This window comes from Lonchura striata, chromosome Z (assembly GCF_050655825.1).
Source record: "Lonchura striata isolate lonStrDom1 chromosome Z, ASM5065582v1, whole genome shotgun sequence".
Lineage (NCBI taxonomy): Eukaryota > Metazoa > Chordata > Aves > Passeriformes > Estrildidae > Lonchura > Lonchura striata.
Genome location: NC_140740.1, coordinates 72820650 through 72881597, shown reverse-complemented (window position 1 = coordinate 72881597; position 60948 = coordinate 72820650). Strand labels below are relative to the sequence as shown.

Below are 60948 nucleotides of genomic sequence, written 5' to 3'. Positions count from 1 at the left end.
CAATTTTATTAATTATTTTAAATTATCTTGCTTTTTCTATGTGTAGTTGACTAGTTGCCACTTTTTTATCAGGAGCAGACAGTAAATAGATGAGGAGTCTGAACATGCTCTCTCACTGTCTAGCAAGTAAGGCCCCATGGAACAGGAGCAGAGCTCACTTTCCAGAGATGCAAATCTAGGCAGTCCCACTAACATAGCAAACCCTAATAGAGTTATTAAAGATTTCTATCAGCATGGCAACAAATGGAATAAAGTCTGAAAACCACAACCAACATGATGTCAGGCAGCCATCTCCATAACTTGTGGACTGTGGCCTTGAGGGCACCTTTCAGCACAGGATGATGAACATTGTGATGAATGTCTGACTTGCTCATCTCTGGGTTGAACCCATCTACTAATCTGTTAGCCTAACCCTGTTTATCTAATCTTTGTCAGAAAAAAGCTGCTAAGAGAAATAAAAATTTATAATTAACATCAAGACCTCTTTCAAGAGGATCAAGAATTGAAAGAGATGAAGAATTCCTTGGATTTGGTTCCATGTCCTCTGTAGGAGGAGAATATTACAAAAATTCAATACTTGAGCACACACTTGAGGAGACAACTCCATCTAGATGCAACAGAAATTCTGTATGGAGCCCCCACAACACAGTTAACAACAGTTAACAACAGTTAACAACTGTTAACAACAGTTGCAGTATGCAACTGTTCAATATGTTGTTCTCACAGGACAACAAGAATATTATTCCTTTGGGATGATTTCTGTCTTACTGAGGTTCAAATTTGTGTTAGTGTCTCAAGTTGGCTGGCAAAGGACGATATAATTTACTGGAGATCTTCGCTTTGCTTTTGTGATGGTCTGTGCTGGTGTTTTTAGCTGGAGGCAGGATTTATCTCTGAATTTGTCTTCTAGATCCAGCCATATATAGAAGTGCTCTCATCTGGCACATTTATTTGTACAGTATGTTTCTTTATGGCTTTTTAATAAAGAACAAGTTTCCTGGAATTTTCTTTGTTGCCTTTGGAGTAGGAACAATGGTCTGATCCTGAGTTTTCTCTCAGTCTTTTTGCCCATGGAAGACTTCTTTAGTAGAGTTGATGCCTGTTTTTCAATAGAATATGTCAACTGGGACTAGAGTCAGATTATTTTCATCTCCTTACATATTTAAGATGACTTTTAGAGCTTTTTTTAAAGTGCTTACTGTTTTAACTTATGATACAGAGGTCATGAATAAGCTAATCTGAAAAAAAGTACTGGTTTAAATAAACTATGAATTAACAGCAAACAACACACACACATATTTTTTCTGGCTTTTTACAGTAATGAGCTTTAGTACTAGCTAGTAAAGCAATGATCCTTGATTGCATTAAGTGTGTCAATGTTCATGGAAAGATGATCAATGTTCTTGCAGCTGAAGTGGTGCCTCATTAAAAATCATTCAATGAATAGTATGGAAAACCAGGGGAAACATCAGAAGTATAATTTTCATTAACTGGGAACAGAAACTCATTAACATGAGTCCCCTTTTGTACTTCCCTTGAAAATGTTATACATCTAAGCAAACTTAACCATTATTGAAACATTTCCTCTAGGTATATTCCACTCTTCTTGATGTTTTTTGTGACTCTACCAGCATCCGCCATTATTTTATCATACTTTCTTTCCTCACTTTCTCTGAGGAGTCTGTGCATTGGACTTCCTTTTCTTTTGTTTCAAGTGAGATGGACAGCCTTTTTATGAAGACTGTCAGTTCTTCTCTCTGGGTCTATTAGTGCATATCTATTTCCACGTTAGCCACCTTGTCCTTCCTGTGTGTGATCTGGGAGTCAGTTTTGCCACTGTTACTAATAAGACGTTGGATATGGGCACTGTTTTGTTTCTCTCTGATGGTGCTGTTTGTGTTCCAGCCCACAAGGAAGCTCCAATCCAAGGAATGGCTGTGAGTCTCTGGGGCAGTTGGTAGGAGAGCACTGGATGCCTTGCAGGGCATGGACACTGTGCAGCCTGTCTCTCTTCTTCCTTAGGAGGTTCACCAAACATCAGCTGTTATAAGAAAGGTGGAGGTCTATTTTTACTTTTAGGCAGATTAAGGCCATTCAAAGTGGAAGCTTTTGACACCATGTGAGCAGAGCTTACAGGGTCTGTGCTACATAGCTGCTCCATTTACAGATATCTGTAGGTTCTTAAGAGCAAAGCAGTTGGATATGCTTTTGTGGCTTGCTCATTTTAGTGCCTAAATTCCACCTAACAACCCTCTCAGGGCTCTCTCAGGAACCTCATTGTGACTTCCAAGTTTGGCCCAAGTCTGGGGTGAGCATTTACGGAGAGACATAACACACTGTAACATGGTGACTTTTTTAACCACCCACCAGTCCCCTCTAAATAAGTGGATTGCTCTACAGGTGTCCATGAACTCCACAATTAATTTTCTAGAAGACACTCATGGAAGATTATGTTTCAGGGAAGGCTTTGCTATATTTATCAAAACACCAGCCTTATTGCTAGGGAAAATAAGATACTCAAAGCCATTTTTACTAAAGAATGTATACATCAAAATTTGTATATATGGAAAGCTGCAGAAAGGTAAAATATGAAATATGCTGTAACAACAGGAGATCCTTATTATCCCAGCATTACCATCCAAAGTGTTAGTTCACTTCTGCTGATAAGGAAGACTCAGCATCTGCTCCAGTTGTTAGAGGTTAACACCAGATCAACCGTTTTTCATTGCCATGTCCCTTCCTTATCTACCTGGAATAATCCAACCTTGTTCCAGCCCTTATCAGATTTTCTTTTATTGGCTGTGCACAGGAACATCACACAGGACCACACAGACTTAGATGATTTCCTCCTCCTTCCTCACTGAAGTCTTTTGATTAATATTTCAGTTGTGTGTCTCAATGGGGACATCCCTGGCTGTGCTCCTTTGTTATAGTACCCTTAAACTGTGGTAATGTAATGCTGTAAATTATGCATAACAAAAGACTGATAATATTCAGCTTGCTCCAAGCTTACTGTAAAATTGATATGTGTCTTGTGTCTTCAACAACTCTCTTAAAAGAGAGTTTTGAGGATGTGCTTGTCAAAACTGCACATTTCTATCTTTCCCCTCTTGCACACACACTCAATATGCATAAACACACTTCATTAGGCTAACAGAGGCCCTGGGGGACACTGTCACAGCTAGCTATGTTTTCTTGTGCCTGGCCTTCAGTCTTAAATCTCATAATACCTTGCACAAGCCCTGCCATCCTTACAGAGCCTCAGACTGAAATTTTTGTTTTCTCCTGTAGATACTTTGCTAAAGGTACTGGGGTTACATGGAAATCAGAATCAGACCCAAACTTTCAAGGTTTGCTCTGAATTTCCTGGGTTTTGTGGTTAGAATCCAGACCCTTAACATTATCTTAACATAGGTTTTGCATTTGTATTTATAAACACAGTGTACTGCTGCCTATTTGAGTTTAGAATAGATTGTGGTATAAACATATTTCCTCTTTACACATTATAATCAGTGCACAATGGCCTGCTTTATGTAAAACATATCACAGTCTTTGCTTCTCTGCATGTGCTTGCATGCACATATAGCTTAAATTAACTAACTTAATATTCTCATTATGTGTTCAAAGAGGAGATCTGTGAATGAGGTAGGGAAAGACAGTCTTGCAGTTCCTATTTTGGAGTTTGATATTAAACACTGTATTTAGAGAAACATTTAATGATGATTCATTTTAACAGACTTTTGTTTGATGACTTATTTATAATTTCATCAACCAAACACTTCCCTTGGCAGAGTATGTTTTGGCTCACTGTCATTCCTGACAGCGATGTAGAACAATCCATAGTAAACGTGTCCTTTGGAAAATTAGCCAAACATCATTCCAATGCAATGACTCTGTAGGCGATAAGATGAAAATGATTAGTCACAGTTCATTGAATATTGCCCCAAACCTGTTCAAAACTACTGCTTGACATAATCCCTGGGAAGATGTTTTGGCTTCTTTCACAGTTTTACTGAAAAAATTTGAAATCAAAATCAACTTTTGTTTAAAGGGTTAATTAATAAAAATTGGGGCCTGAATTTTGCAAGTGTTGTCTGAGGCATCTGACCTAATTCTGTGAGGTATTTTGCTTAACTGAGAGCATGTGAATTTTCTTTATGGTGTTTATTCACACATTTGTGTTTTTGTAGTAAGATTTTTTTGGTTGATGTCCTTCCACAGTAACTTTAGTTTCAGAGCAAATGCATGAACAACAGCAGTAATACTACCAATAAAAACACCCAAGTTCCATATGGCATTTTCATGTGTTGATTTCACAACATTTACCCAGGGAAGTATGTATCATTATATCCATTTTATGGAGAAAAAACAGAGACCCTGAAAATTTTCAAGACCCTAAGAAGTGTATTGTTCCAAGAGCTCCCTTCCAACTGGAGAAAGAAAATTTAAATCCCTTTCACTTCAACCATTTCAAGACACTTTTATCCCAGTCTTAATTTGCTTGATGTTCCTGTAAGATGTAATAAGTCTTGCAGGATTTGCTGAGCACAAAAACGGCGTTGAAACAGTAAAGTCTGCAGTTGGGGTATTATCTACTGCACAGAAATTACAGCAGGATTGTGCAGTGTTTGTGTGCACTGTGGTACTCTGGCAGAGTACTTGAAGAACAAAATGCAATATCCTGTTTCCCTCTTCCAAAAAAGATCACAAATTCAGAGTTTTAGGACAAGGTATTTATTTATGATCTCTGCTGGGTGCCTGTTTCCCAGCCTCATTTATCCATGGACTATTTGTGAGCTGAAAAAAGAACTGCATGGTCTTTCCACTTTGTTAAGGACCAAGCAGAGAACTGCAGTGCTTAAAGCTGGTCATGGAGGCAACTTTCTCCCAGCACGGCCCCCAAACCCACACCACTACCTGTGGCAGCTCAGCTTGATCCCAGGGCTTTGTGGTGTCCTGTGCTGTGTTTTTCTTCTGGCTGCTTTCCCACCTAGACATTCCAAATGGTCCCAGGAACACAGCAGGGAATGAAGGGGAAAAGATGGAGCCACAAGGACATCATTCCTCTTCTACACCTTTATCCAGCAGGATTACGCTGCACTGTTCTGCCTGTATGCATAACACTGTGAGGATATATAATTAATTTATTTTCACACAGGAAAGGTATGATTTGCAAGGCAGTTTTTGGAATTAAATTTTTCATTATTGTACTGACTTACATATGTTTTGAAAAGCATTTATTTTATTAAAAACAGCAATATACATTTTTTTACAAAAATATTTATATTTTAAAGAGCTGCAGAAAGTTTCACAGAGTTCAGAACTTACAGGATGGATTAATGATATGAAAGTCCATCTGCTCAGATTCTTAATCATCAGACAAGAGAAATTAGCTCACCTACAATACTCTTATTCCTTCACAGGTTTTCTTAAAGATACATCAGGCTACTTTGGAGAGAGATATGTGCTATTAAGTTTGCTTTTTGTGTTCCAAACTGATGGGAATTGTCTGAAATCACTGTTTAAATCAGCTGAAGAGCTGGGGTGAAACCTCTGTCTTCTCATTCCTGATATGAAAAATTATCCTCAAGTCAGCTATCAGACTCAAACTGGTTTTAATGAAGATAAATGGAAGCCTTAAACCCTATTAATATATTTCAACATGTTAGCTGTAAGTCTTGATAGCAAACTTCCACTAGGGAAATTGCTGCATTTGAAAAATTTGTCTTTGTCCTCACTCAATGCCTGGAAATAAGGAGGTATACATAGGTCTACTAAAACACAATGCTAAATGCTTCAGCTAAGGCGTTTTATTAGGGAAAGGTATGCTTTTGTTTCTCTTAGTGATTGACAAATTTAATAAACACCTCATATTTAATGACTTTCTTTTTTTTAATCTAGTAGCAAAACAAAATAAGAATAATTTATCTTTTTAGTTGTTTTTTATTTCACATACAGTAAATAAACACTGAGCTGAGTGCCATGCTGGTCCTTACCAATGCAGACAAGATTAGGCTTTTACTTCCCTTGCACTCCTAAACTTAATCAGGCATTTTAGCCTTGTATGTAGATCTGCCAAATTTTATTCCTGCTGAAAAATTTAATTAGCTACTGCTCCCTTCCAGGCCCTGGATCCCCATCATTTGCATGCTGCAGGTGGGGGTCTGCTCCACCACAGTGTCCTGGGGGGCTGGAAGTGGAATCTCTTGGTCTGTCTGCTGGAGCATGGGATGAGTATGAATTTTCTAGGGATGTGAGAGGGGGCTTGCCTCCTCCTGCTCTGATTACACAAGTATCTCACTGTAACAAACAGCTGTGGTTGTGCAGCCTCTTTAGTTAGATTGGGGCAGAAAAAGTAGGCTAAGTGGGCAGCTTTGAAAATTGCAACCCTCACCACTCTATTTCCATTGGGGAAATTATGCATATGTAACACATGCATTGTGTATACCTGTGTCTGTTTCCTGTCCCTTGCCTGAGCAGTAATTAATTTAAATCAGGCATGAAAGCTGAGTGAAATATAGATTCTTTGAACAGTGCCAAAGATGCCCTGAACAGAGGCCTGCTGTATTTGTGTAACCATTTTGAACAAAATATCATAAAACATGACATTAGTGTCAGATTGGTTCCTCCAGTGCTTAATGCAGCCTGCTTGGATGCTGAAGGCAATAAAATTTCTTACATTCACCTATTCACTAGGCATTGATGAATGTAATAAATTGTATCTAATATTTTAAGAAAATTGCCACTTGATGACACAGGGCTTTTTCACAAAAGTAAAAAGTAACAGAAATTTGAGAGTCCTTAATAAGAGGGTGAAATGCACTAATTCCTCTCAGTCAGATTCTTGAACACTCCTCTGCATGGAAATAACTATTTTGAAAGAGACTGGTGTTTCCACCCCATCTAGATTTTCCCCTGCTCATCCTTGAAAGGCAGCCTGACGCTTCTCAGTAGTGCAGGCAAAATTGAGGCCACAGGTGAAGGACAGGACCTGACTAGGCTCAGGTTGGTTCTGCCACAGCAAGACTGAGGAGGAGAGCAAGGGAAGCAAGTCCTGGAGACCTCAATTCACACCTTTGCTGTGCTTCAGGAAGGAGAGGACTGAAGGGAGCAGGAGCAAATGCTTTTTCAAAGCACTTAGCACCAGCCCTGGCCCATGCCAAACATCCCTGCTTCAGCAGGAAGCCCGCCTTGACAGGGCACTTGCACTACCAGTGTGAATAGCTTACAAGAGAGAACTTTTTTTCCTAAAGGAGTCATCTGTTGTGGGTAACTGCCTTGTTACCTGTGCTGACTCAGACCCACAATTAATTACCATTTCTCTGCAGAAATACCAATTTTGTAAATGATTTTTTTTAAGCAGGGAACAAGTTGTGACAGACGCCTCTAATTTCTGCGTGTGTTACTCTTGTGTCATTCCTCTGCTGGTAAAATATTCCAAGACCTGCTATTGTATATAGTCTTTCAAAGAGATACAAGGAGAGAAGGCTTGATTATTTCATTAGCAATAGAATGGGTTACATGAACATGTTATTCCATCAATGAATTAAAGTCTTGCCACTATATATCAAAGAACCATTATGGGTAAAATAAGGACCATATGCATCATTAAAATCTTGTTTTGTGAGCCCTGAAAAACAGAGTGTTTCACATTTTATTTTCAGTCACTGTAGTTTATTTACTTAGCTGTAGATCTGTGGGGGTTTGTGTTTTTCTGGACAGGCATTCATCTGGAGGGCTAGCCTTGTACTGGATGTGGCTGATTTGTATAGAAACATTTAAGTTGGTTCTTGTGGACAAATCGACCTCTCATTTGAGTTGGCTTTTTGCACATTGATTTACCAAAGGCTGGTCTTGACTTTGGTTTTTGCAAAGTCCTGGGCTCTTTTTTTATCTGTCTTATCTTTGCATATTTGTCTTTTTGAGCTGCAAGCTCCTTGGGGCAGGGGTTGCATTCATAGTGTTTAATGTGCCTTGCACAAACGTAGTCCTGAGTTCAGGCTCATAAGTATCAGCTGAAAGCTAATAAGAAGAATGAATTCCATCTGATCCAGCTCATTGCAGAGGCTGATCCTTAAAGACTAATCTAGCCCACTTTGCCTACAGACTTGCATGTTTAGTGACCACTATGGAATGAAAAGAAGAGCATGATGTGAGGAAAACAAAATGTCAATAGGTAGTATTTGGTCTTCTCTGAAGAAAATGTGCTGCTTAAGGCAATCTTTCTTTTTTTATTATAGTTCTACAATAGGTGCTAGTGTTTGTTTGGACAATAAACTTGTCACATTGAATTATGGTAGTAAAAGAGCACAGATGCACACAGAGCCAAAACCAAACCTCAGAGTGTTTTAATTCATTAGCTCAACAACTCATGTTTTAGGAAATAAAAAAGATGGAAAATTAGGAAATGGAACAGAGTCTTACGTGAGTGGGAGCTACATGAATCTGAATGAATCCAAATATCATTAATAGGGCAAGAAAAAAAACAACTTGTGTTCATTGCCAGATATTAAATCTTGTTTATCCTTCCTTAAACTAACCAGAAACACATTTTGTTTGAGTACTGTTTAACAGCTGAGATGCTGTGGTTGTGCTGTAACTCTCCTCTGCTGCTTTTATCTTCTCTGAAAAAGGAGTGTGACTGCCAGGCTTGGAGCCTGGCTCCCTGTGCTTTGAACACTTGGATGTGGGAAGCCCAGGGCAGTTCTGCCTGTGGCCCCCCACTCAGGAGAGCACCAGCCTTCAGGCTGAAAGACATCCCTGATGTGCAACCAGTGGCATCTGAACAGATGTGTTAATAAGGGTTTCTCTGAGCTGGGTGCAAATAGCCCTTTTTTTTTTAATGAGAATATGAGCCCTTGTCTACAAACAGAGTACTTCTGTTCATGCCGTGATATCTATATTACAAATAAAAATGAGGAAGGAGCTGCATGTTTTTTTTCCTTTGTGGTACAGGGCTATCTGTATATATTTTCTTTTATTTCAGTGAAAAATTGCAGGTGTACTTCTGCTTTTTGATGCCAGCTGATGAGTAGGTAGCTCAAACCAATGGACCAAATATTTGAAACTAATGTATATGGATTAATGTATAACAATAAATGTTTTTATCTCAGGTATTGCTAGCTGCATAAAAGAGACACTTATCTCCTTGATTGACTTTGGAATATCCATAAAAAAATGTGAAAAGATGACAGATGACAGTCTGTGGCTTTGAGGAGCTGTAAACAAAAAAAGTCTGGGCTGGTCTCTGTACCTGGAGGTCCCTTTAATATTTAGATGAAAATCTAGAGGTTCCAAAAGGGAAGTGAGCAGATTTCATGCTACAAACATGGGACACAAGAGGCATAAAGCTTGTTTTTCATTCCCTTGGTTTTGAAATGGGCTCACCCTTCTACAGCTCCTATAAATCAGAGCAGCTGGTGGGAGACTTTTATACCAGTGGATACAGCGTCTACCTCTCCTCCAGCACCAGCTTGCACTCTGCACCTTTGGACAGGATGTGACCCCCTGTCCCTTTTGTTGGCCATGTGCCAGAACCATTAAACTAGCACTTTCCATGATACTTTTAGTCTCCTTGCCATGACAGATATAGAAAGACCCATTTACATTGCTCACATTTGTAAAGTAGATGAACTATTAATGCTACAACAAAGGTATTTTCTCATATTCCCCAGGCACTTCCTCATTAGCACTTCTCTGCAGGCTGCTGTCAGCCCATGGGCAGGTCCCAATGGCAGTGGTTTCCTCTGGAGAAACTTGATGGAACGCGGACTGCCTGATTTGAGGGGGGCTGCCCATCTCTTATTTCTTCTCCTTCAAGCCACCAATAAAGAACTGGGGGCAAAAAATCTTCATACAAGCATACAAAAATTTTGATCAGGCTAAAGGAAAGGACAAAATACGCTGGTAGCTTGAGATGGAAGGCTTAATATCTGAAAAATTGTTTAGGAAAAACCTCTTCTCCAAAAGTTAATTCTGGATTTTCATACCCTAGCCAGAATGACTCCATGCTTATCTGTTCTTTTTGTTCAACCCCCAATTAAGTAAGCTGCATATTAAAAAAAGAAATTTCATTTCAGCAGAGTAAGTATTATCTTTGAACTCTAAGATTTTAAACTCTCCTTGACTGCAAATGTGCAAAAGATTTTAGATTACTAGCTCATATCTACTGGATAAATTTTCTCCTAGCAGCAAATGGGCAGACCTGCATCCTTTCATGCTAGCTTTGCAAGCTTGGGAGCCCTACTGAGCCACATGAGAGACATGGCACTGGGACTTGACTAAGAAACAGAAATCAAAATAGGTCCAGAGAACAGCAGGTTCACAGCTCAGTAGTGGACAGCCTCTGTGGCCATGTTTTAGCATTTTGCATTCCTGCCTAAGGGGAATGGTGCTATTATTCTGAAGGGCAAAGATGTTAAGTGTAGACAAATGTGAATAGTCATTGTACAAACATTCTTGTCCAGTAGAACAAAGAAATAGTTTGAAATAACTGTTAGAACAAGTTTTGCAGTGTATGTGCTCTTTGTATACTTTAACAACTAGTTCAATTACTTTTGAAATACATCCAGTGGTAGGGTGGAACATGGCAGCTTTTTCAACAAAATGCAGCAGTACTACATAAACTCAGGGCAGGAAATGAAGAAATATATTACCTTTATGTTTAATTTTCTCTAAAACTACATGAGCAAGTAATAGTTGCTTTAACAGTGAAATTGAGTGAACAGCTTAGTTTTGGTACACTGTGTTGCAAGGAGTTAAATGATTGCAAGCAGTTTGTATTCCATGTTCATGGTTTGTCAGACTGACAGTCCATTCTAATCAGCATCATGAATATCCCTTTTTATCCTGTTGAAGTATTAACTCAGTACTGTTTCTGAAGGATTATATTTTCTGAAGAATTAGACCAGGTTGGAGTAAAGTTTTGAGGGGTATTTAGAACGATGCAATTCTAAGAATGATGCTGAAATCATTAGAAGTGGAGACTGGCACTCTCAGGATAGACTGGCTGAGCTGTAATTTAGTTACTGCAGTACTTTACAAACTGCTGATTGAAAATCTAAATATGCCTGCTTGTAAGTTTTAAATACCAAAGCACTTGCCTGTAGCAGCTGCAAAGTTTTGTGAACACTTTTAAAACTCAATATGTTTACACATTTTCAAGACTACGTCGTGTGAAAGTGGTGAGATTTCAGCATGCTCCTTCCATGGTATAAATTTTCAGACAAAAACTTATTGAAAATTGACATTTTTTTTGTTTCATCTTCCAGCTTCCAACCACCAACAATCACTGACTGAACCATGATGAAGAATCTTTTACTGATTTTTTCCCTAGTTACTACTCTGAAACCTTCCTTAAAGAAAAGGTTATTTTTGTTGAACCCTTTCAAACAGAATTGTAATTCTCTCAGTGCCATAATATAGAGAGAGGAGTGTTGAAGACTGAATTGCCTTTACCTTCTGCTTCTGCCAGGCACTTTTCTTTTACAGGTAGACTTCAAACAGTAACCAAAATTACTCCTACTGAGCATGCCAATATGTCAATACTACATCAACACATCCTAACACTAGACTGGGGGAGCATATTGTCTTTTACAAATTTTTACCACATTTCTTTCTGACACCAAAACTCAAAACCATGATTCTGATTAATATAAAACTTCCTGAACACTCATATTCCTACTGCCTGCTCTCTGCAGTTGAGAATTGCTCTGTTCAATTAAATAGGAAACTCTGCAGTTCCTCCTTCCAAAATCCAGAAATTTGGTCAAGTGTCTAGAACACAATGGGAGCTGGGACAGGTGAAGATTATGGGAGTTGCTAGGACTTTAATATAAATGCAGTACTTGAGTACCTATAAAAAAAATCTATGAATGGGGAAGTAATTAATACTGAAACACAAAAGTTTGCAGACAATTTTTAGAGTCACCTTCTCGTTCAGATGAAAATATTTGATCCATACTTCTGATCTGCTCTTTCAGCATTGTGCTTACTGATTCAGGGAGCTGATCTGTCTAGATTATGTACAGCATATCAGTTTTTAAGGCTTTCTCAACAATAATGATTCCTGAAAAACTTTGACTTCCAGAGCCTACCTAAACAGCTGGTTGCTGGGGCAGACAATTGCAGTGTACATGGCTCTCCAAAATATGGCCTGATGTTGCTTGTGCTAACTTACCTTTCACTTAAAGGCACAAATGTGACAGACCCATGAAAAGGGGAAAAAACCCACAAAAACCCACAAAAAGCAGAAAATGTGAAGTAATATATTAACCTGCTCTCAAGATTTATTGAAAATTCCTGATTATTTGTTGATTTCGAGAGATCCCATAAGTTTTTTTAAGCCTCAAATGCTGGAATTGGTCAATTAGCAAAAATCTCTAATTTCTTTCTCCTCCTAAGGAGTGAATGCTTCCCCCATCATCGGTCCCCTTTCCAACCATTTTTTGCATCAACATGTTACATCTTGTCTTAATTAGATTGCAAGCAGCTTCGACTGCAGCTATGATCTTACCCTGTGCTATGTACTGGGGCCCAACTGTGAGTGGGGCTGCTGAGGGCTTCTATAACACAAACAAATATAATTATTTTTCTTTTTTCATAGGTGTCTTTTCTCTCTAGCTCTTATATAAACACAGTTCTGTGGAGCTGAAACTGTAACTTGGCTGTCAGTGTGGGGAGCCAAGGACTGACTGAGCATCCCACGAGATGAACAAATCTCTACCTTATGTGGAGGAAGAGAAAACAGCAGGGCTAACTGATTCAGAGGTACTCAGAGTAATAAAATAGCTCAGTATGGGTTGCAGGCTTCACTAGGGATCAGGCACATTTTAAAACTGTTTATTGACAGAAAATCGGTGTGCAGCTAAATGAATTATTTAAGTATCTGTTTTCTGTGAACAGTATCAGTTTTTCAACAAGATTTTCTATCCCATACTCTATCCCCTAATGCCTGAAAATAGAAGTATTTCCACACTGAAATTCTACCACAAAGTTTCATGGGAGCTGTGGTTGGAAGCTGAATGTAGCAGCTCTCCTGATCTCAGTCAGGATGTCTGGTTATGCTCAACCTGACAAAATGTGCTGCTTGACTGACTTCCATCCCACAGAGCAGGATGAGGTGGGACATCTCCCGATCTCATTGGGAGAAGTGGGAGAAGTGGTCTTGGAAGCTCTGCTGGAGGCTGCAGTGACAGCATTTCCAGGTAAAAAGAAATACCTGTGAATATTTTTGATTTTCATCTCATAGTTTTCAGGGTATGGGGAGAGAATGGTAGGATAAAACATCAGCCTCCAACAACTGGGGAATGGGGTGGTGTGAGTGCCCAACCATTGGGGAATCAGAGTGACAACCCCGCAGCATGGCTGCAAGATGGCCTTGCTGAAGAGCTTTATCAACTGTAAAGCAGCAAATAGCACTCAGATCTCAGTCACATTGCTAATTGTCATACTTATATAGACTTCTTAACAGACCGTTCTTTTTAATTCAATCTGTACTGTTTCATTTTATCTTTAGGTCCTGCCATCTAATTTGTATTTTTCTTCATCCATTATTTTATTCCTGTGAACACTGTGGTCAGACACATGCTAGTTGTGGTCAAAATACTAGGTAGTACCTCACTCCATTAGCAATCCCAGTGCTTGGCTTTTCAGATAGCAGCATCACTTAAAACATGGTCTACAGCTCCAGCGTCAGAATCTGGCCTTCTCTCAGGAGAACTGAGAGCAGGATGTCCTGGCCATTGTCTTCAGTTCTATGAGATAGATTGCTGCATTTATTGCTTGCATTGCTAAGTTATTATTACAGCTAATGAAATAATTAAAAAGCACATTGTGAGAATTTTGTTTGACATGCTCAACACATTAAATGATTCATATGTTTGAGTGCTTGGGTTGTTGATGGGTATTTGTGAAAATGACACTAAAATGAAAAGACAAAATGATAACTATTAATGATCAGAGCACCAGATGCTAGTTGAAAAAATGTGCACCTTTGTGCTAAGACTAAACATATCTCCTGAATATACAAGCAGTCAACATTTTGGCATCTCCTTATAGTGCACTGGAGCAAACTGTCATTGAGGTGATAAAGACTTGGATTTCAATCCTTGCAGGGGACCACAGGAGGTCTAATTTTTCTCTCAGTGACATAAAAACTGTATGAGTGTGATGAAGATGTGTGGAAGAGCAGAGGACCACAGTGAGGAGGAATGGGGAGGGAACCAAGTGAAGTGCAGGCATAATTTCATAGCACTACTTGTTGATGTCTTGGGACTCACGGCAGAGTCTGAACTGAGCTGTCTGCTGGTGTCACAACCACTGTGGTTCACGTTGGAACAGGTCAGAATTGAACAGGTCAGAATGGAACAGGTCATTAAGTATTGGTGCCTCCTCCACTAGTCAGGGGAAGGTTGAGGCCCACTGCATTGCCTGATGGGATATAGATGCCTAACATAAAAAAGAAGAGAAAACTCAGATCTCATATAATTCAATCACTTTTAACTGCTCAGGAGTATACTACTTGGAAAAAATGAATGAAAGAAAAAGGAGTGGAAAGTACAGACTTTCTGATACTTGGTTTCCCACTGGAAATTAAAACAAGGCATCAAACAACAGGGGTTTGCTCCCCTCAGTTGACTTAGAACAGCTGCTCACCAATTTCTGCAGCGCACAGAGGAAAATCAGAACTTTGCCTTGGGTCTGAGCAATTTTTCAGAAGCAATCCAAGTCAAACTTCCACTCAATGACTTCATTCAAAGCTGGTTTACATCATGAAGTGAAATTTTGTTTATTTATTTGTAATAACTTCAGGATTTTACGGACCCACAAGAGGATGTTATTTAAGAAAACATCAGCAAGCTGTTTCAAATACCCAGGGTTCAAAACAGGCTATGTCGAAAACTCATCAATGGAAAGAGTCCATTATTAAAAATTAAAAATTAAAAAAGGATGGAAAATGTCTTTTGTAGATGGCTTTGAACTGAAAAGTTCCAAAACTTGATTTTTATTCTGCAGCAATACATCTTTTATATAAGACTGAACTAATAAAGAGGAATGAACAGGCTTCCTCAAAGAGCAATGAACCATTGAACAAAGTTGGTAATTGTAGTTGGTAATTGCAAAATCTATAGTCGCAAAGAAATACCACAGCAACAATGTTCTAGAATATGCCATATCATGCAAACCAAGCAATTAAAAACCCCCCGAACGTTAGAGATGTTACTAAAAAACTTTGAACCTGGAAAGCAGTAGAGTCTAGACTGGTAATGCTTAGGAGCAATGGAAATTTTCTGCTGAGTGGCCCAGAGCAAATCACTTGGACTATCTATGTCAAGAGTATAAAGCAGGCCAAATGATATTTTCTAATCTGTGGGAGAGTTAAGGGACCCCCTAGACCTTTGCAGATGTTACATAACTGAGACATGACTGGAGGCTCCTGACTAGAATAAGGTCACCAGTTTTGTTTCTAATCTGGCTCAAAATTTACCAAATCAATTATGGCAATAATTGCATCACTGGTTTGTCTCCTGCTATCACACATTGCTAGAAAAAATCTGCAATGCCTTTTGAGGTCTTCAGGCAGAAGATACACAAGTGGATAGGCCGTGGCAGCCTTCCATGGGGGAGCAGAGCATGGCAAGGTGACATGGGAGAGGTGGACTTGACAGCTGAGCCCTTGGCCAGGCAGGGGACATACGAAGGGAGAACCTGCTGTCTGGAGCACCCCAGGAAGTCCTTCAGGAAGAAGGGGAATGGCAATAGTGGGCAGTGGTGGCTCAGGGGAGAAAGGCAGCTTGGAATAACCCAGAATCAGGCTGAGAGAAGCTGGAGGATGAGGCAGGAAGACTTTGGTTGGTTTACTGGATTTACATGACCAGCAGCTGCACAGCTCTGGCAGGTTAAGAAGAGAGGGTTTGAATGTGATCACAGAGATTATAATAGCCAGGGCTAAAGGAGAATAGTTGGCTGCAGAGAGTGTTGACAGAGGGATTTTGTCTTCCTTGGACACCAGACAGTATATTGCAAAGGAAAATTACTCAGAAATGGGATCACTCTAGTGAAAAGCTTTCTCTGGGTCCTGAGCTCCCACTGGCTTTGAAGAAAACTACTGAGAGGACCTTCAAGTGAACAAAATCCAGAAATAGAGATCAAGAAAAAATCTTGGAAATAGATAACAAATGAGGGGGAAGAAACATGAGAGGAGAAAAATTAAATACCGTAGCAAAACAATTTGCTGATGTATCTCCAGACAAATGCCAAGAATTTGACGACCATGTCAAAGCAAGTTTCACCACCAGGTTTTTAACAACTAGGTTTTCTGCTTTTATTTAAAATTTGTAGATTTATTTATATTGCTTTATAGGTTTATTTTGAAAATGCAAGTGTAAGTCCTATTATGTATTGATATAAGAACTTAAATACTGGTTATGTAATTATTTTGAAGTTTCAGAGACATGCATGAGTTGGCTACATCTGGGACTAACAAGGTTTAGCAGGGTTGAATTACAAATCATCCTACCAGATGGTGAGGTGGAACTTGTAAAATATATAAACCCCAAATACTTCAATATAGAACTATCTAAAGGACAGTTTCAGCAGACCTTGCTTATCTGTTGCAAAAGTGAAAAATGGTCCATCGTGTTCCCAGAATATGTTGAAAATGTCAAGCTGTCCTCAGAAAACGGTTCAAGGAAAAGGACAATTATGGGGGGAGATACACTGATTCCTGGAAAAATATGTTTAGAATCTGGAGGCAGAGGAAAATTGAATATAGAATGAAAAAGGAAGGTGGAACAGGTGGAAAGAAGTAAGAGCAGAATAACAATATTACATTTCAAAAAAATGAAGCATTAAACTGAAAGAACCAGTGCATCAGGTTTCATAAGATAAAGTATGAGGCAAAGCAGTCCAGGCTGATGAAGTCATCCTAAAAACAGACTATTTTACTTCAAAGAAAAAATATATATGTAGGGTACATTTGATTCTTACTTGGTGTCATATGGGATGCACTCGAGCAGGAGAGCTGTGCTCTCAGAAGGGTTCCCTGGCTAGAGGAACTGAGGCTGAAGTTGCTTTTTGAGTTGCTTTCAACAGCACATCCATTGTGGTGAAAGTGCGACGTGGGCAAAACTTTCCTCTCTGTACGTTCAGTGAGTTACTGGGACTGGAGGTTGGCACATATGTCATTGCAACGAGAACCATGACATGGCCAGACAATCCTGGGACACTCACAGGTCACAGACACAGCGTGCAACAGCCCGTGTGAGCTATGGCACCTGGTGTCAAACAGGCACTCTTTGCAGGATACGATCAGAATAAAAAATAGTCATGGTAAATAGAAGAGATGGTCTGAAGCCTTAGATGAAATAAAGGAGAGAGAAATACATTAAATGAGTTAAGAAGAATCTAAATAATCAGGAAAAAGATAAGAAAGATTATGACTGGAGATCATAGGCAATCACAATACCAGGACTTGCTGGTGCAGTGTTAAGATAAAAACAAATATTATTATTTGGTGGTTCATCTGGAATATCTTACCAGTGGAAAAACTAGTAAGTGTTCTACTTTAGGCTACATGGGTGAGGCCTCAGATGATGTGCTTTGTAACTTTGGGAACCGCACTTCAAGAAAGATGTAGACAAATTGAAGAGAGTGCAAAGGAGAGCAGCAAGAATGATCAGAGGTTTAGAAAACATGACCTACAAGAAAAGGTTGAAAGAACTGGGTTTGTTTAGTCTAGAAAAGAGAAGACTAAGCATGAGGCTCAAGGAGAGGGGGAGGAAGGGATAACAATTTCCCAATATGTAAAAAGTTGTTATGAAGAGGACAGTGATCAATCATTTTCCATGTCCACTGGGGACGGAATGTGAAAAAGTGCACTAACTTGAGCAAAGAAGATAGATTGGACAATTCATTAACTCCAAGGCTAGTGAGCAGCCTACCCAGAGAGGTTCACAGAAGAATCTTAATTTTTAAGAGGGGTTATCCAAACACCTGTAAGATAGGTTCTTTATGTGCTTAGAGGTAATTTGCATGCTAATCTTTCTGATCTGTTCGAACAGTGTGTCCTGAACACCATTCACATGGAAAGAGGAGCTATCCCTAGCATTGTCACCATACAAACTTTAGACCTTTATCACCAAAAATCTGTGTAGCAACCATGATAAATGTCTTGTTGTTTGAAGCTGAAGGCTCTAAAAGATATATATCATGGTACTCCACTGCAAAAATTTCATGAGGCAATGCTTCAGGATACTTTACTTGTCACTATGTGTAGCTTTGCTTTTCAGGAATACCAGCATAAATTCTGATTAATTTTTAAAATACTTCTACATCATTTAAGGATGATGTCACATTTTAGTGCTTTTAAGTTTTGACATAACCCGGACAAAACTTTACTTCCTCCAATTCAGCTTTGTTTCAAAGATATGTGGGGATTTTTTAATGTACTGCTATCTGGTCAGAACTTTGTCTTTCAAATGGATCTCCTTGATTTCCATGTTTATGCCATTTTTGGTATCTCTGATATGATTGCCATCAGGGCCACCTGTTCAATGGATATATTCTGTCTAGAAAAGAATAAGATGAAGATAGTAATTCCATATATCCCTATGTTTAGTAAAAATTAGCACTTGCTAACAAATTATTTGACCTGTATTGCAATTAAGTACCAAACCTGAAAAAATCTGTGACAGCTTTCCAGTCCATTCTTTCCAGTCCATCAATGAAAGTGTCCTACCTTATGTAAACTCACAAGCTGTATAAATAGCTACTAGTGCAACTCAGTTAACTCAAAGTAGGTACTCAGCTTCTTTCCTCCTAAAATCAAGAAAATTTTGTGAATAAAAAATAGGTTTATTGGTTATAAAGAATCAGTAAAAGGGAATTTGGATGCAAAATCAAAATAGCAACATTTCTACATGGAAAGATTATATATGGCATAAACATTACACAACTTCTTAATTCAAGTTCTAAATTAATCTTATCCATTGCACAAAAAGAATTTAAGAGTGACAGTAACTCAAAGACAACAGAAGCTGGGACTCCAGGCAGAGAGCCTGTGGAATGAAATACACATAGTCAAATTTCTAAACACAGAACAGATTTTTTTTTTAGTCTTGTTTCACCATTCTAAATCCACTGCAAATCACTTCAAAACTAGGTTTTTATAAAATAATTTTTGGTAGACATCCTTCCATCATTTATGCTTATCGGTAAATTAAAATTAAATTAGCTGAAATTCTATTTGTCACCATCACCAGTTACAGTGACTCTTATGATTCTGCACCCAATTCACCTCTTCAATAAATTGTTTACATTTCATTATTTTTGTGACCAAAATTATAGAAACAGTATACTTATTTATTTTAGACAAATCAAACGTTCTTCTTTCAGTTATTAACGTAGCTCTGAAATCAGCTTAGTGAGCTTACTGACTGCATGGTATGTGACCTACATATGATAAATATTGCAGTAATAAAGATGCAATAAGGATTAAGAGAAAGGTAATATTGTTAATTTCATGTTTGTTTTAGAATTGCTTCCAAAGCCAGCCTGAGGCTTAGCTGTGAAAGCCACATCTCTTCTTGATGCACTGCACAGCTTTGCACGAAATTGTAAATGTAAGTAAAATCCTGTCAGCGGTAATTACATCCAAGGACTATTGGACACTGAAATATTTCTTCTCCTGGATCACTAAAGTTAGAGAATTGATCCTCCTTCATCTCTTAAACAGTGTCCTTAACTGTTCTTTTCCTAATGTAAACAAGTTTTAAGCAGTCTGGGTATTTTTTTTCCCTGTGATGACAGCTGGAGGAATAGGACACTACAGAAATATGTGCAGGTTGGGCAAAGCCAGCTGAGGGGCTTGGTCCATCCAATATCTAGCAGGAGTCTCATAGCCTACCTGCTTCTACCCCTGCCAGAAACAGGACCCAAAGTGACACTGGGGACATTTTTGTTTCCTGGCTGTAGCATTTCTGATGCATTTCAGATACTTTAGCTGTGAATGACAGGAGCTAACTTGTTTATAAGGCTTATTAGGAATCTTCAAGACGTCAGGCAACAACAGGTGCAAAAGCAGTGGGAGAGCTGAGTGGCAATACCGGCAAGGAGGCAGGCAGGAGAAAATAAACACCAATAAACATCAGACTATTTTTACTTCTGCTTTGTGATAGGAGAGAAAACCCTAGGACCTGCAAAAGGCTGATTGCTTTCTTGCAAATTACTGCCTTAAATCCTGTCAAAAGCTTTACCACAGTAATTTCCACAGCAGCATCAGACTCACAAATGCTGATGCAGAAAGGCTCTTCAGTCCCACTCCCTGGGGCTGCTTGCAGAACTCGCAAAAGTGCTTCTTCCACGCAGTGATGGCAGTGCCTGCTCTGCACCATCTTGCCTGCTTTGCCCAGCTTTGGGTAGATGTTCCTGCCCTTGCCTTCCAAGGTATGTCTCCTGCTGCTTTAAGGCACAATGTGCCTCTTTCTCTCTGGGATTTGCAAAGAAGCTATCTCATTTGGGTTCACAGGCACAATAGTTTCCACAGCAATGCTGCAGCTTGGATAGGGCAGTTACATTATTCTTGACTTCTCTGAGACTTTTATTTTTCCACACAAGTATCTCCTGCCCTTGAAGAGCACCTCATCTAGTGTCTATGAGGCTTCTGCTTCTTGTTTGACATCCCTTATTTACAAAGCAAACAAAATGTTCCTTTTAACACACATCATGCAAAGTTTATTAATGAAGAAAACAATCCCAGGGGGTCAGCCCAGGGGACCCTTGAAACCTGCCAGCAAAAACTCTTCAAACGCTCAACGCGACAGATCCTCCAAAACGATATTTCACACAATGAAGTAAAAATAATATTTTTCTTTCAGCCCTTCCAGCCGCTTTTGTGGAGAGCAGACAGAAATTATTTTCTTATTCTGCTCCCAGAGCAGAAATCTGTATGAAGCTGCGTTTATTTGTTTAACACGATGATTTCATCCTAAATGTCTTGACAGCAAATAGTTGGTGGTTTAATAAAGGCTCTTTGGAAAAAGGGCCTGAGCAGCTATTTGTACAGGGAAAATGCAAAGTATGTGGCTCTCAGGAGGAGAGAGAGAAATGCCTGTTGTGATTAGCGGGTGCAGGGAAGACCCTAAAATGCCTTCTGTCTGCTGGAGTAAGAGCAGTGACACTTGTGGCTCTTTTTCCTCATGGCCACCTAGCTGAGCTGCTGCAGCAGACCATGGGATTGAAAGCGGTCTGACCTTGTTATTAACAAGTGACTGATATGCCCTTTGCCCTCTGAAGCAAAAGCTCTTATAGAAGATGGAAGATCTGCTGTTCGGCAAGAACACTTTGATTATGAAAGAAATGAATTAATGATAAACAGACTTATGACTATCTGGAGAGCCCTGTATGACAGTCAGCAGGAAAAAATGTATGCTGAAGTTATAGGGGACCATTTCTTCATTAGTTGGAATTCCTAGCAATCAGAGTTCCTGAAAAGTCCACATGCACCTGTTGTCTTTGCAGAGGCACCTCTCAGGGAAACTTTGGAACAAAGCAGATCTCACCATGTCAGCGTATGTACACAAATATATGTACCAACTGTAGGGCAGCAGTAAACACAATTTGGAAATCAGTGGTGTAAGATACCAAACAGGGAGTTTCTTTCCAAAAGGTGTACTGATATTAAATCTCAGATGGATGTAATCTGGGTTAATTTCTAAAGATGTAATATGTTTCACATTTGTTGTTTGATTTACAGCTGACAGCAACATTATTCAACTGCTTCTCAATTTAGCATCTCTGTGGCTGAGCAAACATGCCTAGTCACAGCAAAAGGGGACAGATCCAAACCTGAATCAGGGACTTGGGGAAAAAAATCTGGATTTTGTTTACATATGCACTTCTACAGTGAGAGATTCAATGTCATTTGGTCTCAGTATTTCTGAATTTTGTTATGATTTACTATGTATAGAAGGAATACTATGGAGGATTTACTATGCATACTAAGGAATATAGGCCATAGTGTACACACCATTTTCTAATGTTAACAGGTTTCTAAAATAAGCTAAAGCTTTGTATAACGTTTCATGTGCTGTGTTTGTAGTTTCCAATAGCTGTTGGTAACACTTATAGGACCCTATAATGGTGCTCTGTTACATATGTGCAAGCATGTAGTAATTCTGATTAAGGCGATACCATTAGTTCCAGTGAAGCTGGGATTAATTCATCAGATGTGGGAACAGAGCTGTCCAACAGGTACCACTATTCCAACATGATGTAAGAAGTATTTTTATAACACTAAAGAAGAAATCTTGTGTCCACAAAGCCATTTGTGGACATTTTAATTGCCTTTTCTCATTTTACTAAAGGTATTACACTAACTGTCACTGAAATTTGAAATAAAAATAATTGAGAACTTCAGTGTGTTCAAGCTTTTATTAAAGTATCATTGAAGCACTTTGAAGTGAAAAATAGTTGTGGGCTATCACTTATCTGCTCAATATGGTCACATTGTGCAATGTAGTACAGCAGGATGAATCAAATTTGTGAGGTCACAAAATTCAAAACTGGTTATGTAATATTCATCAAAACTACTAGTTATGATCTCTACATTTATTTCAAGTAGAAAGCCAGATAATTAAAAGAAGATACCCAAACAACATGGTTGTATTTAGCTTTTAAAATGTGGAAAAATATTGATACATGAAATAAAACTGGAAATAGGAGGAGGAGAAGAGTTTAAAATATGAGACAGCTCAACACTACCTTGGGGACTTTGAAGAGAATAATTAGGCCAAGACATTGATGTCTCAAACATCAATAGCAAAAGTTAGGCACCTACATTTCTGTCTGTTTGCTAAAGAGAAGATTGTTCTTCCCATCCTGTCTGCCTGTTCATTTGATATGGAGCTGATTTTTGTTGCGACTCTCATTTCTTTAGCTATATAGATATCCCACCCCAAAGACAATAAATTCTCTCAAGTCCATTATGTTTGCAAACCTCACCTTTTTGTGTGTGGATGGAACATTGATGTATGTAGCATGAGATTTGGAAAGGTCAGTGTTGATTTATTGACTGCTTAGTAGTTTCTTAGCAGCAGTTGTCAAACAACATGTTGGATAATTTTTCTAGACAGAGTGGCTTTCTGAAGAGGAATTCATTGGACTTTGAAAGTATAGGTCTAACACCAAGACACTCAAAAACATTCATCAGATATTATAACTCTCAAATGATTATTAAAAGATAGGCATTCTAACTTCATCAGAAAATATTGCAAACTACTGAAATTCATCTAAGCTGCCATGAACTAAACATAGTCTTCATATGTGCTCTGCTGGAGGTACATTCTTATTCTGTGAGAGGCTGTGGCCTTGCAAGCCTTGAGCCATGACACTGACAGTCAGACATCGCTTTGCAGGCAGATTTGCCATTCATTTTTGAGGGAGTCTCCTGTTCTTTAGCATTGGATATCAGATTTTCAGAACTAGCCTGGTGGTGGAATGAGAACCACAACAGCTCTGTGACTCCTTTGTCCTCAGACCATCAGGCATCTCTCTAATTTCAGGGTGGTGCAAAGCAAATTTAAGAAGTCAGGAAACCTAGTTAAGCTAAATATAGCCACATTACTTATTGGAAATACTCTCTGTGCTCCAATTATCTTCAGTCTTTTTAACAGATTTCTGAGTTCTTTAGGATTTGCTGCAGCATAAAGCTCTGTAAATAATTAAATGTGTTGATTACAATTTTAAAAATTGGATTGTGTGGTAAGTACTTATCCTTCTGTGGTTTTACTGAGAAATACATGCTATTCTTAGGTAGGGCTGTGCAATCAACATGTGAAAAGCATTCACATATAAGAGATGTTTTACAGCTTTTCAACCACTAGCACTAGTTTATTCATTCCTATGTTACAGATGGAACTTATACATCAAACCTAACTCCCAGTGTTCTGAGTAAAAATATCTCACCAATTTCATGATTGCAACAGAAATGGGGAATTACCAGTTTTTTCAGGTTAAGATCTTACTTTTCTGGTTGCTATTTCAATGTACTAATTAGTCCATGTGCTAATCAGGAGACATCTGAAGCAGTATCTAGGACAGCTTTCTTTCTTGCAAGGAAATGAGAATATCTTCTAGCAAAGGACATATCTTATTAAAGAATCACAGAGGGGAGATCTGTGGGCATTTTTTGCCTTTATTCCTTTCAGTATGGCATAACAGGTTTCAGGAAAACAGAAATGGGCAGAAAAGGAAGTTTTCTGGTTCTTGGATGTAAAGCAAGCTGTGAACAGAGAGGCAAGTGGTGGAAATCACCACAGAGGTTGCAACTGAAAAGGATAAACCATGCAGGTTTTAAGGAAAAATTATAGTGTGCAAAAGCTCCACCAACATACCAGGACTTGCAGGGTCTCACAATAAAAACTAATAAAGCTATTTTTGAGCAGATATAGGGAAACCTGGCTTACATTTCTTAGCTGACACAATCACACTCTGTCACACTTTGGAAAAAATAAAATAATAAATAAAATATAATGAAAAAGTGCAGTTTTAGAGTGGAGCAGCTGGAACAAGGGTATGGTAGTGTATATGGCAACTATTAATATGTTCTTAAATAGCAGTCAAAATGTTTACTTTCTGCAGATTGTGTAACATTCTCTATTAGGTACATGAAAACATCATTGTTTTACAACATGCTTTTCATTGAGGTTTATATTGTCAGTTTCCCCCCATTTTTGGCAGTCATATAATAGTATAAGATTTCAGAAGCAGTTTCACTGCTCTAGCAAAGACCATAGTATAACAGATGTAATATCTGAAAAGAAATAGATATGCTAATCTAAACCAAAGGGAAAAATAATAATTCAGCCTTATACAATTCATTTTAATGCACTAGAGCAGTGAAAGACGTAAGAAAGTTGAATTATTTGCAGTGCTTCAACGTGGGGGAAGATGAGCTCATATACTGTGACCTATCTTGCACAGCTCTTAATTTCACAGGTCCTCTGATTTAACCTGTACATAATATAAAGTACATCATGTAAAGAAAGGATCAGTATCCTAGCAACCATTGCTCAGCAGTGGTTTTAAGAGCATTTTTGAAAAAACAAAAATAACACTACTATTTGCAGAAACTGCCCTTCAGCAGTGAGCACACGTAAGCTTTATCAAACACCTTGTTATAAATGATGGCACCTGCTGGAGAGAGAAGTGACTGTCCACACACGTGTTTTTAGTAAGGAAGCATATGCTTACAGATGGCTGTGCAGGGAGAAAGGAAGCTGTCATCTCATTAGAAAATAAACCTTCAAAGCACCCACTAGCCAATCATATAAGAATCAATGGTTTATCCCAACAAGAATGCTTGTCTAATTGCATGTGGATTGAACTCTGGTAAATAAAAGTTTTCTTATTTATATTGCAATTTTATACAATAACAAACTCCTGTGAAGGATCTGCAGTGCCTTCTTCTGTCACTGTTTAACTCTTACAAACTTCATGGACAAAGGGCATTCTTGGTACTCTCATTTCATTGGCTTAAAGAACAGACAAACAAAAAATTAACTGTATTTGAAAATACAGATGTCAAGAAGGTGTTTATGTATTCCAGACAACATCTCAGGGATGGAGTGAATACTGTTCTTATTTTTAAGGTATTTGCAAAAGGCCAGGGGTATCTAGTCTCTAGAAAAACTTAAAAGTCCTAGACAAAGGTTGAACACTTAAATTTAGTTTGTATGTGCAACCTATCACTAGAAGTCCTTTATGGAATATGCTGCTGAGTTAACAGATCTGTTTAAGCTTCTTAACTTCTAGCACTCTGTGATTGCTACAATTTCAAGCATGATAGGAAAGACACCTCACAATATTTATTTGCAACCATGTGAATTTCTCCTCACTAAATGCACCTGGTCTGTAACCCTTACTTCCTTTTCTTGTGTTTCACTGGATTTTTTCTACAGTTGAGCCTTTGATTAAGATATTGCCACTTTTTTCCCTCTGTATTTTCTCAGAAAGAAAGACTAAGCATTAGCTGTTCCATGGGGTTCAACATCCAGGAAGGTAAAAACAAAGAAGGTGAAAGAAGGAGCAGAAGTACCTTTTGATACTGTCTTTCACAATATCCTTCTGGACAGAATGTCCAGCACACAGCTGAATAACCATGTTATGCAATAGGAGAGCAACTGGCTTACAGGATGAGTGTAAAAGGTTACAGTGGAGGGACATAAGGCTGACAACCTGCTACTAGTGGTGTTCCACAGGGCTCTATCCCTGACCCTCTGCAACATCTTCATTAATGACATGGATGAAGGACTGGAGAGAATACTGTGATTGCTGACAACACTTAATTGGGAAGAGTTGCTGATTGCCTCGAGGGCAGGGAGGATCTACAAACACACCTTGACTAACTAGACATGGACAGTGACCAACCGTATGAAGCATAACAAGGACAGGTGCCAGATTCTGCCCCTGGGATGGGACAGCTCTTGTTGTGTATAGACAGAAATGCAAAGGTGGGGAGAAATGCTGTGGAAAAGGACCAGTGAGTCCTGGTTGATGGCAAGTTGAACATGACTCAGCAGCGCCCTGGCAGCCAGGAGGGCCGCCTGTGACCTGGAGAGCATCACCAGCCGGGCAAGGGAGGGGATTGTCCTGCTCTGCTCTGCTCTGCTCTGCTCTGCTCTGCTCTGCTCTGCTCTGGGGCAGCCTCACCTCAAGTGCTGGGGGCAGTTCAGGGTGCCACACTGTAAGAAAGGCATTGAGAGTGTCCAAAGGAGGCATACAAAGATGGTGAAGGGGAAGCCATTGATGGATATGGAGGAAAAAACTTAAAAGGTGCTGCTGATATCACTTGGTCTGCTCAGCCTGGAGAAGAGGAGCCTGAGGGGAGACATCAGTGTGCCTTCAACATCCGCAAAAGGGAATGGCATTTCGGGTGCAGTGGTAGGTACCAATATCTTCATGCTCATGACCAGGGATGGGATTTGAGGAGGTGGCCTGAAGCTGTGTCAGGGGAGGATTAGGCTGGGTATCAGGAAAAGGTTCTTCACCCAGAAGGTGGTAAAGCATGCAAGAGGCTCCCCATGGAAGTGGTCACAGCACCAGCCAGACAGAGTTCAAGAAGCCTTTAGACAACACTCTCAGGCTCTCAGACTCCCCAAGAATGGTGTGATTTTTGGGGTGTCCTGTGCAAGGCCATAAGTTGGACATGATGAGCTTTGTGTGTCCCTTCCAACTTAGGTAATTCTGTGATTCTATGATTCTATGATAAGTAAAACTGTGAAATAGCATTCCTTTCCCTAAGACCAATCAATTGCCACAATTAAGTATGTGGCAAAATGTGGCAGAAGTGGGGAAAAAAGAAGTGGTTTCTTAGGATTTAAGTCTTGTCATATAGCCATAGGCCTGGCTCTGTTTAATTACATGTTTTCTCACTTTTGGACGTTTGAAAAGTGTTCTAACTATTTTTTTTTCTTGGTGTTTCTGTGGCTTTTTAATCATTGAGGACTTTCTGACTTCTTTTTTCTAGCTTTATGGCATTTTGTGGGAGTAATATACACTGTTTTCCTTGTTGGTTTTTCTGTTAGGCAACTCTGAAGGGCCTCTTTGGTTTGGCAGCTTAGCACTGATTTTGTGGCCTATAAATGATTGCTTGTTTGCTTAGTTCTGACTTCACCACTTCTCTGGACTTCTTTTCTTAACATGTAGTTTTTGTTTCTCTTTCCCTGGTATAGGCAATATGACTGTTACTCCAGAATCTGAGATACTCCAGAAACTGACCTAACCTGCCATGGGTGGTACCCAGGTTCACACGTGTGCCCAGGAAGGGGAACCTCATATTGCAGTGGGAACAAGTGACTGCCTGGCTGGGATGCCTCACCCTGCAGGCAGCAGGCACTGACTGCTATGCTGACAGGAAGCAGACCCTGACTCGAATGGAGCCCTAGAGCCAGCTGCCTGAAGCCAAAATGATGACTGTGTGAGAGGTTCCCTCTGGACCTGCAGGCTGCCTTCAGTCCTATTCTTTGTTCTTTATCCTGCTCTCATTACTGTGAGCTGGGTCTTTGCTGCTGGCTTGCTGTACAAACCACAAGTACACATCACTTCATTTAAGTAAATTGTTCAGTAAAATATTAGAGGATTTTTTGGGGGAGCAGAGATGAATAGTAGTGTTAGAAGAATTTCAACTACCTTAACCTTGAGATCATGTCTTTATAACTCATCTTATTCCTTTCATACCTTGCAATTTCTTCAATAAATGAAACAAAAGGCTTCCAGACAGTACATTTCTTCTGTAAATAAACCTATTTTATTCCCCAAGTATCACATCCTATGCTCTGACTGTTAAAATACTCCTCCTTTAAAATTTTAATATCTTAAAATAAAAAAGAAAAAACCAGCATGTAAACATGCAGTTGGGCTACCTCAAAATGCCAGCACATAAGGTGGATTGCATTTATATGAAATAAGTTCTACAAATTTCTTTCTTTCTTGGATTTTGAGTGCTTGGCACAGTCTTAATGTTTTTTTCAAAAATACAATCCCTTTCTTTCTGAAATTAATCTAACTCCTTCCAGTTTGAAAAATTAATGGGTATTAGACATTTCAACCTAAGCACAGATCTTAATCACAAACCCAACACAGCAAATGTAATATCAGCTTATCATCCTTTTGTACAGGTTGTGCTATTCCAAAAGCAGATGTGAATAATTCCCAAGGCCTTCACTACCATTCAGCTGCATGGGATCTCCTGATTCAATCACTGATTTTCAAGAAGAGCTTTTTCCAAGTTCTTAGAACTCATGTGTTCCTCTCTGTCCTTTTCTAATCTATTCATTTGCCCAACTCATCACATGCAAGTTTTTACACGACTCTCTTGCTTTCCTCCACATGAGCAGAATTACTTAGTCTGCTTCACAGGTGAGCCTACCAGATGCAAGACCTGTAAATCATCCTGAAACTTTTCAATCAGCAGTAAATTCCAGATTAAAACCCAGCAGCTTTACACTGAAGAAACCTAATCATAAAACCATCCCTTTTTACATCTAGGTATTCTTAACCTGTATAACAAAGCTGACCTGTTGCTGTTGTTGCTGTGGGTGATTTCCAAGTATCAGTGAATGAAAAGAAAGATTAAGAAACCTGTAATCATGTATCTATGTTAACATCTGTATGGCACAAAAATCAATATATACCTACCTAGAAGTTTTTTGTTTCACTTGTCTCCTCACTGAGAGCCTTCAAAATTTTAAAAGGTGAATGCATTATCTTAAAACTAATGACAGCTGATTTATCAATTTAAAGGATAGGAATTGTAAAGTCCTTCATGGCAGAAACAGGAAGATGAGTAAGCTGGTAGGAAAAATTCTCTTTCCAGAATCAGTACCATTTCTATGCCACTAAAATGTCACATTGCTAGGTATCTGAAAAGTCTTTCCTTGGAAATATAAAAAATTTACAATTACTACTTGTCAGAGAAATGGCAGCCAGACCAGGTCAGAAGAAAGCTGCTCAGCCACTGCCCTATCTTCTGAAGGTGTGGAGCAAATGGGACAGAGCTGCAAGGAATCCTGTTCACCTTACAGCTTCACATTCACAGCTAGGTTCCTTTTATGACCTTGCAATTTCAGTATCCTGCATGAAAATTCTGACTGGTTTTGGTGAGAAAGCAATTGAGATGTTGAGAAACCTGGAGTCCCTATCAAAATCAGTGCCTGGTGCCAGATAAGGGTCCAGCACTGAAGGTGTGTGTCAATAGACAGTTGCCCTAAATGAGCATCCCTGCAGTACATAGGTTCTTGTAAGATCTCCACAAAAATTAGCTGTTTGCCTTATCAATGAGTATAGCAATTAACATTATATCAGTGAGTTATATTAATTCCCAAATTAATTATACCCAATTTATTACAGGGTATTTTTAGCATTGCTTTTACCATATGATCAGCAGCTAGAAGGAAAGCTACAGTCAGCACTCTTCAACAAGTAGGTCCTGCAGCTCACCAGCAAGTTCTCCATGAGTCACCTGTGGCCATGGCCAATTTGGCAAAGTGTGGTCCCAGCTGCTCAGGCAAGTGGAAGCTCAAAGGAGGGAGAGAGACAGGCTAAAGCCCAGACCTGGCAGAGCATCAGTGTCCCATATTTTGAGGCAAGATGTATTCCATTTGCCATCTGTATGGCAGTCCTCTTCTGTTAAGTGGGTTTTTTCCTTATCTCTTTCACAACCAATTCTCCCTCCAGGGAGACATCTGCAGATAATGGGCTATTGAATGTCACTGCATGACTGATAAAAGTTACAGCATCCCATTGTGAGATGCTCCGCCCAGAGGGAGGAGCCAAGCATTCCTAACTGGGTTTAATCTGGGTTTTTGGGACACCAGACTCAGGTTTTTCCTCTGGATTTCGAGGACGACTGCAACCATTCCAACTTGGACTGCTACCAACACCCTGACTGAAAGGGTGTCAGGTTGTATTCTGACTCTGTCTGTGTTTTTTCTTTTGTATTATTGCATGTATTTTGTTTTCTTTTTCCCTTTTCCTAATAAATTGTCTTTCTGACTTGGAGTCTCTCACTGGATTTGCTTTCAAACCAGAATAATCAGTTTGCCTTTATCACTGTCAGATCCTTTGTTTATTTCTTGCTACAGACTCTTCTATGGCAGTAAGAAATTATTTAACAACCTGTCTTCCTGTTGGAAACTGCTAGCACTCATCACTACTTCTCCCCTTCTCCTCTGTTTCCCCACTACTCTTACAGGTAGACATATACCTTTTCCCTCCACAGATGTTTCCTATGTGGATCCTTCTTGTTCTGTGTGTTTCACTGGTATCCAAGCTCATTTTCTCCATCCCAGGCTCCTTTATTTGTTTTTCTCTTGAACGATTTTACATAACATTCCAAATGACATTTTTATTGCAGTATTTTCATGGTCCAGCAAAATTTGCTAAGGGAGGTGTTTTACAAATAATATTATTACTTTGAAGATTTAATCCTGTGGAATCACAGAACATGTGGTAAAGTTTAAAAACGTTTGTTTTCACTGTGTGTCCTCTATTATGATTTTGCCTCACTGTGTGATATTGGTGCAATGAATGGTATTTATCTGTAAGATACCAATATGATCTGATTCAAGTGCAACATGTTGAATTGTCTCCCTGTGAGACATGGAGGTGATACTTCAACATAACCTTGCTTGACGTTCCAGGGGAGTCTTCTAAATCCAAGGCAGAACTGTGATTGTACTGATTCTGGACAGCAGCCTGAGAAGGTTCTCATTATGCTCTCAGAACCATCCCTGATCAGGTCAGTGGTCCAGATTCCACTTAAAGACCTGGTCTCTGAAGCTTCTAAAGCTTCTGCAGTCTCTGAGCTATGAGAGCACAGATACCTTCTGTGTGCAGTAAGAGAGCACATCATGGCAAAGTGAGCAGGGCAGCTGGCATATCTCTCCTGAAGTGTTCTCTGCAAGCTGTTTCTAGGGGGGCTGAGAGTGTAGGGAAAATAATGATGCAATTAACACACTGCAAAGACTCGGGGTTTCTGTCTTCACTGGTCTGATAAAAACATTGGTCTTATTGCATACAAGAAGCATTACAGAGATATTTATATTTTAAAAATGCACAAAAGATGGGCTTGGCAATGGGCTCCATGAATCTGAGAGGACAGGCTAGACAGCAGCCTGAATAGGAGAATATAGAAACACTGATGGAAACTCAGCTGGGAAATAGTGAGTAACTTGTCTTCAGATTTTGATAAGGGAAGACATTTTCTCTGAGAAGGTTTCAAAGGCAGAAGCCTGCCGCTTAAAAAAGGTTAATTTCTCTAAAATCAAATTATCCTGTAAAGAAAAATACAAAAGGGATGGTTTAGCATGATCTCTATTGCCCCCCTTGTGCTTTCATCTAGAATTTTGGAAATGTATTTGAACCAACCAATTAATTGTTTTTGGTCAGCTTGTTGTCCACAGACCTATAGTTTCTGTATTATTTTAATAACTTGATTAAGAAAGGAACCTGTGCAAGTTGCAAGACTACATGTGGGGTTCAGTTATCAACAGCTCTCCAGTGGAAATTTATTTTTGGCATCACAGACTCAAAAAGGTCAAAAACTGCATGTTGAAGATAATAATAACTATTTAATTGCTTATGTGCATGTCCTCCTAGGGATATTGTGATGACCAGAGCAAGAGGAACATTCCAGCCAGGAGCTCCAAGATCTCTGTGCACAAAACTTCTCCCACCATATATTTAAAACTTCCCAACATGCATGGTGTTTAAAATTTGTTCAGTGCTCCTAGAAATGACCACACTACATAGATGTAGGCTTTGAGCCATACAGAACTCTAGATCCACTGAGATGCATGAAAGAAAAAAACTGAGGCCTGGATATCTAGGCCTCACAAAATGCTTTCTAGTGGATAATTATTTCTACCATGCTGGGGCAAAGTTTCATCTCGATTCAATCTTAAGAGTACTGGAAAAACTCCTACTTAAATATCTTTAGCTCAGATAAAATTAGGTTTCTCTATAAAGTGAAGTGTTCAAGGTCACTTTCGTTGTCTATTGTATCTAAAGGCAAATAAATAAATATGTGTCTGGACTCAAAGGCAGTCATAAATTCAGTCAAAACACAATCAGCTTTCTTTCACCATCTTTGTATTTATCACAGGCAGAAAATTGTCTGCTCCCAAAAAAGTTGAACAGTTTCTAAATCTCATCTGCAAAGGATGCTCACTGTTTCCAGTGGCATAACTGAAGCAAAAACTCCAGAAAATCCTTCATGTGCATATCCTCATGGCAGAGAAAAATGGCTCTTTCTGTTTTTCTCAAGTAATTTCCTACATATTATTAGGTTAAAAGAAGATGTCAGAACACAAGTAGGCCTAATACAGATTCCCAGCCCCAGATTCCATCTGGATAATTTGTATTTAAGCAATGCACTCTCAGGAGTTCCCTGCTTTATTTTATGAAGAATCGATAGACTTATCTCTGGTGAAAGACTAGTTACAAAAATAAATAAATGCTCTTCTAATAGATTTTATTCACAGACATTCTGGGGACACTGATGAAGTTACAGACCTGCTTTCCCAGGCTTGTAAAACCCGGCAAGCAGTTCTTCATATTCATAATTAAGGGATATCTGTGATTATCAAGAAGATATGTCTAAATGTGCTGTCTTTTGAGAAGGAAAAACGGTTTCCCATCTATCTTTTTTCCACTTTTCTTGTCTGGTTGATTCTTTTACATCAATCAACAGCCCTGAAAGGGATATCATTAACTCAAATATGAACAGTAGAAAGAATAATAGTAATTTCATTTACTTGATCTGCTCTTTCTTCAAGCTTAGCACCTCGCAATCTCTCATACATAGACTGCACATGAAAAAAACAGTAATATGACAGTGCTCCACTATCACTGCTGAAACTTCTATAAGTCCTCCTTCATTTCCATGACTTTGCAGTCTGCCAGTAGGTCTGTGTTCTGCAACATTTTCATTTTCCAAGAAAGAGCACCTGAAATTTCTGCCCAGGTCCACTTGTCTGTGAGTCTGTCAAGGTTTATGTGAAAAATATCCCTGCACCAACAGTAACTGGAACCCCCTTCTTGGTTCCCAGAGGATGATCATGGGTGTTCTGGGCCTTAACATTCTGAGCCTCCCTTTCACTGTATTGTGAATGCAAGGCAGGGATGCATTGCCATCATGTTGGAGATATGCCTTCTCGCAAACCTGGATACATTATACTTGTCAGGGAAAGAACTTTGGGCACTCTCCTGGATTAATCTCACCTGACAACTAAATATCACACAACTGATCACTCATTTCTTCCTCCCTGGTGGGGAGGAGAATCTGAATAAGAGGTAAATCTCTGTCCTGATTTCAGCCAGGGTAGAGTTAATTTCTTCTCAGTAACTCTGACAGTGCTGTGTTTTGGAGTCCAAATGAGAATGGTGTTGATAACACATTGATGTTTTGGTGTGCTGCTAAGTTGTGTTTATCCCAAGTCAAGGATTCTTTTTTCCCTTGACTTATGCTCTGCCAGTGAGGAGGTAAAAAACCAAACTGGGAGGAAGCATAGCTGGAACAGGTAACCCAAATTGCCCAGAGGGGTACTCCGCATCACAGAAGGTCATGCCCAGAATATAAACTGAGAGAAGTTACTCAGAAGAGTGGTTAGTCTGGGAGAATGGGGGGGAAGGTCTGACATCAATCATGAGGTGGTGAATTGCATTGTACACCACTTGTTTTTTCCCTTTTAATTATTATTATTATTATTATTATTATTATTTACAATTATTACTGTATTTTACTTTATCTTCAATTATTGAACTGTTCTTGCCTAAACCTAGTTTTACTTTGATTCTTCTCCCCATTTCACAGGGGCAGGGGGGAGAGAAGGGTGTTGAGCAAATGTCTCAGTGTGGTTCTGACTTTTCAGCTAGAGTTAAACCATGACAACCCCATGGGTTGAGATGAGAACAGCATTATAACTGAAACAAAACTATACAATAATAACATAGTAGCAGCAGAAGTAATAGTAATGAAAAGGAAAGGGAGAAAGGGAACCCGAGATAAGCAAGTGATGCACGATACAACTTCTCACCACCCACTAATACATATCCAGCCTGTCCCTAAGCAGAGATTGGCCCTTTTCCTGGGAACTAGATGCAGTTTATGTACTGCACAGTGTTCTGTGGTATGGAATATGCCTCTCTCCAATTGGGGTCACCTGTCCTGGTCATGCTCCCTCCCAGCTTCTTCTGCATCTCTTCACTTGCAGAGCACAGGAACCAAAAAGTCCTTAGGGTAAACATTACTCAACAACAACAACAAAAACATCTGCATGCTACTGAAATTATTCTCATAGCAAATTCAAATACAGTACTATATCAGCTACTAAAAAAGAAATGAAGTCTATCCTGGCTGAAACTAGGAGAGGTACAGGCTCTGTCCGACATGCAGTCCAGACAACAAACACTGAGCTTTAGCAGGTAAGAGGAGTCTTTAGACAAGACAGATACACCAGACGTTTCTATCACATTTTTGCTGGATGAAGCAACTGAAGCAACAGTGGTTTTTGTTTTTTTTTTCTTGAGTCAAATAAAAAATGATGGAAGGACAAATAATAGAAAAGTGGCCACTTTCACTGCAAAAAAACCAATTTCTGTTACTTTTAAATGAGTCTGATATAAACCTATGCTCAGTCAAACCAAGACTATCCAGTCCATTAAGTTGTATTTAATCATATTATACCCTTAGATTTTTCCAGTGTAGTTCTCAGTCCTTTTCAAACTCAGCTTTTCAAACTGTCAGTGAAATTTTTGCAACACACTCTATTCAGGGAAGAACTTCCACTGGGGAAACTATTTAAATAATTTTGTTATGTCTTTCCATCTGATGGTCCAAGTGTACACAGTTTCTACTAAATACGAAGTAAACAAACTGCTGCATCTGTCCAAGGTTATTTAGCAAACTTAACCATGTCAGCACAGGTCTCTGAAGTACTTGGATAAAATAAGCTGTTTAAGTATTAGTTCTTATATTATCAGTGTTACTGAGATGTCCCAAAACAAGAGAATAAAAAGTGCCAGAATGGGAGTTAAAAAACATAAGAGCCAGGGGAGCTGAGAGTCATACTGCCACCTCCTAACCTCTACTAAACTCCATTTTAGGAGCAGGGGACAAATCCGTGCAGGGACAAATCCATGGGCTGTCCAGTCATGAACCTAGCACAAATTCACTTCTTTGTTTTTCAATTCATTTACACTTATGGGGTCTGAGAGCTTCTGAATTAAAAAGGTCCACATCTGCACAGCGGAAAACAGACTTCTGGGTGCTTTAGGCACTCTTATTACTTTGCTGCCCTTTAGCCCAGAACAGCTTCCTATTTCTCCTTTCTTGATGCCTGTGGTTTACAGGTATCACAGACTGCCTCTTTAGACTATTTCTTTTCTGGCAGATATTTTGTTCATTCCTGTGTTCTTTTGTTTTCCCCCATGTAATTAGGAAACCAGGACTTCCAGCAATACCACTGCAGACACCATGATGAGAACAAACCAGATTAATTTCTGACTAAAACAACCTGATGTGCTTACCATTTGCTAGTGTAGAACACTGATTGGATAATTTTAGAGCCTCCCCACTGCACCAGAAACCTTCCTCTGCCATATTCACTTCCCCTCTTTGTGACCAGCTTCCCTCTTGTGACAGCATCTTGAAAGACTTTTGCTGAGGCCTGTTTTATACACCCCTATGCCCCTGTCAGAGACTCATCTGTGCCATCTGGTACTTGGTCCTCCAGGGACTCCTGTAGACTTGTGAGGCACCATGATCATTCTCACACATTTAACAGAGTGCATTCTTCCGCCTTAATTACCATGACATCTGGAAGAAAAATAAATGTTTTCATATGAAAAAATTATATTCCTGAGAATTCATGACCACACAGCTAGCATCTGGGGAAATTACTGTCTTTGGGACAGCCTCTTGAGTATGCGATTAGCATCTGCATGTGAGTGCAAGCTGTTTTTCTCAAGGAATCCATGAGTTTTGATCTGGTCTGTAGGGAACTGTGGGGAGCTAGCTGGCCTGCCTGGGTCCAGAGCGACCTGATGAGTGTCCCATACTTGGATTGGCTTTGTGTGCCATCATCAAGCAGCCTCCTGCCTTTGTGGTTTCCAGACCAACCACGTCGGCATGTGTTGGAATTGCAACTCCCCTGGAAATAGTGACCCTTAACTTCAGAGACCAAATAAAAGCCTGCTAGATGGGCTGGGGATGAAGTGCCATGAGACTCTGGATAAAGCATGGAGCTGCTTGGTCCCTAGGTGCCAGTCCACTTTGTTCCCTGCAGGCAGGGACCAGGTGAAGCTGCACCAAGCAGATTACCTGTGCTTGCCCCTCCACATGCCAGCTCTTTACAAGACCTCTCTGTGCTTGCAGAGGTCTTTCTGAGCAGTGGATTTGCTAGAAGCCCATCTAGATGAAGAAGATCTCCAGGTACAGCTCTCCAGTCCAGAACAAAGCTGCATGTGATGGTCCAAGCCATTTCTGCAGTGAAGGTATCTGTGCTGCCGTGGTTCCTCTTCACCTTCCAAAAAGTAAGGTGTCCTGATGGGTAGGAAATATACAGTCCAGATCCGAAGCTATGTCCCTGATGTGGGCAGCCCATTGGATAAATGTTGAGAGCAGTTCACTGGCTGTGTGGCAAGGGCTGAGTCTGATGTGTCCTGAGAGCCAAGCTGACTTGCAACAAACCACTGGAAACCTGGGTGGAAGTGCCCCACGATGCTACAAGCAGAGGCTCTTGCACTGGGTTAGCTGGGTCTGAATTTCTTTCTGGTCTGGGGATCCAACCACTGTCCCCAGGGCTTTGCCCTCTGGGCAGTATGTGGGCACTTACTGTGTGGACGAGGTCCCTCCCTTCCTTTTCTTGGGGCTTCCTGCGCTCTCGGGGCGTCCCGGAGGCCACTGCTCCCCTGCAGTGCTGGTGCCTGGCTCGGTCTGAGGGGGACGAGGCAAAAGCGGCGGGGAAGAAGGGGGGAGCCGCAGAAAGAGGTTGGCAGATCCGGCTCCCGTGCCTGACAGATTGCAAAGGTGATGGCAGTGCCGGGGAAGCACGTGGGGACAGGTAGGGTCCCCGGGACCTTGCCGCGCTCAGGTCTAGCCCTTAAAGAACAACCAAGAAATAACAAACAAACAAACGAACAAACAGAAAAATACAACGAAAAGAAACATGACAACCATACGAAAACAAGAAATAAAAACCAATCAAACAACCCAAAAAAGCAAACACACACACACACACACGAAAAAGCCACCTAGAAAGTGAAGCGAGACCTCCTCTCCCCCGCGCCTCTGGAGGACAGCGGAGCGGGGCACCGCTGCCCGAGGCGATGGGCGCTGCTCCCGGGGCGCAGCCCACGGGTGAAAAATCAAGTCCTCGCGTGGTACTCCCGGCCCGCGCCTGCGGAACCCGGCGGGCGGAGGGAGGGCGACTGATCCCTCTTTTAAAAGCCAGATTTGTCGCCGCCTGGCTCTGCGGTGCAGCGGAGGACAGACCGGGCGGCGGCGGCCCCTCCCCGGTGACGGCCGGCCCCAGCTCCGCGGGCGGCGCGGACGGGCCGCGGTCCCGCCGGGCAAAGGCGGCGGCGAGCGGAACCGGGGCTGCGTTTGTGTTCTCCGGAGGAAAACGAGAAGCAAGCGTCGGCTTGCTGTCGGAGGGGACATCTTCTTGTCGCCTCGGGCAAAACGCAAATAAACGCTGTAGCCCGAATTTATCAAGCGATCTTCGTGACCGAGAGTTTCTCACTGTGTGTTCGGTTTGTTTTTCCAGGACCTAAGCAATTTTTAATGTACTATACACTTCCCGCTTAATCCTCCTCGTTTATTATATAATTACGGTTCCAAAGTGATTATGTAATTAAAATCATGTTTCACTGCAGCATACTTCAAAAGGAAGGCAACCTTCCCCAGCATTATTTGCCGGTGATGTCATAATTTCCCTGTGATATTTAAAATAAACACATTAGTCCAAGAATTCTAAACATGTCTGAAAGTATATAATGGAATTGATTGGCATAAAGCAACGGTGAAACCTATCACTAGTTTAATATATTTCTATGCTCCCATGCAGTGTAAATTATAGGATAATGGGGTGCAGGCGATGGTAAGCTCTGTTTATATAATCCATTTCTTCACACAAGTTCCCTTTGCTTTTCCTTCCCTTTGCTGTATGTGGTGGTTCTCTGATCCTACTGACCTCAGCCATGTGTTTTCACTTTTTCTTCTGATCTCAATTCCATGACCAGCGGGGAATAAAATACAAATTGAATAGTAACCATTCACAGGCCACTCTTTTCAAACTGTTGTTAAGCCTTCTTTGTCTTGTCTAGCAATTGATAGATAAATGTGTCGTATTTTACCCAAGTCTTTCTTCTCTCCTTGTAAAGCTTTGTTGCCCCAAGTTCTTTAGTCCATCTTTCTCTTTTTCTTTCTAAAGAAAATCATTTCATCAGGGCTTGTCACCGAAAGGGACCGTTCTCTTCATTGGCAGTACAACGGGTGATGGTTAAACAGCGGAATTGGACAAAAATATCAGAAGAGGGAAATGAAGGAATTCCCCCAACATTTGGTCGGATCTATTCCCAGCACGACTGGAGGTTAATTTTAAATTTGACTTGTTTCTTCTGTACACGGTAAATAAAGTGCTCCCTGGGCTGCACGAAGCTCCTTTCTGAAAAGGAGAAAGTTAAGTACTCGAAAAGGGAAGAAATAAAAAAAGCCCTCGTCTTTTCCCTCCGCATGTCTCTTTCATTCCAAACCTGCTTTCTCCGCTCTCAGGCGGTGCTGACGCTGTTTATTCAGCTTTTCTTGACAATGAAAAGCAACTAAGAAGAGAAGTTTAAACGATCTCCTGTTATTTTGGGGGTTGTTTTTCCAGAGGTCTTTTCCTGGGCTGCTTCTTTAGGGATATAATGCAAAAGAAAATAATTTGGAAACCCATAGAGGAAAACATGTCATCAATCCCATGCCCTTTATTTGATAAAAAAACAATTGTCATGAAGGTTTCTTCCATGATCATCTAAACTGCAGAACAGCAATGGTTATAATTATTACCAAACTGCCAGCGTGCTGAAGGCAATCTCAGATAATTTCGCATATGTATTTTGAATAGCTTGGTTTAAATGTCCTTTTTTTTATTTTTAGAGGCTTACTCCACCTCTATAGCAACCCGGGGTTTAGCTATTAACAACTGTTTTAAAAGCAGTAGTTGAGAAGAGGGATCTTTTGTTGTGCCCCTTTTTGAAGAACTCCCGCTCATAAGCAAACATTTTGAAGAGTGCATCGGTCTCTAATCAAAATAATCCAGGTTCTTGTGTGAAAGGTAAATATTTTGCAACCACATTACTGGAGCTGAAATAACTAAACAAGTCAGACACCAAAATTAGCAATGTGGTGAAGTGTGGGCAGTGAGAGAGCTGCAAGACAGAGAAGAGGTCCTTTTAACCTGCCAAAAGCTGTCGAGTGTTTCTTCAGTAGAAAACGCTGCAGTGAAGTTTCAAAGGAAATGCAGCTTAGAGAAAAATTATTTTTGAAATTTTTCTGGAGACAACGACTGTCTGAAGCGAAGCTGTGTACCTGTAAAACGAGCCCCTGTGTGTCACATGCTTCATATTAAACTTTCATGCAGTTTTCCCTCGCTGTTTTTTTCCAGCTAAAGGGTTCTTATAAACTTTCCTTCGTTTATTTAAGTCTGGTTTTCATTGCTGCAGTTTTGCATGGTTTGCCTTTGTTTAGTTTATTAACCCACAGGGTTACTTTAACTAAATATTTGGGCTGAATACTTTGGGGTTGGATTTCAACGTTTTCTAACAAAATTACTGAGTTTTTTGAAGCCACACAGAGAACTCTGTGTTGACTTTATTAGTCAATTTAACAGGCTATAAGGAAAATAAAAATAAGAAACATACTAGTGTATCCCCTCCAGTGGGGATTGGAGTTGAAACTAGTCTCTTATTTAGTTTTTTAGATGCCGTCGAGGCTGCGTTAACTTTAGTAACGTTTTAATAGCACTGTCAAATGTACAGCACCTCTGCTCTGCCGAAGCCTCGCGCGGTGCCCGACGTCGATCACGGAGGTATTATTAAGCCCTTCACGAAGGGTGGGGGGGGAAATCAACCCCCCTCTCCACAAACAAGAAACAAAAAACCCCCAAAAACCCAAAAAATAACCAAAAAAACCCACAAAACCCAACCCCCCCCAAACAAACAAACAAACAAACAAACAAAAACCTACAAAAAAAACACCACAAAAAAAACCAAAAAAACGACCTCTGTTTGTGCTTGCTGCCTGCACGCCGCGGCCGAAGGGTGAGGGGTGGCCTGTCCGCGGGGGAGGCACGGCCAGGGAGGTTCCTTCGGTCCCGGAGGGAGCTCGGGGCATCGGCGCAGCCCTGCTGAGGCACCAAGAAGGGTCCGGAGGCTGCGGACTTGGACTGAGTCCGGCCCCATGTGCCGCCTGGGGGACATTCCTCACACCACATCCTGGGAGATTCTCCTGCAGCCTCCCGTTGGGGTTGGCATGCTTATTTTCGGTGCTTCTTGCTTAGTTTAGTTTAGTTTGGTCCTGTTTTAAAAAACATTTGCCCTGATGCCTGGCCGAGACACAGAGTAACAGGTTAGCCTGGGAGATGCGGGCACTTGGACACAGCGCAGGCTGCAAGGTAGTCCCGTGTGTAGGGAACAAGAAGCTCTTCTACAGAAAGAACACAAAATCTCTCTGGCATGGTGTCTCTTGCTTGGGTTGTAGGACCCTCGAGCAAAAGCAGGGTGTCAGCAAGCTGTTCAGCGCAATGCACATTCAGGGGATTCCTCCAAGATACTGCCGTGTATACCAATCACCAGTCTGTACAGGAGCTCTTCTATGCCTGTGGATTTTCTGTCAAGCACTCATCTCTCCCAGCAAGTAACTGTCCAATGATGTGCTGTGCGCACCATAGGGTGCTCTACAGATGTGTCCAGTCCTTGAACATGTACTTTTATAATTTAAAAGCTACTAACATGTCCTGGGGAGAATTCCCTGCTTGAGGAACGGTAAGAGAGGTAAGGAGCTTACAGCACCCTTTTGCAATGGGCATCTGCAGAGGCAGAAAATCTCAAACCTCAAGAAAGTCAGAGGAAGGGTAGCATAGTGTGGAGATGCTACAACAGCAATGAGACATGAAGACCAGTGTGTTGATGTCTGCTTCCTTAGAAAAATAAGAGCCAATAGAAAGATGCAAAGACAGAAGAGGAAGGGGCCAAATTGGGAAGGATCCTTGCAGGGCATCTTTGAAGGAATAAATAGAGACAAAATCTGTCTTTGTCACCATCTCAAAAAAAGACATTGAAGCTTCCAAAATGCAGAGCACCACAAATCAAAGTGACAGCTATGCCTGTGTGTGTGTGAAAGAGAAAACCCCTGTGTAAAATCTGGGTGGGCATAACCAGGAAGCCAAAACCTGTAGAAAAGTCAGATCAGAGCTACAGACAGGTTACAGAACTGCAAGAGGTCCAGAAAGTCCATGATAAAATATCAGAGGGACAGTCCAAAATTTTAGAAAAAGCAGCTGTGTGGTGTTAGTACACACAACTAATGACTTTGAATCTCAGACCTAGATTTTAGAGGGTACTGTGAACCCAAAGATAGATGCATTAGTGCATCTAGCAGGGAGATGTGTCTTCATTTGTTTTAGGATGTTCTCGACAAGACCTAAGAATTGAAATGCAGAACTCTTGCAATATGTCTGAATGGTAAATCAATCTATCCACAATGACCAACAATAACCCAGCAACAAATGTATATCATGTTTGTCAATGGGACTAATTCAGTGTAAAAATGAAGCTGTTGCTTCTGATAGAGCCGCTTACTACCAACACACTGTAGTGATGTTGTCCACTGCTATCTGGTAAATAAAATGTGAATATGTAACTCCTTAAAACATGTCCCATTCCATTTCATTAATGTAACATTGATATACTTTTCTGATACCAACATGAGAGAGTAAAAGAGCAAATACTACCTTCAAATACTATTCAATATTTTTGTTTTACTTACTTGCCATTGCATCATGCAAATTGCTTTGTGATCTCTTGAACAGAAAGGGCAGCATAGAAGGAAGGTCTGTGTAAGAGTCAAGCTTAGGTTTCAGAAGAAATAACAGCTTGGAGCTTAGCTAATAGTGAAGAAATAGGACAACTTCTAGAAAAGACTAATAAATGTTTACTCTGTTAAGTATTGCTTTTATTTATCTCTCTCATAAGTGATTTTGCAGTTCCATTTTTTTCCCCAAAAATTTGGATTACTGTATTAAAACCTAATTTTCTAGAGTTCAGAATTTTCAGCAGCAGTGTTTTATTTCACAATGTAAAAAGAAGATACAAATTGTTAGGGTTTTTGAGAAGTTTCATGTTTTCCTTCACACAAAACAGCCAAATCTGGATAATGATTGGTCTTACCTCAGTCTGAAATGTGGCAGCAGTAAGTAGTGGCATCGAACAAGCTACAAAAACTGAATCAAATGGGAAGAAGAGAATGAACTGGGAGAGGAACAAGTTAAAAGATGAAACAGAGTAAAAAAGTAATGATGAAAGAGACACCAAAGACAAAAGTTGTCTGCAGTAGATGTATAGCTTGATAATCACTTCCATCACTTTTATTCCTCATTGGACAGGCAGCAGAGAAAAGCATTACTAAATCTCCACCTCAGACTTTACGCTATCAAAATCTTTAGATTTTCATCTTGTTAAGTATATGATATTACAGAAGTCATAGAATAAGATCTCAGCTGTGGTTCCCTGCTTTGCAGTGTCCCAAAAATCTTCAACTCTGCCTTGTTCAGTATGTTAAATCAAACTGCAGCCAACTTTAATTTAACAAAGGGAGAAAGGGTGAAGCAATTATCAGTTGACAGATCTCCCTGCCTGTCATGCTGGAAATGACCCTCAATGGCTGCAGTGTGAGAATGAAAAAACAAAAGACCTTAGCACCTATTATATATTGGACCGTAGGTATGTCTTTATGGTACCGTGTATTAATTTTTCCTTCTGATTGAAGGATGGCCACTCACATCCCCTGGCACTGCAATCAGTATTAAAAAAAAAAAAATCCTAATGAGAAAAACCACCCCACAGCGAACAAAACCCACACACAATAATAATAAATTACTTAATTATCCAGTAATTTGAAGCAGTGATATACAGACCACAAAATAAAAATCATTCCCACACCCCCAGTTTTATTTCTGTGTGGGTTAAATGTGCATATGGAAGAGTGATACATAGACACTGTGTATATCCAACATGACAGAGCACTTATTCTTAGACACAGAATAGAGTAAGATATCAGATTTTAATGCCACTAGTATTTTCCTACAGCAAATTCTAGTTGTGGAGATGAGAATTCAGGCCTATCTTAATTAAATATGAGGACCAGTACAGTTTCATCAATATATTTTTTCCTAATGAATATTTTAGGGTGTTGAGCATCTATAATATAAATTCTTAACTATTTGTTATGTAGAATTTTGGTCTGAATAATGAGAAAAAAATTGAGTAAATGGTAGTAATATTAGTGTGATGCAGTTTAAAAGGTAGATGGGATTGACTGTCAGATGATCTGTGTGTGGTGACTCACATGGTGACTATTTCAAAACAGACAGGCGTTTCATGTGTGTGCCATGTCATCATTGATACTTACCATATTTTATGTGCTAGTGGTCTTGATCTTTTTTAGAAGTTTCTATTGTTGTGGGCACTTGAGGATGTGGAGTAATAGACAGTCTCTGCAATTTAAATAGAGAAGCCAGATGTTGAGTTAGATGGGACATCAGGGCAGAGAGAGAGGTAAACAGACCTCCCCAAGAGTAAGCAGCAGCTCAGTGCTGCTTTCCACTATGGGTATTTCTTTATTTGACCTCACAGTGAAGGCCATATTTTTTTGTTGTTTGTAAAAGCTAAAATGAACTGTTTGTGTAGTACAACACAAGAGGAAGTCATGCACTATTTCTACAACTGGCTTAGTGGGCTCAGGAGAAGAGGTATAGAGGTGTAGAGGACTAGACAGATGCAAATGCTGTCTGCTGTGAGTGTATGCCAGTGTATTCAGCACTACAGCTCATAGTTGTGGCACCAGTGCAACCACCTTTATGCAAAATTGTGGGAACTCAGAATGTCTCTCGGACATTTTTAGAGGTGCCAGGCCTTGGTCAGAGGCATTCTAGACCCCAGCAGGCAGCTGAAAAACAGCTGTGATTTTGAGTTTGAGCCATGGAATGAATTACCAACTTTGGAGGTGGAACAAGCAGTCACAAAAGGTTAGATAGTATAGTATAAGTAATTACAAAGTAGAGGGGAAATTTTTTTAGTATTGTACATGTTTTAGCACATGTACAGGGGGTTTTCACTTTGTACATGGGGTCGGAAGTTCTAAGATGGAGGAAAGTGGGCTGATCCTGTTCTTCCTCCTTCTTTTTTCTTACCTCCATGTTCTTGGTGATGTTGGCACTCACAGATTAGTTTAGAGTAGAAAAGCACTTGGCAACGTAGGTAGTAGGTATTGGGGAATAATTGTAAACATGTTATATGTAATATATCTTATAAAAGATAGCAGCAGCCCTGGGCGGGGGGAGACACGAAGAAGACACCAGACAGTCAGGGTGTCAGTGTGTGTGTGCCTCTACCCAGGCCGCTGATCAAATAGCCGCAGTCCAAGAACATAATCTGTTAGATAACTAGCAATAAACTGCCTTGAGACCGAACAGCTAAGCCTGCGGAGATTTTCTTTGGAAGCACGGGTTGGAGGAGGAATTTCACCACCATATGAGACCCCAGAGCAAGGCCGGGGTTCTCACACAAAATATTTACGTGTGCTTCCTTTGTGTCTTTTTGTATAGTATTTTGTAAGATGGAGGGGTCATATGTTTCTGTAAACATGTATATGTACAGAAGTACTCATGTCTTCTTACAATCATCAGGGAAAGCGTGTAATGTTGTAGTTTCCCCAAGTTTCTATGGGCAGTAACACTCAGAGAGGCATTTGATAGAAACAGAATAAAAGCACAAACAGTTGCTTCTAGGCATGTTTCATTAACTGGGTAGGAAATTAGTGTCTTGTGTTAAAGGAAATGATGACACCATGATTGGAGGCATTAGTGTTATTGGTGAGAGAATATTTAATTTTCCTATGTTTTAGACATACTTAATTAGAAATCGCTGTGTCAGAAATTATGATATAAGAAATACTCCAGACAGATTTGTTATAGAAATAATATTTGTCTGTGAAAAGGTTACATTGACTGTCTTGTACACAAGCAGAGACTGCTGAGTGCTCCTGTAGTAAGTACCGCATAGGTACCCTCTGCACTTGGAAAAAAAACAACAACTCACCAAGCTTTTAGAAAAGAACTGGCAGTACAGATGTGTAGATATGTATTTAGGTAGTCCAGATATGTATTTTAGATAGTCCAGAAGTCTGGCAAAGTACTTTCAACTACTGCTTACATATTTTTATCTGCTCTGTTCTAGAAATTGGTGCTGATTTGAATTAGTAATTCGTGGTGTATATTGGAGCTATTTTCTTATTTGTGCTACTAGTATCTATTGGTGCTGAAAAAATCCTCCTTTATGAAAAAAGGTCTTCATTTAAGAGAAAAAAATCAAATGGTTTTCAAGATATATTTCCTTCATGTCAGTATTATGATGTGAATGACAGGCCTAGTGCTGCTCTGTTATACCTAAGTGAAATGCAGTCACTTCCTAGTGTAATAACATGTTTGAGAGTACAGTGCAGTTTAAAACTTGTGAGGATATATTAAATAATCCTCCAATTCTATTAAATCTGAAACATAAGGAAAGATACAGCGAAAGCTCACCTGTGTCAGCTCATGCCCATTTGCACAGTGCTATCCAGTCTATCCTGGTTTTTAAGTTAATTTTATGAACACAAGGTTAGATACATCCATGTTTTTTGAGTCAGAAAAGACAACATTATCCTCCTGTTCTTTCAGGACTTGGTGCTGAAAACCATCACTATCCTGACTGACAGAACAATTAGTGTTGTCAGCAGAGAAAATAGCGAACCAACTAAAGGCCAATATGTTTATTTTCCCACTCAGAGATGTAGTCTTCCCAGGTGGAGACTCTGAAAACATTCCTGCTAAAGCTGACATGGTTTTTACTTCAATGAGGGATTGGTCTACCCTGAACAGGAAATTAATCCAAATATTTAAGAAAAAGCAATACAAGCTCATCAAGTGCAGGAGACATACAGCTATGGCACTGTCTCCAAATGGAGAAAAATACCTCATTTTGAGAATATTAATTTTTTCTGGTTGGTTGTTTTCCAAGTTGACCACATATAAATTATGAAAGAGGATAGTGGCTGTAAGGTTAGAAAAACTGCATAGGGTAGGATGAAGTAATAGTCTATCAGAGAAGCTTCGTAACTGGCATCATACAGCCCTTAAATTAAGTTACAACATGAACTCAGTTATTACACTGTCTAAACATAGCCCCTTGTTTTTCTTCAGTTTCCAAATGTCTCTTTGTATAAACGGCATACTACAATTAACAGCACCATGTCTCCTGTTTATGAAATGTACCTTTTCTATTGAAAACTAATGTGCAAATTTTCTTAAAATCAGTTCAGCTAACAAAGCCAGTTATCTTTCTTCCACCGAACACACTATACTTTAAGCTATTTCTATTTGATGATATCACAGGTGATATCAGAGAAGCAACACAAGACACAGCAAAGAGAAGTTTCAGCCTTCTTTTTTTTTTGCCTTTCATTAGGATAGTACAGCAGAAGTGAATGCTCTGTGGTGTAGAGGCTTTATTATTAAAAGTCCTATCAAATCCTAGAAGATCTTCCTGTTGCCCTCTGTATCAGCAAGGATTAAGTAATTTTCCCTAGGGGTTTCTGAATGGAAGTAATAGCTAGAAGGAAATAGAAAGGCATCCATGTCTAAAAATGTTAATTGTTTTACCTACAAAACTCTGTAATTTTGCAACAACTTGTATTTTTCAAGACAGGCCCATACAATGGGGAAGGGGGATGTACAGAAAATAAAAGGATTTCCACAAGCACAGTCCTTAACAGAGGCTATATTTGGTGGAAATCCTGGACTCTTAGTGGAGCTCCTAAGTAGTCAGCCATGAGCAGATGAAGAAATACATAATCTTAGCTGGATGATTTTTATCTGCAATACATTACAGCACAAGTACAGGAGATGCAAAGGCAGATGAAGATATTGCCACAAGCAGTTGGCTCTTCTGTGCTCCAAACTCAACACACACAGCCTGCCACCTAAGCCCCTTATTCCTTCCCTTTCAACTTTGGTGGAAAAACCTTCTTCATTTGGTGGAAAAATCTTCTCTGGAGAGATCTGGTTTCTGAAACATGCTATTATGAATTACACATGAGATATTTTTTCCTTCTCTCTTGTGACAGCTATCACATATTTTGTGTCACAGCTGTATTTCAAAAGTGTAAAAAACTGATAAAAATAGCATTATACATGGGGCAATGATCATGTTTTAAGATTGATGTGGAACAACTAGAGCATGTTAGGGAGAACAGTTATAAGGAAAGCAAAATGCAGGGTTGATTGCCTTTTTACTGAAAGCAAGACAGCAGTCTCTCGCTGTTAGACCCAGACCTGTTCCCTAGCAGATTCCCACATGCTGTCTGCCCCATCACAGTGCTGCTGGGACTCAGGGCCAAGGAAAGCAGACCACTTCAAGCAGGGAAGCACCCAATATGGGATGTTGAGCTTTCATGTAGCTTCTTTGCTTTGCTGTGAGAGCAAAATCAAAAAGGGTGCTTCAGGAAACCGCAGAAATCACCAGTGCTTGTAGTGTTACTCCACTGTGTGTTTTGCTTTGCAGGCAATAAAACATCTCTTGATTTCTAATGTTGCCTTCTACAGCTTGTCTACACCCTCAACCCCTAGTCTTAGCACTGCTGGCTGTTTTACCCTGCAGTATACACCCTCAGGTCTTTACTCTCCTAGAGATGCTAATGAAAACTAGTCAGCTGAATGAAGGAAAAATGCATTTTGAAAAAAAAAAAAAAAACCCAAACAAAAAAAAACCCAAAACCAACACAAAACAAAACCAAAAACCAAAACCAAAACCAAAACCAAAACAAAACTAACAAAAAAAAAAGCCACCCTAAACAAAGCCCCTTCTATTTACTGAGAGCCCATCTGAAAATCTATTAAGAGACGTGTGCAAACATGCAGATGCTTAAATGAAGTAGTCTGAGGTTAAAGGCTGAGAGTGCTGTGGATCCCAGATACACCTCTATGCTATGGTGCAAAGCTCTTCATGCACTCCAACACTGGCATGTCAGAGAGCATTAACAAGGGTCTGAGAAAAGCACAGAGAGGTATTTCTTTCAGGAGTAACAAAAAGAGCATATAAATTAGTTTTTTAATATTGTTAGTGTGTTTAGATACATAATGTGGGCATGTAGATACAATTCACCACTGCTTCTCTTCTCCCTTGAGGTGCAATATTTCTTCACCATAAAGGACATTTGCTGAGCTTGTTTGTTCTCTGCTGTCTATGACTTCGAGCATTTACGGTCTGTCCCCTGTTGTTGTCCCTGTCCCTTCTTTCCATCCTTCTGTATCCTCCAGCAAATATTCACCCTCCTCTGTACTCCACAGCGTAGCTATATCCTTGAGTGGTCCAGCTTCATTCAAAACCCCTTGAAAAAGAAAATGGAAGCTGCAGGAAGGCAGATAAAGCATCTTTCTTCTTCTTACTTAAAAGTACAGCAGTACAGGCATATTTTCCTTTCTTTAAACAATCTAGGGATGGTGATGCCTCTTCCAGCAACTGCACCTTTCTCTCTGATACTAGTCTGGTCTGAAAAGTAGAGACCTGCCTGAAAAGTAGAGACCTGCACTATGACAAGAGCAGTGTGTAAAACAGCAGGAGAACAGTCTTTGCTGGTGGTGCCATTCTTGGGGACAGCAGGCATTTAAATGAGGGGAGAAGGGCATTATGTGCAGGTCAATGGGAAAAGAACCCACAGCCAGGAAAATAATGGAGCTGGACAAAGAATGATCCATCTTGCAGGGGACCATTCCTATGGTGAGCAGTTCAGTTGCACTGGACAACATGACCTCATGTCATGCCTCTCTGGATTGCAGAAGTGTCATCTTCCCTGGGCTTGGATAGCCCAGGGAAACACAGTGAGGTACATTTACATAAGTCTTTAATTCCAGGACAGGAGCAAACATCTGTGCTGCATTAATTAAGAACTTGCTATCCAGGTAAAGTAATTTGCTGGCCTGAGAACTGGGAGATCCACTATTGTGAGATAAAATTCAGTTGTGTAGTCTGAGGCTTAATGCATGACTTGTGATATAAACTCTTGCTGTACTGATGGCATCATCCTGGGAAATTGTGCATCTGGGTCAATGGCTGTGCCTGCATTTGCTTTCTCAGGACTGCTGCCATGTGGCTTGAGACTTGCAAGATCAGGGAACCAGCATGGAGGGATGGAAGGGAATATAATTCCAGGGGTACAACCATGGTAGAGGCAGAGCATTTCTCTACCTCAGGTCCAGACTGGACTGTGGAACATGTGAAAGAGCCTGGTGTCATGTCCAGAACAAATAAAGCAAATAAAACTTAAACTGGAAGAGTCGAGTGGCCTGCCAGACAGCTGGGTTAGGGACTGGGATAGGATTAAAAAATCTCCTCTCCTGTGTCTTCCAATGTCCTTCATTAGCGGAGTGCAATTAGCCCTCCTCTTCTTGCTTAGAAGCAACCAATGATTTTCAAATCTCCAGTACTCAGAAAGCCAAAATCCCCCAGAGAGTCAAGTTGTATTGTTAGCATTCACATCCTGTTTGAAATGCAGTCAAGCTCACAGCAGGATATTTCTGTCACTCTGGTGCTTCTGTTGCTTGTGACTGTCTGCAGCCACACTTCAAATACCCAGTTTTAGTCTTGTGCTGGTCCTAGCCTCAATCTATCTGTGGTGAGGTATTTGCCCAGGACTTATATTTCAAGGCATGGCAGGGATGGCTATAAGCCCAGGGTGTTGGTCCAAGGAGGCTCCTGTAGCCACAGAAGGGTGTCACAGTGGGAGTGTCTGTGGCCAGAATGGTTCAGGATGAGGTCTCTCTTGGAGGTGATTTGTGTGCAGTGTGAGCCAGGTCCCCAGGGGTGTTGGTTTGGTGGGTAGATGGGGATGTGACTGGAGGTCGTGATGAGCTTCAGAGTAGGTAAAGAGAAGTCCAGATCCGGTGAGTATCAAAGCAAACAAAAAAGCACGTGAGTTTAAGACACTCCATAGTAGGGAGCAGAGGCCTCTGGAGGACATTCAGGAATGATTTCCAAGTGTTAATATAGGCAAGGAGTGAAAACATCTGATCTAGAGCCCCACAGGTCCTTGAAGGATGGTAGAAAAGTGCTGAGGGCACAGGAAACCCAGCAGTTCTGCTGAATCCCATGCTGTCAAAGGATTTCCCACTTCAATTTTGACAGCAATGATAGGAAAAACTCAGAGAAGAAAATGGGAGCAAGATGTCCATAAGACTGATGAGTTCTGTCAAATCTGTAGTGTTAAGAATCCCTTCATCTTTATGCCTTCCTGCAGCCGAGATTATCTTCCTTACATTAGTGTGGCAGTCCTGCTTTCTCCCTCTCTGTCTCCAACAGTAGCTGTAGCTGCCACACAGCTGTGCTAATCCAGCTGTGCCTTGCAGTGCAGTCCTGGGCAGTGGTAGTCTGCAGCAGAGTGCCACTGCTGTGGGTAAGCCTCTGAGCCAGGCAGTTCCCTCCACACTGCTCTGCTAAGCAGAGCGTCCACCAGCTGTGGAGTGTGCAGGTCTTCTCTTTTCTCTACAATTGCCAGGATGTATCAGACAGCACTCCAAGCTACTTCATCTCACGCTCTTGGAGAGAGGTTAGCATTGGAGATGTCTGCTTTGGAGACCTGGGTTGTAGTGTTTCCCAATGACTCTGTAGGGATAAAGTGGAGTGCATTGTCACTAAAGAGATATATGAGAGGCTTTTGTAAATTAGCATACACAACTGGTCTATGCCTGTCTGAGGTATATGGATATGTTACAAGCTTAAGCTAGGATTGTGCTTCTGTGCTTATAGAATTTGCTTGACATTCAGCTCTCATGCAGAATATGAGCTTCAGACTCTAGCTTCATTTCTATGTATTGCACTCATTTTTAGCCATGATGGGCAGGAAAAAATTATTAGAAGGGTAACCAAGTGTAAATCTTTGTCATGCTGAATTTGCAGCAGCCTGGGAAAGAGCTCTGAAGTGGATTAACCATCTTGTTCATCTCAACAGGTTATTAACTTTGAGGCTTTCAGTCTAAAAGCACAAAAGCCAATACTATTAATGGTTTACTCCCTGCCTGTTGCTAGAAAGGAGGCTGTAGTGAACACAGCCTGAAATCACCCTGTTCACTGCTGAGAGAGTAGTCATGGCATTGGGTCAATCTCCATATCTCAGCTTTTGCTTTAAATTCTGGGCTGTGTATGCAGTTAATACACTGTTTTCCATTCTAGCACCTACCAAGCAGAGACCAAACCACCAGAAGAGAGCCTAATTTCCTAAAGCTTATGTGCCCTCTGTTAGATTGTTAGCTGCACAGAAACTTCATCAGCTGGACACTGAGGGGTAAAAGATGTACAGAGGATTAAGGTAACCCTCCTTATATTTTTGTGGGACAGACAATGAGTTGCTCACACCTTCAGGGCCAGTGAAGATGTGAATGGAGGTACTTTTCCTCACTGCCTTTTGGATGCTACCTAGGTACACACCTAAACAACATGAGCGCGGCAGCAAGAGAGCAGGCTGCAATAGGGACTTGACCTGTAAGGCAGAGGTTTCTCTAGAAATACTGCACTGCCCCTCCCAAGTAGTTCTTGTATTTCTCTGACAACATATTTTGGTGATGCAGTACAGTTTCTATACTCAGACCTTCAGCACCTTGATCTTCAGATGGAACCTGATGGAGGAACTGCATGTTAGTCCATTGACAGGGATGCTGCTGTTCATGATCCTAACATATGCCACCCCTCTCCATTCCCCAAAATTCAAGCTGCAAAGCTGCCATGGCATTTCTGATCTGTTCTTTGTACAGTGTCAGAAACCTCTAGGTCTGTGCTGTGACACTTTAACACTCTCTTTGGGAGCAGGGAGAGAGGGATTTGGTGAAGGATAGCAGAAGGGAGGGGACAGAGCAAGGCTGCACTCTGCAGAGGGGATAAGGAGTAAAAGAAGACTATTAAAGATCAAGGTACTGCACTTTGAGCAGAGTACATAAGCTACAGGAGAGTGGCAGTTGAAAAGGAGAAGAACCATCAGGGCACACATAGCTGGGGTTTGCTTAATACTTTTCTCTCCAACCCAACCACAGGTATAATTAAAAGCACAGTCTGGTTCTGGCTTCCTTTTGCTAATTTTCTTTTTCTAGACCTGTTGCACAAGTTACACATGCAAAGCATTTGAAACAACAAGGCACAAGATCATCAAAGAGGCTCATGCATATGAGGGGGTGAGGAGGCTTTTAGCTCTCCACCTCCAGGAAGCCCTGAGTTACAGCTTGGCCTGCGCTGTGAGCCCCAAGCAAAAGCGGCTGTTGCAGACAGCTGGGGACTGAAATCAAGCTGCGATAGGCCCCCCGCTCCGCCTGCACTGCTGGAGACAGGAACAGCCTGTGAGGAGAGGGGTTTTCACAGGATGCTAGACCTCAAGGAGCTGCTGTGTTTTAGGGTCCCTCTGTCTGTCGTTTATGTTGCGGGATTAGACCACAGTGGATAATCAACACACAGAGAAAAAATAGTCATGCCGTGACTTATCAAACACACATGCAAGAACAAGCATGAAGTACTTCAGGCTTGACAGTGGAGTGGATGCTGTTTGAAATGTAGGCACTCGGCTAAGGAAACACATGGGCACAAAGGGGCAATACTGACTGCTGACTAATTACACTGTAAGAACCACGTGCAGGGGAAAAAGCAGAAGAGCTGCTCAGTCTGAAGCAATGATTTGCTTCCCTCATTTTGCGATTCACAAGCCACAAAGGCTACAAGTATCATTCAAAAGATGGTGATAGCTATCACCACAGGAAAGCTGCCAACGTTCTTGCTGCAGGGGAAGCTGTTGGTGATGATGGTACGAGTCAAGCCAAGGATGACCTCAGAGTTACTGTAGGGCTCACCATCCTTCCTCCAATGCTCCCAACCATCAGTGAAGACATTTTAGTCATTTTCCATTACTAAAATTAATGGAAAGGAGCAGGTGAGGAAATGGCATGCACTGTTGACAAACAAATAGCTTTTTTTTTTTTTTTTAATTTCTGCATCTGGCAGTGGCATGATTTCTTAACAGAGGAGAATAATCTTTTCGTTCTTCATTCAAACAACTGTGGAACCATTCCTAGTGACTTGTAACAGCTGAACTTAGGCATGGTCAAATAATTTGCCTATCAGAGACATTAACTTTTCTACTTATTGAGTACAATCCTCTTATGGACCACATTACAACAGGCTTTCTTTGGATCCTAGCATCCAGGAACTTGAGAGTGCAGAATTTTTTTTCTGTTTGTTTCAGAAAAAGACTGTCTCAGAATTTAGCATATTGTGCCTTTCATTTATTTTGGTTTTACTCCAAGGAATATTCCTGATGAGAGCAAACTTCAGATGTCAGGAATTGCTCTCCCAGGGGTTACACTGTAAAGTGGGGGCAGCAGCAGTGTTTCACCTTTTCAGCTATTAACAGCAACTGTGCTGTCTAGTCCTGTGCTGAGCAGCAGATTGGGGGGTGTCTCATGGGCAGCACAGGTTAGGACAAGCCTTTTCAACAAAAAAGAAAAACCCACTCAAAAGAAACAAATCATGTAAAAGCCAATGTGTTCTCGCTTCCTTGCCCAATCCCCCTCCCTTCAGCTTTCATGTCGTTGGCTCAGTTAATTAAAATTGCAGTAATAGGGAGACTGGATGGTTTAGCAGATTGGTAATGGGATATACAGCCTTTCACCTCTAGGTCAGTGGTTCGATTGCGGCCCAAGTTGGTAGTGACCAAAAGTTATTAGCATCGAATGGCTGCTCGGTGACCTCTCTTAGATGTGTGGGTGATTTCAGTGCTCTCCCTCCCAGGCAGGTGTCCATCTGGCAGGAGCTGCTTCCATGGCTGGCACTAATTGGCACCCTTGCAGGCAACCCCAGCAGTGCTGGAGACGGCCTGGGCACAGAGATGGCATCCACCCTCTCCATCGTGGTCCTGTCCCTGGGCTGTGTGGAGCTGCTTGCCTTGCTCATGCCTTGCTGTGTGGATAGAGACACAGTGTTGTTGCCCAGGCTGTCTAGGGATTACCTCTGTTCAGGAGAAGAGAGTGTGAGTCCGACTAATATGATATTTGAAACAAACAGATTGTGGGGAATGGTTGCCATTTGCTACTCAGTTCTTACTAAGGGCAAGCAATTTGTGGCAGTGCACCTAGTTTTCTACATAGTAGAAAAGGCGTATGTATAAGCACAAGGCAGAAGGTAGGGTGGCACAGGTGATGTGAATGACAGGTGAAAACAAGACAGCTGAAAGCCAGCAGGACCTGCCAGCATCCAAAATGGACATCATGACACTTGATTTGCTTTGAGGAGGGCACAAAGCTCTGCAAAGACAGGGCTGGCCTGGGCAACCCATACTGAAGAAGAACAGACACAAAGATTTACAAGCTATTGCCATTCAGAGTTCCACAATCCCTTGGGAGGAAGGGGAAACAGAGACGGGGTGGTCACCCATGCCAAATTCAGCTCTCTCAGTTTTCTGACCAAATTGTTATTATCTAATTAGTCTCTCATTTGAAATATTAGTATGGTCAAGGCTTCTGTGGGTGTGAGTCACCAGAGCTTCAGGATGATTACACCAGCTGGCACTTTTCCTCTCAATATTGTTGACTCTTGCAGTAGTGAGGAAAAATGCAATCCATGTTTCTATTTTTCATAGCTGTGGCATGACAGTTGAGAGAGGGAGGAGAAGGGCAATGTTTTTTCCAGCTTCCCTCAGCACAGTATTGGAGTTCCTTATTTTCTGGCCATTTCAATCCTCACAACTACCCTTACAAAAGACTTCTTTAACAGATATGACATGCAAAATTACACAGGAAATACAGTCTGGCATGAGTCTTCTGAGTCTGCTTGCCCCTCAGCTGTCTGGGAAAAGCCTTTTCCAGTGTCATCAGGAGTCTAGTGAAGCAGTTGTTTCAATATGCAACCACAAATCTTTGGTAGTAGTTTAGTTGTAGCAGTGCCTGCAGTACATTTCTGGTTGTGCTCAGAAGTGACCTTACACAGCAGAATCTGCTAAGCAGTTTACTGAGCAGGCAATACTTTTGGCCTTCTGTGTCCTGGGGGCTCTGCCAAAGCCCTGCCAAGGCAACAAATTTGCTTAGGAATTTGGCTCTCTCCCTCAGCACACATGTTGTTACTTGCAAAAACGTGGAAATATTTCCTTTTAATGTTCTTGCTCAGCTCCTTGAGGTCAATGCAGAGTCTGTGTCTGTCCTCTTCCTTCCCCACAGTTTTTAGGGCCTCAGCTCAGACTGCTGGTTCTTTGATTCTACAAACAATGCCATCTGCTGTCATGTTTTATAGTTCCTCCACTGGTCTGTTTTGTCTTCAAAAAATGATCCAACATAGTGGGTTGCCTGACAGACTCTGATTCCTTCCACCACCTCACCAGTGAGTCTGTGTCCTAGAGCAATCCCATTCTTGTGAGCTTGCCTGACAACTGGTAGCCACTAGGCCACCAGCGTAGCTGCTTTAACAGCAATGAGAGGTGGCATGTTCCTGTAAGCCCTCATTCCCGCTGGTGATTGTCCCAGTTTGTGCTTCTGGAAGTGTGGGATCTGAGCCTTGCCAGGGACACATAGTCTCACCTTGAATTCACATCAGCTTTCCATTGTAGAAATTCAGTTCTTTCATTTGTATCCCTGAGTGTTTTCCAAAGTATTTTTTAACCATTGGTATTTTTCTTTTGCAGTTTCATCCTTTACCATGTAGTTTCAAAACCAGTTTTTCTTCACCGCTTGGAACTCTGAGCTCTGAGTGCAATCCATGCCTTTCCTTTGCTGGTACATCTCAGTGGAAGGTTTGCAAATAAATGGATGTTTCACATTCTTAAGTCAGATGCCACATCAGTGATGTTCCTTGGTTTGCATCAGTTTTCTTCTCCCTGTTCGATTTCTGTAAAATGTTTTCTTCTGTGTTTAGCTGTGGAGTTTATGGGCATCTGTTGCAATTAGTCTGTTCCTACTCCTTGGTATGAAATCATTGCCTCTGAATCCTGGGTTGATGTCTTGGAAAAGTCCTTCAGAGACCCCTCTAATGCTGAACTCCAAAACTATTTGCTTTGTCACAACTTACTCATATTTCAGATTCACAAAAAGAACTTTTTGATTTGAGGCCAAGGAAACAGTTACTCCATTTCTTTTTGGTCTTGAGACCTTACTTGAAAAAAATACATTCCAGTTTTCAGTGTGATTTACAGCTGTATTGTAGTAATTTACAGGTCTGAAGAATCTTAAACACTTCAAATACACAGGGTTAAATACAAACACAGTGGTGAAGGAGGATAGTATTTTCTGCTTAAAGAAGTTAAGTTTGAGCTATTGTTTGTCATTGCAGAGGTTCAGCTATCCACGAAGACTGGCAGTACACAGAGGACTGTGCACGCAGTTTTCTCTGTAGCAAGCATGTTAGTGCTTTACTGACCATGCATCCAATATTACCATAATGAGATTTTTTTTCTTCCCTTCAGAGATCAATCGTGCTACTAAGCTTCAATTTTATTATTAATACTTCAGCCTACATACGACGTACATTGCTGAAAAACAACCTGTAAATGGTATGCATTACCAAAAAGAACCTACCTATGTATGATGTGTGTAAAACTAAGGAGTGAATTGCCAAAATTGCAGAATACACAAACTAGTAGAGTAAGAAATATTTCTTTCACCTTTCAAAAATGGAAATCAAAATTTACAAAAGGTGGTGTATTGATCTTCAGTGTTAATAGGCTGAAAAACCATGAACAACTGAAACCCATAAAGATTTCCAAACTTTTTAGGCCAACAGGTCATTATAATTCTTCAGTGATAAGGGACCACTCTGCCTGTTTTTCATCAAACTTTTACTTGAATATTTCTTGCTCCAAAACATTGCAGAGTATTGTATTTCCAAAGATTATATACTATGGACTCACTGTTCATTGGTCACTCATAAATGTCAGTATGGTAATCACTGCTATGTGCATAAAGTTTGGCCAAAAATCATATAAGTACAGGGAACTAGAAGAATCCTGTGTCCTTCCTAGATCTCTCTCCAATAGAGATGCAGCTCAGAAGTAATTAGTAACTTTTCATTCATTCTATTTGAATTCATCTTATTTAGTGGTCACTTTGTCTTGCTTTCAGGTTCTATTACAAGCCCTTCAGTCAAGAGCTTTTCTGGCACTGTACGCACTGAGAGCAATGTGATGTTGATTGATGAGCACATCAGTTACAGGGAATGCTGGCAGATTTCTGCTGTCTGTGTTACAGCCCCATGAGCCTATTACATTTATGTCAAACAAAGATTTGTGTTTGCTTGAACCCAGTGCCTTTTCATCCATGGTTAATTCTTCTCAGAGTTGGACTCCCTACTGGAAGCTGTGGAAGGTACATGCCTGACATGACCAGGCTAGTGGTGTTTCACAGTTTCTTCTAAGCAGTCCTGGGGAGATTAAGGCAGGGATCCTGTACTCCATTTTGACAAACTGTATATACCTAAAAATAAATGTCTTATTGTAGTTTTGCCTATTGTACACAAGTGTTTAGTGAAAGGCGAGTCAATGTAAAGGTACCCCTCCCAAAATAAAGAATGGAAAAAAAGTGAGAATAAATAAAATACTTTACTTCATGATATTTAAGAACACCATTCTACCAAGCCACAATATAGGTATTTTGACCTATACAATCTTACTTAGGGAGTACAAGTATTTTAAACATGACACACTCCTTCAAAACCAGGCAAATTGCAGTACTCTGTATTTTTGTAGTCTGCAAGACAACTGGAAAAAAAGCACAGAAAATGCAACTATGATTATAAGCAACCATTTTGAAGAAAATGTATTTTGTTAAAGTATCATGACTAACAGCAAGCTCGGTGTAAATAGCCAAAAACTTACATAATGAATGCAGGGATGATCAAACTTGATATTACTGATATTGCAAAGATAATGAATATGCAGAAATGATATTTCAAAGGGTTTTCTCAGTTTTTTTGATACATCATAAAGAAATAAAATAGGATTGGGCAATTTTTAAAACATTTTTTTAAGTTGCCTTCAGCCCAAAGCTTTCATAGCTTCTAAATTGCCCAGCTACTCCAAATTAATTTGAATCCCAAGGCACGTGATTCCCTGGTCCTGGTTCTGTCTCACTGTGACATACCTGCAATTGGTTTGCTCTCCCTTTATGCTGCACAGTGAACTGAAAGACAGGCAGAATTTCCAGTTTTGAAAAGACAGAGGAAAATAAAAAAAAATATTTTCTAAATCCAAATTTATTTAAATTAATTCATAGAAGTGGAAATCCTGGTAACCACTAATAGCTGGAAGGGAAAGGGTCAGCTAATGTTAAGTATAGGCAGTATACAATTAAGCTAGTTTTCTATAAAGAAAAGCATTATTTTGAGTATGTTTTCTGCCAACTGGTGGTCACATACAACAGAAGTGGTCACTTAGCTGAGTCTTCTGTTCTGCCTGAACTACTCCTCTGTGTCTCTGACCTACTTACTCTTTCATCCAGGGCTTGAAACAAAAATCAGCTGCAAACATTTTCTGTCTGTAGGCACATCCAGCAAAACATTTTGTCATTTCCTACAGGCCTGTTCCTTGAGTTCCTGTGGGAAAACTGGAAAAATTCTCTTGCACCCAGAGTTGTGTTGATGTTAACCAAAGGTTAATTTGTGCCACAGTTGGAATCCATTGGATAGCTCAGTGCCCGCTCCCTCCTACGGCTCCCCTTCTCAGCAGCATCAATGCAGCTCTGCTAATCAGTAAAAACATACCATCCTCCTATGACTGCACAGAGAGTCATGGTGCCAAAATACACTTTCATGTACCCCAGAAACTCCATTGGCATAGTGAAATTGCACTGTGGAAAAGGAGAGCAGAGCCTGGCCCCCGGCTGAGGTCTCATATTGGGGCAGACAACAGCTGTGGGGTTTGGAGCATCAGGTTACTCAGAGGCTGAGCTGAAAGCTGAGACAGACTGAGTACTGACTGCGATTTCTACATTTCGGTTTTTCATAATAAACATAGACACCTGCAAAACAACACACAGTCTACACATACTGCTAATAACCTCTCAGCAAGTTACATTACTAAGATTTTAGATATGTCTTCGGAGGAAAGATGGAATAATAATCATGATCTTATGCAGGAAACAGAGTATATAACAGGATGGATACATTACTCCCCAAAAGGGGAGCTATTCATCTTTTTCCACTCTTTTTTTCCCCCTTTTTTTTTTCAAAACTAGATACAAATTGAGCAGAAAAATCCCAAGATCAAACAATAGAATTTTTACACCAAAAGAAGACCAAAACCAAACCAAAACAAAACCTCTTTATGTGCATTGTTCCTTAATGTGCTGGATGGAATTTGTGACACTTGGAAGAAAGAAATAATGTTCAGTTCATGACAGTTTTAAATCTGGCTATGTGATGCAAGGCAACATATATGAACATTTTATTTCTTAAAATATTCAGTTAGGTGTGCTAACTTCAAATACTAAGCCAGCCTTTACAAAGAAATATTTGCGAGTGTAAAATCACTGTTAATATAAAAATGAATGCTGTAATATAAACATTGTAACATTTGTAGCTTACTTATTTCAATAAACATTGTTCAATAAGTAACTGAACTTCCATTAAGGATGGAAGAAGAAAGAAAAGTTGGTCCTTCTGGGGATGAAAATGTTGCAAGATGTGGTTCTTGGGAATTCATTAACTCAGTATGTTTTGTAGTTTGCATTACTTATGATTTGCTGTGAGTAAATAGATTTTTCATTTTAAGAAAGTTGAGTTAAATTAATTGAGTCCAGACCACCTGGACTTTGAGCAAATTAAAATCCAGCACAGATGCAGATTTAATTCTTATAATCCAGTCTTGCCTAAATTCAAACACGGATTAGCATACTCCAGGTTTTATAGCAGCATCTATTGTGGACCAGATATATACCTCCTATTTTAAAGTACAGTAACCTCACACTTGTATCATATTCTCAAATCATCTTCCTACATCAGTAACATATATCTCATAAGTTATTTTTTGAGTCTGAGTAGTATCACATAATTGCAAAATCAGGGTTGTTTATGCTGTTGCTT

General features: G+C 40.4%; 1 long non-coding RNA gene across 1 annotated transcript; it reads left to right on the top strand.

Annotated features, from left to right (window-relative positions):
• The first annotated feature begins 695 nt into the window (after positions 1-695).
• Positions 696-37869, top strand: LOC146763884 (uncharacterized). The gene is made up of 4 exons (XR_014951618.1): positions 696-20445; positions 26010-30460; positions 31200-31297; positions 32158-37869. It is a non-coding gene; the product is annotated as an uncharacterized LOC146763884 (long non-coding RNA).
• Positions 37870-60948: the final 23079 nt, after the last annotated feature.